At 38.7% G+C, this 60,948-nt stretch overlaps 1 protein-coding gene, 1 pseudogene and 3 gene segments (V, D, J or C); 1 reads left to right on the top strand and 4 right to left on the bottom strand.

Annotated features, from left to right (window-relative positions):
• Positions 1-5,601: 5,601 nt before the first annotated feature.
• Positions 5,602-5,901, top strand: LOC110339716 (protein SREK1IP1-like). Its single transcript, XM_040742332.1, has one exon. It carries the CDS (start codon positions 5,602-5,604, stop codon positions 5,899-5,901), a length of 300 nt encoding a protein of 99 aa, XP_040598266.1.
• Positions 5,902-32,121: 26,220 nt separating this feature from the next.
• LOC121139538 lies at positions 32,122-32,721 on the bottom strand. The segment is given in 2 exon segments: positions 32,122-32,525; positions 32,608-32,721. Coding segments are annotated over 2 exon segments (450 nt in total).
• A 5,440-nt stretch (positions 32,722-38,161) lies between these two features.
• On the bottom strand, positions 38,162-38,621 carry LOC121139537. The segment is given in 2 exon segments: positions 38,162-38,493; positions 38,576-38,621. Coding segments are annotated over 2 exon segments (378 nt in total).
• Positions 38,622-42,748: 4,127 nt separating this feature from the next.
• Positions 42,749-43,258, bottom strand: LOC110340589 (annotated as a pseudogene).
• Positions 43,259-47,363: 4,105 nt separating this feature from the next.
• On the bottom strand, positions 47,364-48,487 carry LOC121139208. The segment is given in 2 exon segments: positions 47,364-47,982; positions 48,064-48,487. Coding segments are annotated over 2 exon segments (522 nt in total).
• Between the last annotated feature and the right edge of the window lie 12,461 nt (positions 48,488-60,948).

Raw genomic sequence — 60,948 nt, 5'->3', positions numbered from 1 at the left:
ATAACCTGGTTTTCTTTGGTTATGGTTGTTATTATGATAACAGGACAAAACTGGAACAATAACCAATTATAAATTTTATCTAATATCAAGGGCTCAACGTGCTACCTATGTAACCTGAAGGAAGAAAGATGGTTCAGGCAATGAGAAGGGTGTCCTCTGTTGGCTCATATTTTGTCAAATTGTCAAAAACATCTAGAGCCATCTGATAGGAAAGAATTTCAATTGAGAAAATTCTTCTATAATATCTGTCTATAAGAAAAATCCTTCTGCATTTTATTGCTTAAAGATTGAACTGGGAGAGCCAATACCAATGTGGATAGTGTTTCTTACTACATATTTTTCCAGGTTCTTCTGAGAAATCAGGTTATGCAAGTGCTGGGCAACAAGCCAGTAGGCAGCACACCAGCATTGCTCCTCTGTTTTAGTTCCCACCTTGAGTTCCTTTCCTGACTTCACTCTTTAATGGAGTGCAATGTGAGAGCCAGAATTTGAAATGATTCTTTTTCTTCCTGAGTAGGTTTTATTCATGGATTTTTCCCCATAACAATGAAAATGTAAGAGAATTTAAAAACCATCATGGTATTGGAATAAAAACAGGTATGTTGATCAGGGGGATGAAACTGAAGATCCTTACATAAACCAAAAAACTTAGAGACATTTAATTTTTTTAGAATGAAGACAAATGTGCAACTTGAAAAAATAGGAACTGTCTTCAACAAATGATGCTGGTCAAATTGGTTGGATGCATGTGGAAGAATGCCAATATATCAATACTTAAATACTCAAATAAAATGGATTAAACATTTAAATATTATGTGAGGTACACTGAATTTGGTGGAAGACTAAGTGGTGCATAATCTAGAACTCACTGGCAGGGGAAAATGCTTTCTGTATATAACATCGATATCACAGGCAGTAAATGACAGTGAAACTGAAGAGCTTCTGTTTGGTAATGGACACCATCATTCATTTAAGGCAACAGGCTTCAAACTGGAAAATGATTTTTACCAACTGCTCAGCCAATACAGGAATAATATCTAAATTATTTCTAAAACCCACAAATAGGATATCAAGAAAACAAATTACTCAATTAAAACTGGTCTTCAGATTAAAAGAGAATTCTCTAGAGGAAACTCAAATGGTTGAAAAGCACCTAAAGAAATGTATGATATCCACAACCCTGAGGGAAAGGAAAGTCAAAACTACTTCCACTATTCAGAAACTCCAAGATAAATAAAACAAATGACATTTTATTATGACAGCGATGTTGAGTAAGAAGAACATTTGTTCATTTCAGGTGAGGATGCAAACTTGTGTAGCCATTATGGAAATCAGTGTAAAGCAACATTTGGAAGGGGTAAATAGATTTCAATTAAGTTACAGTTTGATTACGTATGTAAAAGACTTTACATCCTATGTTGGTGAGACTTGCTAAAACATAATGCTGCCTAGTTGTGCCTCAGTGGATGACAGATAAGGAAAATATGGTCTATTATCACAACATAATACTACTCAAAATTTAAAAAGTAAAACATTTGCTTGTAGATGAATGGATCTAGGGGGAAATCATCACTAGGGAGGTAACCCAGACATAAAACTAAATATGGAATATATTCAATTGTGTAAGGATATTTTCTGTTACAGGGTAGGAGACCATTCTATATTCTATGCAACCACAGATGTTAAGTGTAGAGTAAAAGACTAGTGAAGCAAGACTTAACTACCTAGAAAGGGGAAATAGAATACAAGGTTAAGAATAGGAGGGGTACAATAGGATAGAAAGACCAAATGTGGAGAGGGTTAGAAAAGGGGATAATAGAGGGTATACGTGGGGGAAAATTAAAACTAAGGACCTATTGAGGGTTCATATGGAAATGTAATGAAATCAAAGGTGCATAAATTATCTACATATATGAAGGCAAACTCAACAGAATTCCACACAACAGGGTAGATGGAGCCTCAGCTGGACATCTCTCATAATCCAATGAAGCCTTCAAATCTGGGAATAAGTACATGCAATTGATTTATTCATCAAGGAAATGCTATGAAACTACAAACAACCTAGTCTACTGCTAAGTGTATTATTACTTGTTTTCTGCAAACTGACAATAAGACACTATTGATGAAGATAATGCCTACACAACTCATTGAACATGGACAAGTTGAGCCAGTGTTTACCTAGAGACTTCATTCCTACTGGCTAGTGTTCACAGACCTAGAAGTCATTATGCATGCTACCAGAGTAGAAAGGTAAAAGCCAACGCATCTAAAACCATGTGATATACCAACGCAGATCATCCACTATTGCAATACTGGCACAAAGCATATGGAAAAACGAACCACTGTTTGATTGCCTTTAGTGACCACTCCATCAGAAGGAATACACTGTTCTTATTGCCAAGAACTTGAGAATAAATTTGTGAGGGACCTATGACAAAGCCAAATACTACTGTTATTCTACAAGAACAGCCAAATGTACTCCCAATGATGTTCAGCTATATTCATAGATTGGTCATTTATTTGTCTCTCTTCAGAGAATCTCTCTCCTTTATAAGATGGTAATAACCAGAGCAACTCAGGAATGAAAATGTGCAGAGCTTGAGACAACATGGGATGAACAGTCAAAAATGGAAACTCTGTATAATAGGAGGCAGAAATCATGTAGAAATGCCATGATTTAAAACTACTAAAGTACCACAGATTCTTTTTAAATGAACATTAAGTTATTGAAATGTGACAAAGTTCTATATTTTGTTAACATTTAGGTTAGAAAGGCCTTCATAAAATTGAACGATAAAATCAATTTTAATTCAATATGTAAAACACAAAATGGATTTTTATCAAATTTTACGGAATTTTCTTTCATGAATACCATAAACATTATAGATAAACTTCCATCTAAAATTTGTTTAAGGTTATAGCTTAATATCACACAAATAAATCTCAAATATGAGAAGAGTTTTGCTTCAATAATTTTCCAAGTCCCAAATTCTTGGTTTAGATTAAAATTGTAATATATTTATTATAAAAACATGTAAGTACAATTTATTGTGGAAGTTGAGCATATTGAAATACTTGTCAACAATTTACAGATAATTATGTCTAAATGCAACACAAAATATGAAAGGAAACATATTGGTGATTTTACTATTTTACATTCTTCAGAATTTCCCTCTTGCCTAACAAAAAATACACGTGTTAGAGTGTCTCATAATCCATCAATTTTGTAAAGTTGCCACTTTCCTACACAGAGCCCACTCTGTTAGATACAGCATTTTATGTTCAGACAACATAGTAGTTGTCTGATAGTAACTGGAGTATGGAGAAAATTGCCTCCAGCCATTTTATGTGTCATTGATCGCCCCCTGTTGGTTCTGAGTACACCTGCAAGGAGATTTGTTTCTGGGCTGTCACTGAAATCACCTCACTGTGTATAACTTTGCACAGTAATAAATGGCTGTGTCCTCAGATTTCAGGCTATTCACTTGCATGTAGAGGATACTTTTGGAATTATCTCTGGAGATGGTGAACCGGCCCTTCACAGATGCACTGTGCTATGCTGAGTAATTATCTTTGGTTCTACTCACTGCAATCCACTCCAGCCCCTTCCCTGGTGGTTGGTGGCTCCAGTTCATGCAGAAATCACTGAAGGTGAGTCCAGAGGCTGTACAGGTAAGTTTTAGGAACCCCTAGGCTGTCCCATGCCTCATCCAGATTCACCAGCTGCACCTCACCCTGGACACCTTTAAAAGTAGAGTTCAAGTCAGAAAAAAGTTACCCACATCTACTGTGCCTCCTACTCATACCCACTTCTTAGTTATGCTCCAACATACTCAGCATCTCTTGTTCCCATAAGCGACCTTTTAATAGAGATTCAAGGAAAATACAGTTCAGCCCCAACTTCATGGTGGGTTGTCTGTGTTCAGTGATGATCATTGAATTGGAATACCAAGGAACTCAGGACTGGGCTCCTCTGCTAGAGCTACAGGGTCAGGTCTGGGCTGGCTTTCATTAGCAGACACAAGCCAAATTTCCATTTCTTCCTGCTATATCATTTGTGATAATGTTGACACATTAGAGGAGGCAGTTATTAATACACAATGGAGATGTTAAATGGATGAGTTAGCAGTAACAGTGTTCATAACATAATTTTGCTAATCATGTGTATGTGATTACATTTCAATGTTTTCTTGTGCTTTAACCGTGTCTCCAACTCTGCCTACACCATAAAAATAAAACAACATTATTTTCCAAATTAAGGGACAACTAATATCAAGCTGAATTAATTTTCAGAAGAAATATTAAAATCTAAAAGCACCTTTGAGGACTTAGTTCAATTGTGTAGCATGCACAAGTGACTACACTTGATCCCCTTTTCTGATGAATATACATTGAAGAATTATGACTGTTCTCCTTGATAAGCCTTCAATAAATGACACAGCTATTAAAATGCCAATTCAGTTTACATAGTTCTTGGAGCAAGTTGGAGGAAATCTCATATAGAGGAACATATAAAGTTTTGTTTCAAAGATAAATAATTCTCAATAATATAAATCCTTGATATTATCAAGTACCATGGTATTTATCCAAAAATCAGATGCTCTACAGAACCAATGTGACAAATAATGAGCTCTTAGAGATGATGCTCTATCAATGCAGATCCTTGTTCTCTCAAGGTGTGAGATGGTAGGGCAGGATCCTGGGCCTGGCAAGGCAGAAAATATGAGACCAGAAAATAATGCATAATCTCAGAACATATTCCCAACTACTGTGTACAAATATTTCCACAATGTATGAATTTTGTGAAAAATAATTATATAGGACTAATAACGTGTGTCTTGGGGTTTTATTGCTGTGTAGAGACGCTATGTCCAGGGCAAATATTAGAAGATATTTAACTGGTGCTGTATTTTACACCAGAGGTTTCAACATCATGGTGGGACACATGGCAGAAATGGTGCTGGAGTTGGAATTAGAGTTCTATACCTGAAGAAACAGGCAGCAGCAAGTGAATACAGAACTCAATGTAAAGATGTTTGTCAATGCAATAGGAAATATAATATATTTATTTTACCAGAATAAGGACTTACACATAAAAGGCAGGAGGGTCAGAAGCATGTCCATCTTCCAGAGGAAGAAGGAGAAGCAGAGAGATTTGTTTCTCTTTCACTTCCTTTTATCTTAAATTTCCTAATTCCCACCCCCAGAGAATTACTTTTGTGGGGCTCATCCTTACAATTCCCCTTTTTGTCTAAACAGAAGATTTAAATTTGGTACAAACTTGACCCAATTTGTCTCTTCTGTGGAACCTGCTTAGAAGAAGGAAACGATGGTTATTTCAGTTTCCAAGGATTTTACAGAAAGTACCACTAATTAAGGGAAGGTGTGGTTTCTCTATCACCTGAGAAACATAGTTGAATTGGCTATAGTTGAGGGCACCAGGTGGGAGAGTTCTCTCTGATAGTGTGTTGTCCTCTCAATGGACCTGAACCTAACTCGATCTCCAAAGCCTACGACTCTATTCTCCTGATCATGGAAGTCCCAGGTTGCAACAAGTAAAATATCCTAGCAGAGTGCAAAAAATGTGGCTAACCTGGCCATATGAATTTTGAGTGCCACAATTTTCTCTGGGTAGACCCCAAAAGAGACATCGTGTTGGATGTCAGCAGCACAAATAGTGTGGACTGCGATGAAGAAAATGAAGAAATGAAGAAATTGAAGGCTCTGCAGGAAAAAAGAATAAATGTAGAAAAGGGGAAGCAAAAGGAAACAACCAGGGAGAAACTTAAATTGAAGAAAAAGTGGAAAAGGTCTTACTTCAGCTCCACCAAAGAGGACTCTTCAAATCAAAGGAACAAAAGTATCAGAAAAAATACAAGAAAAAGAAATGAACAAATTTAAAAAAGGAAACATCACAAAAAGAAAAAAGAAGAGAAAAAAGGAAAAGTGTTCTTCCCTTAACCATTCTGAATTCAACAAAAATTATCCGCATCTTTGGCCTAACTCAGGAAATTGAAGAATTCATTATTTTTAATTATTGTACCTTCATTGGAATTACTATATAATTATGCTTCACAGCGAATACCAGCCTCTTCCATAAAGATATTCTCACATTTTGTGACCCTTGTCTCTCTGCTCATCTGTATTAAATCCATCTTTTTACTCGACAGCTATAATTCAAGTATAGATATTTGTATTTGTGTTTCTGTGTGTTAGGCTAGCATTGTCACTTCATGAGTTAAATATCACATGACTTCACTGCCATGTATATTTCCAAGTAATCTACATTGCATCTACTGAGTGATGTCTGCCTTCCACTGATGTAGCTAGGTTGGTGGTATTGATTTGTTCTTGATAGTGAGGAGTTTAATAGCTTTATCTACTGTGTAATGTATAAAGATAGTGAAGTTCTTCACTATTGTTTTAACTCTTGAGGCTTTTTAAATAATATCACTGAAGATAGAACTGCTTTATTTATCTAGAGTTTTTAAATGAATGGGATCTATAGGAAGATAATGTAGGTATTTATAACAAGTGTCATTGTTTTATGAAATGCATGCTTCTAGCACTTGTCTCCCGTTTTATGAAAATTAAAATATCCCCTTTTTAAAAGGAACTCACTTAGCTTACTAGAAAGTCTGATAGGGAGATTCTGTGCTGGTCAGTATTATCATGATCAATCCTGGGTTGGTTAACACATGTGCCACATTGGCATGTCTTACAGTGATGCCTCAAACAGAACTTTTATGTGGAAAGAGCAAAATCATCATTAAAGCTGATTTTTATTTAAAAAATAGTTGAATTACTATTGAGTCATAATTCCAATGCTCTACTAAATTTATACTTAACAACTAACCACCCACAAACTAAATGAAAACATTGGTTCTAGTGAGTGAACAAAAGGAAATTTATTAGAACATGACAATGGAGAGAGTCCTTTAGAGGATTTCCATTGGTAGAAATGAAATTACAGGTTAGAACACTAAAACACATTCTCAAAGAGTCCCATTTCTGTAAAGTGGAAACAGTGCCATTAATGGGGAATTCCAGTCAATCTGTCTAGTCAGTCAGTGATATCCAGACCCAGTGATAGATTCTGATTCAAAATGTACTTTTTAGGTTTATAGAGAAAATCATCTCATGTCAACATGGACAGAAATATGAAAAAACACAGACAGGAGGGAGTAAGAGAGGGGGGGAGGGAATAAAGGGAGTAGGGAAGAATACATGGAGAGAAGGAGGGAGGGAGAGAGAAACACAATAATAAAAATCACAACACATAACAAAAGAAAACAGAAAATTGCATTAACATTTGGACATTTTAAGAATTACTACACTCTACACCTGGAAAAAGAATCCCTGAATGCGAAATTGAGAAGCAGCCCTGAGATAGACTCCAGCCCTGTTTGCCTTTTGAACAAACAATTGTCTGGCCCAGTTCTGAGAGTGATCTCTGTGCTCCCTGCTGGTCCAGGGCAACATTGCAGGGAGGTTTGTTTCTGAGCTCACAGTACCATTCACTCATGGTGTCTCTGTTACAGTAATACACGGCTGTGTCCTCAGAGTTGAGGTTGTTCATTTGCAGCTACACAGTGTTCTTGGCATTGTCTCTGGAGATGGTAAATAGGCTCTTCATGGCATCTGTATATTTGATGTAAGTACCACTGTCATAGCTAATGTATGGAACCCACTCCATCCCCTTCCCTGGAGCCAGTGTAGGTTATAACTGCTGAAGTTGCATCTAGAGTACACAAAGGAGACTATCAGGGACCCCCAGGTGACCAGGACACCACCAGATTCCACTATCTGTACGTCATACTGGACACCTGCATACACAGATAATTCTGGTTAGGAATCAGTCAAAGAAGTCAAATAGGTGGGATTAGGAGTCCAGGAGGACTCTGGGTAGGAGAAACACGGGAAGTCAAGATGTAACCGGCATGGGGTAGGAGGACCGGAAATTTTTCTGGTAAGAGGAATACTTAGATAAAAAATTATGGGGTTAAAACTTAAGTCAGAACTAGCCAGTAAGAAACAAGCAAGGCCAACAGCTTCATAATTAATATATACCCCTGTGTGTTATTTGGGACCAGGCTGGCAGGAAGGCTTCTCTTTACATAATGGTTGTCAGGAGCAGGATTGAATTTCCACGTAATATAGCAAAAGCTTTAAAGGAATTTTAGAAACAAAAGAATGGAGAAAAGCATGGGCTTTTTCGTAGCAGCATTTTTCTTAGGTGGGCTCTGTTTTGCTACCGACAAGCAGAAACTCACGTGACTCGCTTAAGGTAGTCTTCCTGACTAAAAATTAAAAAAAAAACAATAAGGTTTTTTTTAAGAGGCTCTTCTAAAGATTGAAAAGTTTTTTGTACAGCTGGAAGTGGCAGTGACCACAGCTCTAAGCCGGCAGCTATTGCTAGATGTCAGTATAGACTGAGCATGAGCTAGAGTCACACTTACACCACAATCTTGGAAAAACTGCAGTTTAAGCAGCCATGGTTTTAACAGATAAGACACGTGGCCAGAAAACCATAAATATCTACAGTAAAGTCAGACTTGGATGAAGAAAAACCTCTAAATGTTTACAGTGTGTTTAAAAATATACATAGGATTGAGAAAGAGAAGAAAAACGGCATATACTGGTAAATAGAGAAGCCGGCTGTTGTGACACATGCCGGTAGGAATTGCTCCAGAGGCAGAGGCAGATGGATTTCCAAAGAGAAACTCTGTCTCAGAGAAATAAAGAAAGAAATAAATGTAAAAAATAAAGTAATAATGGATAAATAAATAAGCCACATAAAGATGGAAAATACACAGAAACTCTGGATACTATATAGTATTGTGTTTTTCAGTTTTTTGATTGCTAAGGAAAGAACAACTACTAAAGTACACTTGATTATAAATGCTGCTGAATTAGTTAATTCAACTTATATCTTTTGAAATGCCTTGACTTCAAAATATAAGTATAAGGATATGTTACTTTGGAAAAGTAGTTTTAGTTTATGTTTCTACAGAAAATGAAAAGCTGAGGATTCCTTCCAGGCTTCTGTGGTTTGATGAACCAAGATCCCTGGAAACAATGGCCCAAGTGATTCAACATCTAAACCAGCTAAGATGATGGAGCTTTACAGACCCCAAAATAAGGACTTATACAGTTTTCTCAGTTTTGTCATGATCCCCATAGTATGAACAGCGCCCCCTTCAAGCACTAAGCAGTTTGGAATGAGCGATGTCCAAATTCCCATCTTGCTTATAAATCTTTGTTTTCATTTTAATGGGATTGTTTATAATTGGTTAATGATCCCAACCAATCTCTTTTTAAAGGAAAAGGGGATTATGGTATGGAAATTAGTACTTTGTATTGGTATGGTTTTTCATTTATTGATACAAATTCAAGGTCAATTTTGTGATATGTATATTTCTCCTCTTGATTAAATATTGTGTTTATACTGTTCTTTTAAAATGTAATGCATAATTAAGTACAGTCTACAGATATTACTTATAATAGTCAGAATTTATAGTTAGGTAAGTTAGGTTTTCTAGATATATAGAGATGTATTTTAGACAGATAGATAGACAGTCTTTAAACCTTTCAAAGACCTTCAGAAAATGGCATTTAAAATGCCATTTTGATAATGAGAAATATCTGCTCCTGGCAGCACCAATTATGTCTGAGAGGAAGATGGGCATCGAAGAAACTCGTTATAGAATTTGCTTTCAACATGGCAAGATTAGCTATTTTGGGCAAGAAACTGCTCTTGCCTTGACTGCTTGACTGTTGTTGTATAAACTGGACATGCAGGACCCACAGGAAAGTAACTGCTGAACTGAAACAGTCCTACAGGGCTCCTGCTTCATGGAAGAGTCTATGAGACTTTCTGCAGGACACAGAAAAATTCCTGACATACTGTCAGTGCAGATGGACAGTTTGAAATTTCCTGCTTTGCTGAGAAGTCTATGGACACACTGTGGCCTATGGACTGAAGATGGATGCCCCAACATTACAGAGAAACTTCAGGTGACTGTCCAGGCAGCAAGATGTCTCTGTCAATCCTAGTGTTTATATATTATCCTTCTGTGGTCTTTGATGGAGTTGAAGACAGATAGTTGTAGTTTTACTTAGTTATGATAAAAGATAAGCCTCATATACAACTTTGGACTCACAAGGATCGGATAGATGATATTTTCTTTAAATCTTTCTAAATGTTGATGGACAAAATATTGTAACTGTGTTCTTACTTGATAACTGTTCTGTTATATATAATTTGACTATGTTAAAGTTAAGAACTTTCTTTTTGTTTAGACAGAAAAGAGGAGAGGATGGGTGTAGTCCTGTGTATATGTCAATAAAGCACTTTTGGTCAATAGGGAAGCAAGATAGGTGGGACTAGGAGTCCAAGAGGACTCTGGGTAGGAGAAACACAGGAATTCGAGATGTAACCGGCATGGGGTAGGAAGCCTGGAAATTTCTCCGGTAAAAGAAATACTTAGATTAACAATTATGGGGTAAATACTTAAGTCAGAGCTAGCCAGTAAGAAACAAGCAAGACCAACAGCTTCATCATTAATATAGCCTCCTGTGTGTTATTTGGGACTGATGTGGCTCTGGAACTAGGTTGGCAGGAAGGCTTCTCTTTACATAGATCCCAATAATAGATGGAGTTTGGGAAGATTTCTCTCTTCTCTCTTCCCTGATCCATGTGTTGTCTTGTGACTCACATCAAAGAAAAGTAATGTAAAGCATTTGTTGATGAGAAGAAAAATGAGACTTGTCTCTTCGTGACTTTGAATTATTTATTTTCCTTTTTATTTAACATTTTTACACATATTACTCTCAGTTCCCTTTCCCTCCCCTACTACCCCATGCCCTATTCCACCCAATCACCCCATCCCACTTCATCTCTATTCCCCTTCTCAGGTAGGGTAAGGCCTTCCATTAGGGATTTTCCGAATATGTTATATAATCCCATCAGGGCCTATGTCCTCCCAAGGAGTCCAGGATGAGAGAGCATCCTTCTATGTGGAATGAACTACCAAAGTCCAATTGTATGCCAGGAATAAATACTGATCTACTCTCCAAGGTCCCATAATTTGCCAATACCTCTTCACTGACATCTAGTTTCCGGGTGGGATGGGGTGTCTGGATCAGTCCCACGCTGGTCTCAGTTATCATTCTGGGCCCTCTTAGTTTAGATCAGCTGCCTCTGTGGCTTTTAGCAACCTGGTCATGATTCCTTTGCTCATCACTCCTCTTTGCAACAGGATTCTAGGTGTTCAGTTTGATTTTTAGCTATCCACATCTGTCAGTCAAGGGATGAGGTTGCTAGGATGACTTTTAAGGTAGTCATAAATCTCGTTATCAGGAAGGATATTTTATGTAGTCTTAATGCCATATTGTGTCATTTCTGTAGATTTGTGAAGATCTCACTAATGCTAGGTCTCTCCTCCAACTTATAAAGGCTCCCTCTATTATATCTCTCATCCTTCTCTCCTCTCTTCTTGTCCTGGCTCAAACTTCCTGTTCTGTCATGTCCTCCTCTCTTCCTCTCTTTCTCCCATCTCTCTCTCCTCATGCCCCCATTGGCTCCCAATCCAATTAAGAGATGTCCTCCCATAACCCTTTACTGGGTTACAATGCATCTCTCTCTTAGGATACACTATATATGTGTATCAGAGTAACTCACGCATGCAAGTTATTTCTATGAACTACTTCATAACAATCAAAATTCCAGAAATCAGATATAGTCGACTTTAGAGTCTGTTTAATATATTTCCAATCAGTGTTGTAGGCACTGCTGTTGGGAGCGCAAACTTGTACAGCCACTTTGGAAATTACTATGAAGATTCCTCAGGAAAATGGAAATCAGTCTACTAAAGACATAGCAATTCCACTCTTAGGCATATATCCAAAAGATCCACATTCATACAACAAGGACATCTGTTCTACTATGTTCTTAGCAACATTATTTGTAATAGCCAGAACCTGGAAGGAACCTAGATGCCCATCAACTGAAGTGTTTATAGAGAAAAATGTGGTACATTTACACAATGGAGTACTATTCAGTGGGGAAAAACCAATGGACTCTTGAATTTTTAGGCAAATGGATTGCAGCAGAAGAAAACATCCTGAATGAGGTAACACAGCCACAAAAAGACAAACATGCTATGTACTCATTCAAATATGGATTTTAGACATGAATGATCAGGGTAGTGCCAGCCTACAATAACACTGCCAGAGAGTCTGGGAAACACGAAAGAGCCTTAAAGAGACAAGAATGGTACCCTAGAGAAGGGAAATGAGGCAAGATCTCCTGAGAAGGTTGATATCAGGGGGAGGGAAGTAGGAATTGGGAAAAAGAGATGGGGAGAACAGGGGGAGAGAGGAGTTCATGTTGGAGAAGAACGTTAAGTTGGGGGAAAAATAGGGAGAACAGGTTGCGAAATACCATAACAGAGCAAATCATTACAGATTTGAGGATAGATGTGTAACCAGTAAGATCTCTAGCAAAACTACAAGGACGACACCAACTGGAAAATTAAACAATAGTGGAGAGACTACCTTAAATGTTCTATAGATGACTGTTAATCCCAGTTGGGTCATTACTTCTATTAGACCCTTTGCTTCTTTGTTGAATTTCTGTCTGGTATTCCTGTCTAGTGGTGAGAGTGGTGTGTTGAAATCTCCCACTATATGTGTGTGTGTGGCTTTACATGTTATTTAAGTTTTAGTAATGTTTCTTTTACGAATGTGGATGCCTTTGTATTTGGTTGTAGTTAACTTCTTTGGGTTGGATTTTTCCTTCCAAAACTTTCTGTAGGGCTGGGTTAGTGGATACGTATTGCTTGAATCTAGTTTTGTCATGGAATACCTTGTTTACTCCATCTATAGTGATTGAGAGCTTTGCCGGGTATAGCAGTCTGGGCTGCCATCCATGGTCTCTTAGGGTTGGTAGAATATCTATCCAGGACCTTCTGGCTTTCAGAGTTTCCATGGAGAAGTCAGGTATAATTCTGACATGTTTGCCTTTACATGTTATGTGGCATTTTTCATTAACTTCTCTTAATATTCTTTCTTTATTCTGTATATTTGGGGTCTTGATTATTATGTGGCAAGGTGACTTTTTTGTGTTCCACTCTATTTGTTGTCCTGTAAGCTTCTTGTACATTCATTCACATGTCTTTCTTATGGTTGGGAAAGTTTTCTTCTATGATTTTGTTGAATATGTTTTCTGCCCCTTTGAGGTGGTTTTCTTCTCCTTCTTCTATACCTATTGTTCTTAGGATTGGTCTTTTCATGGTGTCCCAAATTTCCTGAATGTTTTGTGGTAATGATTTGTTGGACTTAAGATTTTCTTTGGTTGATGAATCCATTTCTCCTAGTGTATCTTCAACACCTGAGATTCTCTCTTCCTCTCTTCTATTCTGTTGGTAATGCTTGTATCGGTAGTACCTGATCATTTGCCTAGCTTTTCTATTTCCAGCCTTTCTTCAGATAGTGTTTTTTTTTATTCTCTCTATTTCAGTTTTCAACCCTTGCACTGTTTGCATTGTTTCATGCAATTTTCGGTTTATCTTGTCATCCATTTGTTGCCTTTTATGAAATTTTTGTTTTGTTCTATCTTCCATTTCTTGCATTTTTTTGGTTCACTTTTTCTTCCAGTTCTTGTACTTTTTGGTTTGTTTTTTCTGACATTTCCTGCATTTTTTGTTTGTTTCTTCTTCCATTTCTTGCATTTTTTGCTTTGTTTCTTCTTCCATTTCTTGTATTTTTGCTTTGTTCCTTCTTCCATTTCTTGCATTTTTTGCTTTGTTTCTTCTTCCATTTCCTGCCTTTTTTGGTTTGGTTTTTCTTCCATTTCTTGTATTTTGTGGTTTGTTTTTTCTTCCATTTCTTTGAGGGATTTTCCTATATCCTCTTTTAGAACCTCTATCATTTTCATGAAAGTGGTTTTAAGGTCATTCTCTTCTGCTTCATTTGCATTGGAATGTTGCTGGTGTGGAGTCTCTAGAATGTAGCAGTGTCATACTTGTTTCTCTTTTGCTGAGTGTGTTTTGTATTGTCTGTTACCCATCTCTTCTTCTAGTGGGTGCAGAAAGATCCCTTTCCTGGTCTGGTGGTTAGGGGACCAGAGTTCTCTTCTGGTGCGTGCTATCAAGTCCAATAATCTGGTACTTCTTCTATTCCTCGCCCTCATTCTGGTCCTGTGTGTGGATAAGAAGACCAGGAATCTGGGGTGCTTAGCCTCCCACCTGGTCCCCTGGTCCCTTTCCTGGATCTGCTGGTTTCCTTGTCTCGTTGGTGGGAGACAAGACCTGGAATCTTGGGTGGTTGGCTCCTGCCAAGGTTGGAAGCTCTGCGCAGTTCCCAGGAAATCCCCAGGCACTGGGACACAGGCCCGGATTCAGGGCCTGTTGTACCTGGTCCTGCAGGATCAGCTGGTCCCCTGGTCTCCCTGGATTTGCTAGTTTCCTGGTCTCATTGGAGGAGAGAAAACCTGGAATCTGGGGTGTTTGGCTCCCGCTGGGATTGGAAGCTCCATGCAGTTCTCAGGCAATCCCCGGGCACTGGAACACAGGCCCAAATGCAGGGCTTGTTTTACTTGGTCCCAATGGAACAGCTGGTCCCCTGATCTCCCCGGATCTGCTAGTTTCCTTGTCTCGTTGGTGCGAGAGAAGACCTGGAGTCTGGGGTGTTTGGATCCCGCCAGGAATGGAAGCTCTGTGCGATTCCTAGGTGATCCCCAGGCACTGGAACACAGGCCCGGGTTCAGGACCCGTTGTACCTGGTCCTGCCTGAATAGCTGGTCTGCTGGTCGCCCTGGATCTGCTCACCAAGTGTAACTTTTATCTGCTTAGAATTTTCATAGCTCTCATGCTGTAAATTTGACTGGTCTGATTTGGTCAAGTCATGTGCTGGTAACTACACTGCTTGTCTTTCTGTAATTAAGTTACTTCACTCAAGATGTTTTCTTCCATTTCCATCCATTTGCCTTTGAATTTCAACATTTCATTGTGGCTTTTATTTTTTACCCCATCTCCACCGAGAAATACTCCATTGTGTAAATGTGGCACATTTTCTCCATTTTTTGGTTGAGGTACATCTAGCTTTGTTCCAGGTTCTGGCTATTACAAACAATGCTGCTATGAACATGTTTGAACATCTTTCCATGTTGCATGAATGCATATTCTTAGGGTATATGACCAAGAGTGGAGTTGCTGTTTCTTGAGATAGACTGATCCTGACTTTCCTAATAAACTGCCATAATGATTTCCAAAGTGGTTATACAAGTGTGCACTCCTACCAGCAATGGAAGAGTGTTCCTCTTTCTCCACATCCTCTTCAGCATAATCTGTCTTTGTTGTTTTTTAGTTTCAGCCATTCTTGCCAGTGTAAGATGGTATCTCAAAGTTGTTTTGAGTTGCATTTTCCTGATGGCTAAGAATGTTGTTCAGTTTCTTAAGTGTCTTTCAGCAATTTTAGATTCTTCTATTGAAAATTCTGTATTTAGTTCTGAACCCCAATATACAATTGGATTGTTTGGTATTTTAGAGACTTGATTCTTGAATTCATTGTATATTTTGGAAATCAGCCCTCTGTCAGATGTAGGGTTGGTGAAGATTTTTTTTGCCACTCTCTGGGCTGCAGTTTTGTTTTATTAACTATTTCCTATGACATACACAATCTTCTCAATTTCAGGAGGCACTAATTATTAATTGTCAATTTCAGTGTTTGTGCTACTGGTGTTATGTTCAGGAAGCAGTGTCCTGTAACAATTCATTTAAGAATACCTCCCAGTTCCTCTTTTAAGGGATTCAGTGAGGCTAGATTAATGTTAAGGTGTTTGATCTATTTGTTCTTAAGTTGTGGGTAAGGCAATTGATATCGATCTATCTGCAATTTTAAAACTGGATAGATTCTAAGAGCCAGAAGTAGAGGAAGACTCTAAGTGTGTCTTCTGGACACATCAGGAATGATTGATGCACAAGTCACAGTAATTTTGAGAAGTTGGTAGGACTGTGTGAAGTGACACAGGGACACTCAGATTGCTTATTTTTAGGAAGTCTCCTGGATGATCTTCTGTATCATCTCAGCTTCCTGCTCATCCAGGGTTTCTGACACACTCACGATGTGGTTGCAACACTGTGTATCTTTCACAGTAATAGACTGCAGGGTACTCAGATGTCAGGCTGATGAGCTCCATGTAGGCTGTGCTGGAGGATTTGTGTACAGTCAGTGTGGCCTTGCCCTTGAAGTTCTGTGCATAGCTAGTATCACCATTATAAGGATTAAAATCTCCAGTCCATTCAAAGCCCCGTCCAGGCTTCTGCTTGACCCAATCAATATAGTAATCAGTGAAGGTGTAGCCTGAAGTCTTTCAGGACAACTTCACAGAGGATCCAGGTTTCACCAGCTGAGGGTCAGACTGCTGCAACTGGACATGTGAATGGACACCTGTGAAGAGTAAGGTGGAATGGGTGTCATTGTCACCTAAGTCCATGTTTCCTTCTTAAGTTTTGAACATGGATCCACTTGCCTAAAGTTACAGACACAAAGAAGAGAATGATCCAGCTCCATTCCATGATGAGAACCTGTGTGCTCAGTGACTATGGAGAAGAAACTGATTAGATGCTATTGTTGGGTGGGGAAATCTGTGAATTTATCTCCATAGACACATGATTTGCATATTCATGAGCAGAGAATTTCTTTAAATAAGTACCTAGTCCAGATTGAGAATGATGTGGAGGACACCACGGTTAGGAAAAGTATGTTGGGGTCCAAATCCTAATTCTCTATGATAAAAGACATCCTTAACCTTTCCTTGGGTTCATATAGATGTTTTGGGTGGAACATCAGGACCTATGCTCTAAGTAGATTTCAGGCCTGAAGCAGTTGCTCTGCTTTGTGGCAAAATTGTTTGATTGACTAACAGAAGATGGTTGTGACAATGATGGTAATGACTGGAAATTTAAAATCTGATAAATTATGAGAATTTGCACCCTCCTATCAAATATAATAAGATACTATTTGCCATTCAAGAAGGATGCATACAAAAAATCTCACTGAATTTACCTAAAGGGAACATGTCTCACAAATATTTTCACATTGATATTTATGGCAGTCCTGTCCACAATAACTTATGGAAATGAAGTCCATGTCTGTCAACAGATGACTGTATGAAGAAGACATGGATTAGTGTCAGACACAAGGGGAATATTTCATGTGAAGGAACATATATTACCTTTAGGAAAAGCATTGTGACATGAAATACCTGTGTTAATTAATATCATTTCTTTAACAGTAATTCATGCCCTTATACCATTCTTCTGCACTTCTTCTTTAACATGAAAAATTCCAAAACTCAGGTACAGTCAACTTGAGGGTCTATTAAATATGTAATACAGAGTTAAATACAGATTGTATGTAGTCAACTATAATGGACAGAATGTATAATTAGGTGATTTAGGTTTTCTAGATATACAGAGATGTATTTGAGATGAATAGATATTCTTCAAACCTTTCTAAGACATTTTGGAAAATGGCATTTAAAATGGTTTAGGCTGGGACCTACCCACTCCACTGAAGCTGGTGACACTGGAGCCGCTATACAGACTCCATACTCCAGTGTCACCAGCTTCAGCTTCAGGAAAGAAGGAGACCAGTGGAGACAGAAAGACTCTACCTGCACCCACTAGAAGAAGAGATGGGTAGAAGACAGAATAAGAGCTCATTCAGCAATAAAAAGACCAATATGACTCCACCAGATTCTAGAGATCCAATGCCAGCAAGTCCTGAAAAGCACTACATAGATGAACCAGAAGTGACAGACCTTAAAAATTATTTTATGAAGGTGATTGAGACCCTCAAAGAGGAAACAAGGAAATCTATTTAATAAATAGAATAAAAAAACAAATAAAAAGGGGGAAAAGCAAACCAAAAATTTCAGAAAATAAACAAATTTCCCAAAGAATCTAAAGAGTACCAATAAAAAACAAAAAAAGTTAAGAAAACTATTCAAACATTTGAAGGATTGAAAGCTGAAATAGAAACAATAAAGAAAACACAGAATGAGGTGATGCTGGAAATAGAAAAGCTGGGTAAATAATCAGGAACTACAGATGCAAGAATCACCAATAGAATACAAGAGATAGAAGAGAGAATCTCAGGTGTTGGAGGTGCATCAGAGGATATATAGTCATCAACTAAAGAAAGTATCAAAACCAACAAATCCCTAACAGAAAATATCAAGGAAATATGGGACACCGTGAAGAAGCCAAACCTGAGAATAATAGGTATAGAATAAGGCAAAGAAATACAGCTCAAAGGCACAGAAAACATATTCAATAAAATCATAGAAGAAAACTTCCCTAACCTAAAGAATGATATGCCTATGAAAATGCAAGAATCCTACAGAACACCAAATAGGCTGGACCAGAAAAAGAAGTCACCTCACCACATAATAATCAAAATGTCAAACCTACAGAATAAAGAGTAAATATTAAGAGTAGCTAAAGAAAAAGGCCAAGTAACACATAAAGGTAGACCTATCCAAATTACACCTGACTTCTCAAAGGAAACGATGAAAGCCAGAAGATCCTGTACAGATTTCCTACAAACGCTAAGGGAAAAAAGTATGCCAGTCCCGACTACCATATCCAGCAAAGCTTTCAATTACCATAGATGGAGAAAACAAAATATTCCATGGAAAAGCCAGATATAAACAATACATATCCATGAATCCATCTCTACAGAAAGTGCTGGAAGGAAAACTTAAAACCAACGAAGATAACTACACTCAAAAAACATAGGCAATAGATAATACCACTTGACCAAACACCAAAACAAAAAGGGAGGAGAACCCACACACAAAAACTCCACCACCAATAAATCAAGCACAAACAGGAAACATCAATCAATGCTCATTAATATCCCTCAATGTCAGCGGTCTCAACTTGCCTATAAAAAGACACAGACTAGCAGAATGGATATGAAGACAGAACCCATCCTTCTGCTTCATAGTGAAACACATCTCAATGTCAAAAACAGATGTTACCTCAGAGTAAAGGGTTGGGAAAAGATTTTCCAATCAAACGGACCCAAGAAACAACTGGGTGTAGCAACACTAATATCTATAAAATTAGACGTAAAATTAAAATCAATCAAAAGAGAAGAAGAAGGACATTTCATATTCATCAAAAAAAGTCCTTCAAGATGAAGTCTCAATTTTGAACATCTATGCCCCCAAATGCAAAGGCACCCACTTTCATGAATAAAATATTACTAAAGCTCAAATCGCACATAAAATCTCACACACTAGTAGTAGGAGAATTCAACATCCCACTCTCACCACTAGACCGGACCTCCACACAGAAACTTAACAAAGAAACGAAGAACTAATAGACGTTATGACCCAACAGGGTTTAACAGACATCTATACAACATTCCACCCAAACACAAGGGATATAACTTTTTCTGGGTGCCACATGGAACCTTCTGTAAAATTGAACACATAATAGGAAACATAGCAAACATCCACAGATACAAAACAATGGAATAACCCCATTTATCTTATCAGACCACCATGCATTAAAATTATAATTCAACAATAACATAAATCGCGGAAACCCTACAAAATCATGGAAAATGAACAATGCACAATTGCACCATCTCTGGGTAAAGGAAGAAATAAACAAGAAATTAAAGACTTCCTGGAATTCAATGAGAATGAAGACACAATATACCCAAACTTATGGGACACTCTGAAAGCAGGGAGAAGAGGAAAGTTCATAAAATTAAATGCCTACATGGAGAAACTGGAGAACAGTCACACAAGAGAATTAATAGCACAGCTGAATGCTGTAGAACAAAAAGAAGCAAACTCATCCAGGAGGAGCAGACACCAGGAAATAAACAAATTGAGGCCTGAAATCAATTAAGTAGAAACCAGGAAAGCATTGCAAAGAATCAATGAAACAAAGACTTGGTTCTTTGAGAAAATGAAAATAGACAAATCTCTGTCCAAACTAACCAAAAGACTGAGAGATATCATGCTAATTAACAAAATCAGAAATGAAAATAGAGACATAACAACGGACACAGAGGAAATCCAGAGAATCATCCGGGCATACTTTGAAAATCTGTACTCCAAAAAATTCAAAAATTTAAAGGAAAATGTACAATTTCCTGGATAGATATCACTTGCCAAAACTAAATCAAGAACTGGTAAACAGACAAAACTGACCTGTAACACTTAATGAAATAGAAGCAGTCATCAAACATCTCCCAACCAAAAAATCCCAGGCCCAGATGGGTTCAGAGAAGAATTCTACCAGAAATTCAAAGAAGAGTCAATTCCAATACACCTCAAAGTATTACACACAATAGAAGCGGGAGGCTCACTACCAAACTCTTTTTATGTGGCTACAATTTCCTTGGTACCCAAGCCACATAAAGACACAACTAAGAAAGAGAACTATAGAACAACTTCCCTCATGGATATCGATGGAAAAATACTCAATAAAATACTAGCAAACCAGATTCAGGAAGATATCAGAAAAATCATCCACCATGATCAAGTAGGCTTCATCCCAGGAATACAGGGATGGTACAACATTAGAAAATCTATCAATATAATACACCATATAAACAAACTGCAAAAGGAAAACCACATGGTCTTCTTAATAGATGAAGAAAAATCCTTTGACAAATTCCAGCACCCCTTCATGATAAATGTACTGGAGAGATCAGGGATAACAGGAACATACCTGAACATAAGAGCAATATACAGTAAACAAAAAGCTAACATCGAACTAAATGAGGAGAAACTCAACACAATTCCTCTAAAATCAGGACGAAGACAAGGCCATCCACTCCATATCTTTTGAATATTTTATTTGAAGTTCTAACTAGAGCAATAAGACAACTAAAGGAGATCAAGGGGAAACAATCAGGAAAAGAAGAATTCAAGCTTTCACCATTTGCATATGATATGATAGTTTATGTAAGTGACCAAAAAACTCTGCAAGGGAACTACTAGAGCTGATAAACAGCTTCAGCAAAGTGTCAGGATAAAAGGGTAACTCAAAAAATTAAGTTTCCCGATGATATACAGATGATAAAGTGGCTGAACAAGATATCAGAGAAACATCACCCTTTACAATAGCCATAAACAGCATTAAATATCTGGGGTTAATGTTAACCAAAGAAGTGAAAGACCTCTATATCAAGAACTTTGAGACTCTAAAGAAAGAAATCAAAAAGGATACCAGAAAATGGACAAATCTCCCATGCTCTTGGATTGGTAGGATCAACATAATAAAAATGGCAATCTTGCCAAATCAGTCAACAGATTCAATGTAATCCCTATCAAAATTCCAGCACAATTCTTCACAGACCTTGAAAGAACAATAATCAAAGTTTTATGGAAAAACAAAGACCCAGAATGGACAAAACAACCCTATTAAATAAAGGATCTTCAGGAGGCATCACCATACCTGATTTCACATTCTATTACAGAGCTATAGTCATGAAAATGGCTTAGTGTTGGCACAAAAATAGACATGTAGACCAGTGGAACTGAATTGAAAACCCTGATTTTATGAACAGTTGATTTTTGACAAAGAAGCTAAAATTATACAACGGAAAAAAGAAAGCATCTTCAACAAATGGTGCTGGCATAACTGGATATTGGCATGCAGAAAACTGCAGATAGATCAATGTCTATATCCTTGCCATAACTTAAGTCCACAAGGAAGTCAACATAAATCCAACCACACTGAAACTCTTAGAAAAAAAGTAAGAGATACTCTTTAATGAATTGGTACAGAGACGGCTACCTGAATATAACACCAGTAACACAGACAATGAGATCAACAATTAACAAATGGGACCTCCTGATACTAAGAAGCTTCTGTAAGGCAAAGGGCACAGTCAACATGACAAAAAGGCAGTCCACAGAATGGGAAAAGATATTCAGTAACCCCACATCTGACTGAAGGCTGATCTCCAAATTTTTCAAAGAACTCAAGAAGCAAGTCTCCAAAACACCAAAGGATGCAATTATGTTTATTGCAGAATTATTTGTAATTGCAAGGACCTGGAAGCAACCTAGGTGCCCTTCAAGTGAATAGTGGATTGAAAAAATGTGGTACTTTTACACAGTGGAGTACTACTCAGCAGAAAAAAATGGAATCTTTAAATTTACAAGTAAATGGATGGCACTAGAAGTAACCTTCCTGAGTGAGGTCACGCAGTCACAAAAAGACAAATATCGTATGTGCTCACTCATATATGGATTTTAGACATGGATCAGGACACTGCAAGTCTTCATTTCCACTGACAGTGAGTCTGGGAAACATGAAAGTACCTAAGAGAGATATGCATGGAGCCCCAAGAAAAAGAATGAGGCATTATCCTCTGAAGAGTTTAGTAACATGGTGAGAGATAGGTGGTGAGTGGGAGCTGGGAAGAAGAGAGTGGGAGAAGAGGAAGAGGGAATAGGTCATACGGTATCAAGAAGTTTGAGTGAGGGGTAGGGTAGGGGGAGAACAGGATGAGAAATACCATAATAGAGTGAGTCATAGGTTAGAAGAGTGATCTGGCACCAGTGAGACCTCCAGTGATCTACAGGGATGACACCAACTGGCAAGCTAAGCAATAGTAGAGAAACCAACTTAAGTGCCCATTCCTGATATTGAACTAGATGTCTACCATATATGCCATCCTAGAACCTTCATGCAGTGACTTATGAAAGCAGAGGCAAACACCCACAGTTATGAACTGAACTGAACCCATGGAATACAGTCACAGAGAGAGAGGAGCGTTGAGAAAATTGGCAAAGAATGGGCTGGAAAAACCAGCAGAGACAGCTGATCTGAACAAGGGGGAGCTCTTGGACTCCAGACCGAAAGCTGGGAGGCCAGCATGGGACTGACCCAGACCCCCTGAATATGAGAGTCAGTGAGGAGGCCTGGGAAACCTATGGGGCCCTGGGCAGTAGATCAGTGTTTATCTCTGTCATACAAACAGCCTTCATGTGTCCATAACACAAAGTGGGATGCTCTCTCAGCCTGGACTCTTAGGGGAGTTCCTGGACCCTGCCCTGAGAGAAATGAGAGATTCTGGATATCCCCTATGTGCAAGTAAGTTTGGATAGTTTGGGAGGCTGTGGGAATGGGGTGAGGGTGTGGGAGGAGGGGAGGAAGAGTGAACTGAGATTGATATGTGAAACAAGCTATTAAAGTAATAAAAAATGCTAATAAAAGAAAAAATGGTTTAGGTTTTTTCTTGACAAGGAGAAATGTCTGCTGCTGGCAGCACCAATCTACATCTGAATCGATGATGTGTATTGAAGAAAACTCATTATGGAATTTACTTTCAATATGGTAAAATTAGACATTTGGGCAAGAAACTGTTCTTTCCTGACTGTTTTACTATTGCTGTATAAAGTGGATATGCAAGACCCACAGGAATGTGACTGCTAAATTTGCAAGACAAGACGGACAGTCCTGAAGCGTACTTGCTTCATGGAACAGTTTGCCAGACATTCTTTAGGACACAGAAAAGTGAATGTTTAAAATTTCCTGCTTCACAGAGAAGTCTGCCAGAAACCTTATGGCCTATGACTTGAAGATGGATGCGCCAGCATTTCAAAAGAACTTTAGGTGATTGTCCAGGTAGTGAGATGTCTCTGTCAATTCTAGTGTTTATATATTATCATTCTATTCTTTGATGGAGTTGAAGACAGTCATAATTATAGCTTTTTTATTTACAATAAATTTAAGCAACATATAACTCTTTAGGCTCTAACAAATAGGATGTGTGATAGAACACTTTCTTTAAATATTATTAAATGTTAATGAACTAAATATTTTGACTATTGTTCTTCCTTAATAACTTCTATTATATATAACTTGACGATATTACATTTAAAACTTTTCATTTTCTTTAGACAGAAAAGAGTAGATTGGAGAAGTCCGTCTGGATATGTGTTTGTCTGATTGGTTAATAAATAAAGCTCTGTAGGCAAATAGAGAAGCAAGATAGGTGGGGATAGGAAAGGTGGAGGATTCTGGGAAATGTAGGCACAGTCAGTCACCATTAGTACATGAGAGAATAAGAGGTTCAGGCCCTTTCTCTGGTAATAGAAGACCACGTGGAAATATTCATATTAATGTTTCTGGGTTAAAAATTATGTCAGAGCTAGCCTACATAGCAAACAGCAAACAGCTTCACAATTAATAAAGCATCCTGCATGTTCATTTAGGACCGATATGGCCTGGGACCATGCTTGCAGAAAGAATGCTCATTATACTATACATCTTGTTTGAAACTGCATATTATTCTGTATGTATATGCAATGCATTTTTCCTGCTCAAAATGGTTCTTAAATAATGTCTAAAATGTGTATGTGCAATATTATTTAACAAAGAATTTTTACTCTTCAGTTTGGAGTCTCATCACAGTAGATACATCGTGTGTATGACATGGTCTCTGCAGTTATTTGAGGTTAGGATAGGAAATCTTAGGGTCTCAGAAGACTCCCTCACTCTCTCACCTACTAAATTTGTCTTTCCTGGTTAAAGTTGGGTGTACAGCACCCCCTGTTGGTCCTGAGCATTCTCACATTGAGGTGGTTTCTGAGTACACAGGGAACCTGCTCACTCAGTCAGCTGCAGTGTAACACAAGGCAATGTCTTCAGTGGTACAGGGAGGACTGATCCTTGAATATTGTCCACTGACACACTGAGGGACTTCTCAGTGACAGCTGCAAACTTGCTACTGATAGCTGATCCTGATGAGAGAATTTCGGTTGAAAGGAGGTCTCAGTGTTTTATTGGAGAAGAAAAATGTGTCCTGATTGCTTTTTGTTTGTTTCTATTAATTAAAGTTGAAATCTCAAAATTACATTCATGCCTTTGACTCACACCTGCCTTATCATCCTCTTTTTTTAATTTTTATTAAAATAAATTATGTATTACAAACATGCATGCATGCTTCACATGTCAACCCCAGCTACAGCTTCCACCGCTCCTCACTTGTCCCTTCACCAGCCCTCCCCCAGTGCCCCAACCAATGCCCCCATCATTCCCCAGTGAGGGCGAGGCCCTCCTTGGGAGGATCTCAGGAGTCTGCCATTTCATCCAAGGCAGGGCCTAGGCCCTTCCCCATGAGTCAAGGCAGAGAGAGCAACCCTCCATGTGGAATGGGCTCCCAAATTTCATTCGTATGCCATGGCAAATACTGATCTAATATCCAAGGACCCAGAGACTTCTGAGGCCTCCTCACTGACGCTGCATTCATGGAGTCTGGATCAGTCCCCTCTTGGCCTCTCAGCCATCAGTCTGGGGTTCAAGAGCTCCCCCTTGTCCAGTCAGCTGTCTTTGTGGGTTTCACCAGCACGGTCTTGGCCCCTTTGCTCATCACACTTCCATCTCTGGCACTGTGTTCCAGGGGTTTCAGTTCAGTGTTTAGCTGTGGGTATCTGTCTCTGCTTTCATTAGTCACTGGATGAAGGTTCTACGATGGCATATAAGGTAGTCATCAACCTTATAATCAGGGTGAGGCTATTAATGTAGTCTCTCTGCTATTGCTTAGTTTGCCAATTGGTGTTATCCTTGTAGATCACTGGAAATGTCACTAGTGCCAGCTCTCTCCTCAAAAATACAATGACTCCATCTATTATAGTGTCTCTCATCCTGCTCTCCTCTCTTCTTTCCTCGACTCAACCTTCCTGTCCCCCATGCCTCTTCTCCCCCTCTCTTTATCCTGGTTCCTTCTACCCTACCCCCTGATGGTCCCAATCTGCTCAGGATATCTCGCCTTATTACACTTATCTGGGGCATCATGCATATCTCTTGGGAGCCTCCTTGTTTCGCAGACTCACTCGCACTGAGATTGTACGCAGACACTCCCCTGATTCATGTCTAAAATCTATATATGAGTGAGTACATACCTTGTTTGTCTTTTTGTGACAGGGAATTACATTCAGTCGTGGGCTAGGAGGAGAAGGATCTCCTGTACTCTGGTCATTCCCTACCCACTCCAGTTGGAGGAAGAGATGATAGTGCTTTAAGCAGACATTCCTGTGTCAAGCAGTATTTTATATTTAGCACAGATTTGCATAATCTCTAACATATAATTTGCCAAGTGGATTTATGCCTGCCACAATGCATTCAGCAAAGATTTCACCCATGAAAGGATATTAAATCTGTACTCTTTATGTAGGGATGTACAATACAGCGGTATACAAAATTAGCATTATGAGATAAAGAGATATCACAATCCGTCAAACACTTGAGACCACCAAGTAACCTTCATCTCTATGCTCATTGTTTCTCACACATTTATTGAAAACCAAATACTCTATAATATGAGGATGACCAGCACGTGTCCAATGCTCTGAAAGTGTTGATCCTTTATCAATGTAGGTCCATGTCCTGTAAAGACTTGATACTGTAGAGTTGGCTACTTGAACTGGGAAAGCAAAAAATATTGTACCACTGACTAATGTATAATATCAGACCCAGCCTCAGTTGGCATGGACATACATTCAGTTGATAAATGTGATCTGTGAAAAGTAATTTAATGCTGTATGTGGCCAACTTATAGGAAACATGCAGTGCATTCTGATATAAATATGTATTTAATTCTAAGATACAGGAACTTCTGCTGGACCACATGGCCAGAGTCAACAACAAACCTTGAGATCACTTATGACTTAGTACTATGAAAGGAGTTTTTATTTGCCCAGATATTGGTGATTTATTTTATTCTCAGCTCTTGTTGTGAAAGTTCGCCTTACTCAAAATCCAGGTATATTTTCATCATAATTCATAATCATCATTTTCCATTTTATTGTTCCATTAAAGAAAAAACATTTCAATGGAGGCTGTCATTGGCCAAGATTTTATCAGCATATGGTGTACTCTAGAGGATTCTAAGACAACACCACTTTATATTTAGATATCCTGTACAAAGTTGACAAAAGCAATATAGGTCTTTGAGGTGGATACAGACAAATGCACATTCAGATTGCTTATTTCTGAGTGAGTCTGCAGGCTGAGCTTCCCTCTTCTCTCAGTCCTAGGGCAGCATCCTATTCCTCCAGGGATTCTGACACACTCAGGAAGTAGTTGTAACATTGTGTACCAACAGTAGTAGATGGAAGAGTCCTCAGATGTCAGGCTGCTGAGCTCCATGTAGACTGTGCTGTAGGATATGGTTGCAGTCAGTTTGGCCTTCTCCTGGAACTTCTGATTGTAGCCAGTGTCACCATTTTCAGGATCGATAACTCCAATCCATTCCAGGCCCTGTCCAGTCTTCTGTTTCACCCAGTTTATAGCATACTCAGTGAAGGTGTAGTCTAAAGCCTTGCAGGACAAATTTTCTGAGGCCCCAGGTTTCACTAGCTGAGGACCAGACTGTTGCATCTAGACGTGGGAGTGGACACCAATGGAGAAAATGGAAGAGTGTATATTTTTGTCTCCTCAGTCCCTGTTCCTTTTTCAGAATTGTAAGTGAAAAGCCATTTACTGGTAGTTACTGACACGAGGAAGAAAATAATCCAGCTCCATCCCATGGTGAGAACCTCTGTGCTCAGTGACTGTGGAGAGGACACTGATCATATGTTTTTGGTATTGACATCCCTGATTTATCAGCATAGAGTCAAGGAATTTTCATATTCATGAGCAGGGTACTTGTTGGATAAAGACCTAGTCCTGATGGAGAAAAAGATAGAGGACACATGGACCAGGCAGCAGGATGCAAAGGTCCCAGTAATAATCCTCTCTGAGGATTTGCATAGCACTCTTCTTCTCTGAGATCTCTGATGATGCTGAGCACATAACAAATCTCAGCAGATTTCAGGCCTGAGAGAGTGGATCCACTATATGACAAGATTATCAGATTTATGTACACATGGTTGCTGTAATGATGACTATAGAGATGGGAAATTTTAAAGGTGTTGTGTTTGAAATTCACAGCCTTTCCAAGATACTGTATAATAAGAAATTCTTTAAAATGTCAAAATGTAGATATATTTCAGAATTATTTGCTTAACAAAGATCATTGCAGCAAAATCACAATAAGTATATTTTAGGAAGAAACTTCATATTTGTCAACAGAGTATCTCATCAAGAAACATGTTTATATAAACAACACAACAGAAATTTTCATCTACAAGAAAAATATAACCTATATCAGTTATAGAAAAATTGATACAACTAGAGATAAAGGTATTATTTAAGAACATTTCAGAAATCAGGCATTAAATGAGACTCTCATTAGTATATTTTAGATATTGCATGCTTACATTCAACTATTAATATAAATGGATGAAGAAGCATAACTGAAAGTGAAATTGTCTAGTAGAATGGAGGTAAAGTAGGAGGGGAAGAAAAGGAAGGGGAGAGATTGTGGGGAAAAATAATTCAGAGTATGAAATACATGAGTATGAAAATTCTAAAACTATGTAAAATTGTTATTTTTACATCTCATGTGTTATATCCTTTGATATTTCATTCAGTTATAAAATACATGGTGCATATATGCACTATGCGCCCCTGGTTGCTCTTTGGACATTCCTGTAAGTCTCTGTCCTTCTTCATGACTCCTTTTGTTTCATTAACTAAAAACACATTGATCCAATCATTGCTATCTATTTACCCAGAAATACCCAGAAAACTTACAAAGGAAATTAATTATATTTTCCACATCAGTTATCAATGTCAATAGATTTGTTTGCTTGATGTGGTTCCTCAGGATTTTCTCTCCATCCATTTAACAGCTTAAAAATTTGTGATGCTATCTCTATTGGTATTAACAGAGGAGACATGCACCAACGTCTATTTATAATCCTCAGAGGACAACTTTTGGAATTCAGTTCTTGTATCCTGTCCTGTATGTCCAAGCAATCAAACCTATGTTGCTTACTTGCCAGTAGACACTTTTACCTGCTCAGCTACTTCAATGGCTCTCACAAAACTAAATGAACTCAATGGAATTTTAAAACGATTGCTCTCATATTACCTTGTGCATTTTTATTTCACTTTTTTGCTTGTATATGAGGAATAGAGACTTGTGTTTTTTGGAATTAGTGCATGGTGATGTGTAATGGTATTTACTGTTTTATTTTTGTTTGGTGTCAATTCACTCCTTAAAATATTTTGTCTGTTTGGCTTTTTATCCTGAAAAGAGAATGACGGGGTTTAAAGCTGGGTAGAAGAGGATAAATGAAAGTTCGAAGAGGAGAAGGTGGAGAAGATTTAATGATGAGAATACATTGTCTAAAATTTTTCAAAAAATTGCAAACTGAAAATGTAAATGGAATAAAGTAAAGAATGAAATATAAACAAATGAAAAGTTTAACAAAGTATCTTTACTGTGTTTGAGCATGAAAACATCACATGTCAACAATAGCAGGTGCAGGTCAACTGGTAGACTCAAGAAAGGAAACCACAGAGGATACAGAGTCCCCTCCACATCAACCTCATCTCCCTACTTGGATTCTTGGATTCATTTTGCCCCCTTCTGGTTCTGATCTGTCCTGCAGGTTGGTTTGTAATTGCTTACAATGAAGCTGCAGGGTCTCCCTTGAGCAGTAACACATCCCTGAAACTTCAGAGCTCACAGAGCTCAGCTGCAGGAATAAATTGCTTTGTTGACTGGGAGATGCTTACATGATGTTGCAGAGATGAATTTCATGTTGTGCCAATATTACTGTCAATATCCTCCTCAAAGCCAGGCTCCTCCAGGATTCAGTAGGACCCAGCTTAGGCAGTTGCCAATATAATAAAATGACAACAGCATAGAGCAGAGTCTTTGATTACTTCATCAGGCTGTACCTGGAGCAGAGCACCTGAGCTTAGAGACACACAGTACATCCTTAGCTCAGCTGTAGCCCCTGTATTAATGCATGAATTTCTGATGCATTCTGATAGAGGAGTCAAGACAATGAGAAGGCAGCACCTTGGTACACACAGATCAGTTAATAATCCTACAAATGTATTACAATAAGAAGAAAGTAGAAATCAAGCAAATTTACACTGTAATTCAATCTACTACATGTCTTCAGGTTTGGGGAGGAGAGGATATTGGTTTAACAGTATTCTTCATGGATGGAATTCCATGTATTGAGACAGCTCTCTCCCACACTCTCACTCTTACCCCCTGTGTCTATCTGTCTCTCTCTCTCTCTGTCTGTCTATCTCTTCTTCTGTTTCCTCTTTCTCTTCCCTATTCCATGTCCACTGTCCTCTTATTCATGGACAGGACATGTATTAATAAATTTCTCCAGGAATTGAATGTTTGCGTTCATAAATACTGGATTTGGAAGGTGCTCTCAGTAATGAGAAAAGCAATATAACTGTGTATAATATGGTTTCCAATTCAGTGTAAATGTCTAAAATTGTCGCACCTGCTGTGCGGCCTGCATCCGAGAATGTAGCGAGGTGGTCGGGATAGATGACACAGAGCCTGGTCGGTTGCTTTAAGAAAAACTTTATGCTTCCCAAGTCAGCTTAGGAGGAGACTCCAAGTCTGCTTAGGAGAGAGAAGAAGTCTCTCCAAGAAAAAACGCTTCCCCTTTTTAAGGACTTCTGCCATCCATCTACATACAATTCTTTCCAGACTTCTCACCCTCCTGGCTGGTGGTTTAATCTCCGGCCCCAGAATCGGGGAGACACAGCAGGGGAACAGGAAGAGGCATCTAGTCGTAGGGGGTGTCAAAGTCATGGTTTTTCAGTGAGTGAGCCCTTATCTGAGCCCTATCAAAAGCTTTATAGCACTGAATTGTTTTCAGTAAACATTACACAGCTGCCCGCTCCCAGGCCGAAGGGGAAGTGGGTTTCTGCTCAAGGTCTGGTGTCCCCACATAAAATGTAGCTACACATATTAAAACAAAAATATATCCTACAGAGAATCAGCTGACACCTGTTTGTTTTTCTCTGACTTCAATTTCATCAAATAGATTAACCTAATGTAGGAGAGAAGCAGGTGGAGCCAGTCGGTTCATGGCTTCTCTTCTATCTACAACAATGTCTCAGAATGTAATAATGTTGGCAATGAAATCTGCACAGGATGTTGGAATCACCTTTGTGCACAATTTTCTTCTCAGCTTCTTCTACCATTTACTTCCTAGGGAATGGTGACTGGTGGATCTACAGCACAGCCTGATAATTTGGAAAATCTAGTATTATAAGTTTGTCTATGAACTCTCCGCACAGTGCCCAAACTGTGGCTCTTCCTTCTTTCACAATTGTCTACTGTTCTTTTGAGTAGAAATTCCAAGGATGAATGTTGAGCTGTTCTTCAATGCTTTTCCAGGTCCATGAAAACCAGTCTTTTGTTTGGTGTTGCTGGATATAGCTGTAGCAGTGACCACTGATGATGTACTAAATGAATAGACAGCACAACTGATGGTCAGTGTTTACAAGCATTCTACCAGTTAAAGAAAATCCAATCACCCTGCAGAACAAAGGTGACCAGCATGTATCCAAAGGCCTTTGACTATAGACGATGTATGAGTACAGGTCCATGTTCTATAAAGGCTTGAGAATGTGGGGCAGGTTACTGACACTGTGAAGCAAGTAAATATGGGGCCAGGGAATGAAGTACCATCTCAGAATCTACATACATTGATTTGATAAATTATTTAGTGAAAAGTAATATAATAAGATTCTTGAAAAACTTACAAGAATTATACTTAAAATGGAAGTGCATTTTGATACATATCTCACAATCTGAGAGATTAGAAATTCTACTGGACCACATATTCATAGTTAATTATACCTATCATGTCATGAAAAGTTTCAGACTATTGAAATATTTCTCCTAGATGTTATTATTTGTCTTTACTGAGCAGATTCATATTTTAGTTTATTTAAAGATATACCAACAAAGGTCCCAGTCTCAGAGAATCCAGAAATATATTTATAAAAATGCAATTTTCATTTTATTCTTTTATTAATGAAGAAACCTGTCAATAGAGGTGGTCACTGATTAAAAGATTGTCACTGTATGGAGCAAAATAGGACATTCTAAATCATTATCTCGTTATGGAGAGTTGTAATTTTGAGAAGTTGGTAGGACTGTGTGCAGTGACATACAAAGGGACACTCAGATTGTTTATTTCCGAGAAAGTCTTCTTGTTGATCTTCTCTGACATGCTTCCTGCCACTCCAGGGTTTCTGACACACTCAGGATATAGTTGCAGCACTGTGTGTATCTTGTACAGTAATAGACTGCAGTGTCCTCAAATGTCAGACTGCTGAGCTCCATGTAGGCTGTGCTGGAGGACTTTTCTGCATTCAACGTGGCCTTGCCCTTGAACTTCTCTGCATAGCCAGTATTACCATTATTAGGATTAAAATATCCAATCCACTCCAGGCCCTGTCCAGGCTTCTGCTTCACCCAGTTAATGTTGTATTCAGTGAATATGTATCCTGAAGTCTTGCACGACAACTTCGTTGAGGACCCTGGTTTAACAAGCTGAGGATTAGACTGCTGCAGCTGGACCTGGGAGTGGACACCTGTGGAGAGAAAGGCAGAGTGAGTATCATTGTCAGCTCAGTCCCTATTTCCTCCTTATGTTTTGAACTTGGATAACGTTACCTGAAATTACTGACATGAGGAAGAGGATGATCCAGCTCAATCCCATGGTGAGGACCTGTGTGCTGAATGACTGTGGAGAGGACACTGATCATATGTTGTTGCTGGGTTTGGACATCTTTGTATTTACTTACATAGAATCACATGATTTGAATATTTATGAGCTTAGAATTTGTTTAAATATGTACCCAGTACAGTTTGAGGAGCAGGTAAAGGACAATTAGCTCAGGCAAAGGATTCTGAGACCAAAATCCTAATCCTGTCAGAGGAAAGATATCCTTACCCTTTTCCCTCAGGTTCATACAGATGTTGTTTGAACATTAGTATCTAAGCTTCATTAGATTTCAGGCCTGAGGACGTTGCTCTGGTTTATGACAACACTGTTATATTTATTTATATAAATTGCTTGCGAGTATGATGGTAATGACTGGGAATTTCAAAATCTGATACATTTTGAGAAATTATACCCTCTTTTAAAAATATAAGGAATTAATATTTGCCATTCAAGAAGTTTACATAAAAAAATCTCACTGAATTAACCTAAAAGGAACATACTTCAGAAATACTTGCACATTGATGTTTATTGCAACACTATCTACAATAATTCATGGAAATGAACTCCATGTCTGTAAGCAGAGAACTGCATGAGGAAGACATGGTGATATGTGTGACAGTATGGGAATATTTCATGTGAAATAATAAGTATCTTATATAACCTTTGGGAAAGTGCATTAATTAATACCACCTCTGAGATAGCTGTATTAATTAATACCATCTCTGAAACACAGACTTTATATGAGACTCTAAACTTTTTTAAGTATAGAATAGGCACACAGAAGTTTATGTATGAAAATTTCTAACAACTTGTAAGTGAAACTGTCCAGCAGAATACAGCATAAATCAGGAGTGTCAAGAATAGTAGAAAACATAAACTGTAAGCGAAGTGAAGTTGTTCACTCAATATTCTCAGATATTCCAGAAGTTGGCACAGTGGGCAGAAGATGTTGGAAAGAGGTAGCCACAGGCCCCTGCTATCATAGATATTAACACATTTTCTTATACATTTTGATGTTTTTTAAACAGCAAAGAGATGTTTGTGGTTTGCCTGACTTTGAACAACTTGCCCATTGACTTACATTTACACATTGACCAACTTGTGGATTAGTGTGATTATGACTGAGTATATGGAAAGAAGTTTAAGTGAACTCCTGATTTCATTAAAGACAGATTCAAATAAAATTCATATTTGTGGGGAGACACCTCCAAATTTTAGAAACTTTGGCAGATAAACATGTCAATATTTTTCAAATCACCATGATCCATGATCAATATACTCAGGTGGAAACCCTGGAAAGAGAAATAAATTCCAGAATGGTGAGGGTTACTGAAGCACTGAACCCTTAGACTGGGACAGGGTGTAAGGGCTGCACTAGCACTTTGGTACATTTTCAGACGTTGATCAACATTAAACTGATTTTGGTCTATGATTAAATCATGTATCTCTAATTTATAGAATATCTGACATTGTCTCCATGGGATTTGAAGATCATCACACATATCCTCATCAAAAGGAATAATACTTGTAATGGATGAAACGGTGGTAAAGTCATCAAGCAGAGGGTCAGATATTCAAACACCGCGGGGTCCGAATGTATAGAAGGCAGGCAACAGATTTTTCTGAAGACAGAGCTTAATTTCTAACCAGGAAAACAAATGTTGTTTTTCAGATGACTTGTTCATGGAGAACATACAAGTGTGGTGCTCTGTTTGAATTCTGCGATATTTGCTGGAGTGGGTATAGATGATTTTTGCTAATATTTTCGGTGTACTGGAAATATTTCTGGTTCCAAGACAAAAAATCCTTTGAGGATAAGAGTAGATTATGCAGTACAAAAATTAAAACATGGCAAATTAATCCAATAAAATCTTATATGAATATAAATTAACTCTCCATGTCAATAAGAACTTAAAAGTGGAAAATATTATTGTAGATTTCTATCAGAGTAACTCATGAAATCAGACAATTTTTCTGAACTACTTCATAACATTCAAAATTCCAGAATTCAGATATAGTCCAATTTAGAGCATATTTAATATATATTCAATCAGCACTGTGGGCATGTCTCAGTTTTCCTGTTCATTACCATGACATGTGAGGTGAAAAGCACTTTAGAGAGAACATGTTTTAGATAAATTATAACTAATTCTTCCTTCAGAAACTGCTGAGCACTTGGATTGAAAATGATAGTATTGTTATGTGATTCATGTGAGAAGAGCATGTTATCTCTTGATAATATGACTCATGGGATTTAAGATATGCATGCAGCAGAACAGCAAACAAACTGATGTAGGCCACATGTATTCATGCATGAGTTTCAGAGACAATCAAATATAGGAGTCAACAGAAAGAATACAAGTAACTGTGGTACTCACAGACAAGTTAACAATTCAAGAATAACATATTAACATTGATAATTACTTAAAAGTCAAGTCAATTTGACCTGTGACTCAATATATTTCCCATACTGCACTTGATGTATTTAAGTGACTTAAAGCAGATAGAAGTTAACTTTGTAAAGGTGAGCATTGGTAGAGCATAGAGCTCCTTAGACACCTGTATCTCTCTCTGTTTACAATTCCAAGTTCAGGATCCTCTTATTCCTGGAGAGATAATTTGTTAGTAAAGGATGGCAGGGCTTAATATTTTCACAATGAAAGATTCATTTGGAAGGTGCTTCCAGGAATGAGAGAAACCAAGATCACTCACATGATTTTGTATGTGTGTCTGTTTAAATATCTGATGCATAACTACTCATATTAAATCAAATATTTGCGCTACTGAAAGTCAGGGTATTCCTTAAGCTTTGTTATACCTTAAGGACCATGACTCAGTTATGCTTAACATTACCAGAGAGAAGCAGCTTGAACCAGTCAATTGCATGGCTTCTCTTCTTTCATTTGTAACAAAAGGTATGATGTCCTGGGGACTTTTAGTTCATAGGGCAGCACACACTTAGAAAACTCCTTAAAGAAGAAATAGCCCCATAATTCAGTGAGCTCAATGGGCTTATGCTGGAATTACATCTTTTTATACTCTGTTCTGGGTAGCGTCTATAATAAGGATAAATTTCATACTACATTATGGTGTACTGCTGATGCCTCTCATGAGTAAAAATGTACAGGCATCATTGCCTGCTTCATCTGTGTGGGTTCCCAGAGACATCCTCATTCATAATGGAATTCTTTCACAAAATTCTGGACTCTGAGAGACAGTGGAGAGATGGTGTGTGTGTCTTCTCCTAAGGTAGACTAATGTGTCATAATATGTGGTGAGTTGGTGCAATGCATGCGAAACTGTGTAGGGTTGTCATTGAAAAACATGTATACATTGATTTCTGGCACACCCATTCACTACCCTTTTGATATTTCTCCCTTCTCTGCCTGAACACTCTTTTATTTATCATACATGCCCAGCAGTTTCTTCCATTCCTGTGATATGTGGGATGCTGCTGAACCACTGAATGTACTGAGTGCCACATTCATGTGATTCCATGACACATGGAAATGCCTTAGTGCCCTTAGTGGTCAGATATCTCAAATGAAAAAAGAACACTTTGCATGTGTTACTGGAGTTGCCTGGGATGTCTGCTCTGCAAGTTGTGTTTGGAGGTAATTACAAATGATATCTACTTTCCTTTCCTCAATAACATGATGGGTCATTATTGTGAGGAGATCATATCTCCTGATGTAACAAATCGACAGTACAAACCAAGGAAAAGGTCTGTGATAGTTTATTAGACTTAGACCCAATCTTTACTTTCTTATGGATGGATTACCTTATGAAAAATCAATCACTGAAAATCATCAAAAATGTATAATCCTATGAGAACACTGATAAGAAAAAGTTTCCACATTTATGGGCATCTATAAAAATTAAATGAATTGCTTATGAAGCTCTATAATTCCCAAAAAATCATAGAATCAAATATAGGGTACAGTTACTACCTGTATGCTGCCTAGAGACTTCACTTAAAGAAGACATTATATACTTTGCCTAGGGGAGGCATAATAGTTGGAAATACAGGATTTGGAAAATTCTAAGATTCAGCAATTAAAGAAGTAACCAGTGCCGAGCGATGGTGGTGCACGCCTTTAATCCCAGCACTCGGGAGGCAGAGGCAGGCGGATCTCTGTGAGTTCGAGGCCGGGCTGGACCGATAGCCTCCAAAACAATACAGAGAATCCCTGTCTCGTAAAAACCAAAAAAAAGAAGTAACCAGATATTTCTTCATTGAAAGTGAACTCTGTTCTGAAATCCCAGACTCTCAATGTTCTCAGAAGGGCCAGTGTCATAAAAGAAGGACAGTAATGTGGCATACATAAACTCTGGTGTCATAAGAAGTCGCCATTGATGATGCCATGTCTAACCAACTGATACTCAAAGTTTCTTCATATTCATTTATAATCATCACTAGGTTGGAAGCCTGAGGCCCCTTGCATGAAAGATAAGATAATAAGGCTCTTACTTTAGAATTCTCAAACAGTTAACTGAATAGTCATTCTGTTAAATTCTTGCAGTCATATTAACTACTGCTGTTACTGTAGACACAGAATATATTCATTTCTGCATGAGGAACTTCAAATTTTTTCAATATGTTGATCAATCCCCATTTTGCAGTTGAAAGAAGACAGGGAAATGCTTAGTAAACTCACTGTTATTTAGTGTACTACTTTTAATTCAACATCATTTGCATAGATTTTGATTAGAATTGTGGAAGAGGATTCACACTTGCAAAAATATATACCTTGGATGATACTGTCCATAAATTGATAGATTTGAGATTTCTTATGGAGAATAACTCTGTGTTGGAGGAACAGGCAGAACAAGTAACTGTTCTTAGGTACATTTCTCAATTGCAAACCCCAGATATCCCAGGTGCCACTTGTCTTCTTGTTTCTCATTGCTTGGATATTTATTCAAACTGAATAGCCTTCCAAGATGCACTGATACCTGCGGCAACCATGTATTCCAAACACTATAGGAGATGGGTTTTTGTCACGGAGGGTCAGTGATCTGTAATGGGTTGTGATCACAGGGCAGGATATAGATACAAGGGAAGACAGATTGTGGAGTTGGTGATCAACGGTTAATCTGTGACCCTACCCCTCTGATCACATGGATACAAACTGGGATGATGAACCCATTTGTTAATAATAATTCAATATGAATTATAGATATCTCCTGAGAATCAGATTGATATATTAGGGGATCAAACACTTCTGCTCCAAGATATTGATGTAATCATAGATATATGTGCTTACATTGGCAACAGCATGGGGATATATGGATCAACTTTACCAGTTTAAAACTTCCTGCTCTCTGCTTCTTGCATTCAGGATGAGTAGGGACATTCTTTGTGCAAAGATAATTAATTCTTACTCCTGTTTTTACATTCATCAACATCTAACCACAATTTTGAGAAAGTCTTCATGTTGTTCTTCTCTGTTATCTTAGCCCCAAGGGAGCTTCCTCTTTCTTTAGAGTTTTTGACACACACTAGATGTGTGTTGTGACACTGTGTCTTGCACAGTAATAGGTGGCAGAGTCCTCAGATGTCAGGCTTCTGAGCTCCATGTAGGCTGTGTTCAACATTGTGTCTGCAGTCAGTGTGACTCTGTCCTCAAAGGTCTGTCCATAGTTTGTTCTACCAATGCTTGGGAGTATGTTTCCAATCCACTCAAGCCCATGTCCAGGCTTCTGCCTCACCCAACTCATATAGGAAATGGGGAAGATATTTGAGTCAAAATCCTTGCAGGTCACTTTTAGTGAAGCTCCAGGAGTCTTCAGTTCAAATGCAGACTGCTGCAGATGAGCCTGAGAATGGACTCCTGTGAAGGAGAAACAGCATGGATGCAAATCTAGCTTCAGTCTCTTTCTCCCCCTCAGGCCTAAGACTGAAGATCCACTTACCTGTATGTGCTGCCACCAGGTAGAGTATGATCCAGCTCCAGTCCATGCTGAAAACCTGTGTTCTTAGGGACTTGGGGCAAAAGGATAATAATGTGTTGCTGTAGAGCATGAGGACATATTTTATTTACAACAGGATACTGTAATTTGCATATTCATGAGGGAGGGTAGTAAGTAGATGAAACCTTGTCCTCTGTGAGATATATCAGGAAGAGGATATCTTTGCTATGCAGTATAGTTAGGAGGTTTGAGATTCAAATCTTTTTGAGGAAATGCAATTCATGCTCCATCCTGTCACTTGTGTACACAGAGTCCTTCCATCCCACTGAGAATCAGTTCAAAGCATATAGGTTCATTAAAGCAGAACTACCATTTAATGATTCAAGGGACACCTAAGTCATATATGTGATGATGAGAAGGTCCACTGAGATCATCCTATTCCAATAAGACAAAAGCACAGAACACTGAAGACTGCTGTCTTTGATATCATAATCAGTGAATCACAGGACTATGAACACATCTGATACCAACTTGCTTACCTTTGATCACTTTTTACCAAAATGTTTCTCAGGGTCCTGTGACCCACATATCCTTATTGTAGGAGAAAGGATCCAGGCAAAGAAACACACTGTAATGTATTTTCTTCCAACCAACTGCTGGGGTACTGTTGCTGCTTTCATTCCCAAATAACACACAGGACAATATATCAATTAGGAAGCTGTAGGACATTTGGTATTGTTTCTCATTGCTAGCTGTAACTTAGTTAATAATCCATAATCACTAACATACATTTTTATAAGGACTTATCATTCTGATAGCACCAGACTTGTGTCCATTCCTCCAGGAATCACATGGTGCTGACTCACCCTTCACCACATTGCCCAGAATCCTCACAGACTCCTACTCTACAACTTACAACAGTTGCAGAAACTGTCTCAAAAGAGACCAAACACACAATGCTGAGTGTGGGCTGAGGTGCTGAACCCTTAGGGAAGGATGGACAATGACAGCTGCACTAAATTTGGCTTCCTTTTCCAGGGGCTGTCATCATTACAGGGACTTTGGATATATGATTAAATTTTCTTTCTTGAAAATGGAGAATATCTGATATTGTCTCCAATAGATACGAAGGTCTCAAACACATCGTCATCAAAGTCGGGCAGTAGGAAAAGTCCACAAGAAGAAAAAGATCCTGAAATGGATTGCACAAAAATGAAATTTCAATGTTTAAACACAGAGATAAGAGGGGCAGAGAAGCAAGGACTGCTGCTTCTTGAAAATGGGAAAGGGAGCCAGCAGACTCTTCTGAAGAGAAAGCTCCATTTACAACCAGTAACAGTGATTGCACTTCAGATACTTTTTACATGGAGGGAATAAAAGTATTATAGTCTGTCATAAGTCTGTGATATCAGCTGCAGTAGACATGAACATTTTCTCTCAATCCATCTAATGTATGCACAGAAATCCTAGGTCTGAACTTAAAAACGTGCAGACATTTGTGCACTATAGAGTCCAAAAATTAAATACATTAATTTAATCCAACAAGAATTTATATAAATATAGATGGTAAGCACTGTGCCAATGAGAGATCAAAATATGAAGATAATACTCTAAAATTGGAGCAGATTGACCCATCCATCAGAACATTTCACTGAACTGCTTTACAACTTTGAAAATACCATGCCTGGGACATGTCACCATTAATCTTGGGAATCTCCACAGTAAGCTGAAATTCTATAAAGCCAACACTGGAGGGGGTTCTTAACCCATAATGAAATGTTCTGGGAGTAAATCTAAACACAAGGACAGTTACAGTACTTACACTCAGGAAATCACACCAGACTGAAGGACTCTGATCTTTTAAACACAAGAAAAGACTGTGATGAAGCTAATCCCTGCGGACTTTCAGAGAGCTGTGAAGAAATTGAGGGAGCCCATGCACCAGGATGTCATATTGTCAGACCACATGTGTGAGGGAGTGTGAGGGGTGTAGGAATGAGGATGTCTCATCTTCTGTACCTTAGGGACACTGACTGCGAACTGGCAGAGTCTGTATTTAATGGACTTTCTTCTAGACTCTTTTCTCAAGTGTCAAAAATCGTATATTAGGCTAGGTATAACCAATATGACTAAATATCTTTCCTAATGAAAAAAGCATGCAGACAAAAATGAGAGATAAAATCCTAACTGCAGTGAAGGAAAGATTTTTTCATTCACCTCAGCTTCTCCCTCTCGCCTTCCCCTGAGCTGAGTGTTGCACAGGGCAGTGTATCACATCTTGGGGCCAGGTCTCCCACAGCAGAACTACATGGACTCAACACTGTGGCTGGAAAATCAATGCCTGAGATCCCAAGTCACAGTCATATATTATGGCAGAGCAAACCCCTCCTGCCAGTGGAAAGATGTTATAGATAGAATTACAGATGCTGATGCTGATGGCTGTGATGACGATGACTGGATGTCTGACTCCTTATGTTTGAATATGTGTGACTTACTTTATTGGATGTCCAATGGATGCTTGTCCTTCCAATAAGGTTCCCATGTAATCGTTAATTACACGTGCAATATTGCTTAACAATGAATTTTTACTCAACTAAATTTGAAGTCTTGTCACATTTACCTCATAACGTGTATTACATGGTCTCTGCAGCTGTTTGTAGTCAGGACAGGAAATCTTAGGGTCTCAAAGGACTCCCTCCGTCTTCAGATGTTTCTTACACTTAGTACATTTTCTGTCTTGGTGAAAGTAGGGTTCAAAGCTCCCCCTGCTGGTCCTGATCATTCTCAGATTCAGGATGCTTCTGAACACAGAACCTACTCAGTGTGTCTGCTGCACTGTAATGCAGAGCTGATTTAAGTGGTAGCAGAGCCTTGGTGGCACCTGTGTGGGTGTCAGGTGTCATCTCAGTCCTTACCATAATTCACACCTCTATATATACCTCAGTATTTTGGTTGTGTTTGTCTCCCAATAAGGAATGGTGAAATGGTGCTTTTGTCTTTCAGTACAATAATATTCTCTTTATTTCCATGAATGGTGACACAAGTGACCTCATTTATGGATGTTATTGCTGTATATATGTATCTGCAAATGTCTGGTTTATTTCAATATATTTACTTGTATTTCTGTTCATTAATGTTGGAACCTTATTTTAACAGATACACAAGAACATTCCATCACCATAAACACAAGCAGAGTCATGAGGCTTATGAGAGATCATTGGTCAATAATGGCTGTTAGAAAATAGGGCACCAGTTTTCTCGGTAGTACAGTTAGCAGGATGTATACTATAGCTTGGTGTAGCTAAATGGCATGTTGACACCAATCCCACCCACACTCAGTCATGAAGTGCTAATTAAATTCAATGAGTCACAGGAAAAAATACACAGAGATAGACACAGTGAAGAAGTCTTTCACAAGAAAGGGACAGGATGACAAAAGAAGGGGAGTGAGAGTGAATGCGACTATAATTAATTACATGAATTTATAAAACTGCAGAGAAAAAATAGGAACCTGAAGAAAAAGTGTTATTTATTGGCAGAGAAAAAGTGCAGATCGTCTCTGGTTATGAGGTAAACATCTATATATAATGAGCCATGTCACATGTGAATTCATTTTTGAATTATATTTATATACACTCAGTTGATAAGTTATTTTTATGAGAAATAATTCACTAATACTTTTGATCAACTTCCAAGATTTACACATATGTGACTGCATTTAAATATTAATATCTCTTATATTCTATGAGACCAAAACTTCTGTTAGAGGACACAGCCTGAGATTTTAAAAAATCAGATTACTTAAGATTATGAGAGGAGTTTTAGTTTTATCAGATACTATTTCTGAAGATTTGAATGGTTAAAAAATTACTACATTGTATTGAAAAGTACTCTATCCAAACTTCCAGTCTTTCCGATATACTTTTGTTACAGAGCAGTATCACAGTTTTCCCTTTGCATTAATTTATTATGGAAAAATCATATCAGTGGGGGGTGGTCACCATGACGATATTGCCAAGATACAATATTCTATAGGGTTAAACACAATTCATATCAATTTATAATGTTATGATTTTAAAAATTAGGTTTAAAACAGATAGGACCACAAGGAGGAGGAAGAGGAAGAGACACTAGGAATCATTATTTCTGAGCGATACCCCATGATTATCCTGTCTATCATCTCTCAGTCCCAGGGTAGCTTCCTGCTCCTCCAGGGTTTCTGATACATTCAGGATATGGTTGGAACACTGTGTCTCTTGCACAGTAATAGACGGCAGAGTCCTCAGATGTCAGGCTGCTGATCTCCATGTAGGCTGTGCTGGAGGATGTGTCTGCAGTCAATGTGGCTTGGCCCTGGAACTTCTGATTGTAGTCAGTATCATCGTCTTCAGGATCAATATCTCCAATCCACTACAGGCCCTTTCTAGGCTTCTGCTTTACCGAGATAAAAGTAGTCGGTGAAGATAATGCCAGAAATCTCGCATGACAGTGTCACTGAGGCTCCAGGCCTCACCAGCTGAGGACCAGACTGCTGCAGTTGGACATGAGAGTGGAGACCTGTCAATAGAAAGGCAGAGAGTGTATCTTTGACTCCTCAGTCCCTGCTCCTTCTTCAGGTTTGGAACTGGAAAGACCCTTACCAGTATCTACTAATAAGAGGAAGACGATGATCCAGGTCCATCCCATGTTGAGGATCTGTGTGTTCAATGACTTTGGAGTGGACACTGATAATATGTTTTTTGTTGTGGTCATCTCTGTATTTACCACCATAGGCTCAAGTAATTTGCATATTCATGAGCAGGGTACTTCTTAGATAAGAATCTGGAGAAGAAGGTAGGAGATACCTGGGTCAGGCAGCAGGATGCTGAGAGCCAAGTCGCAATCCTCTCTAAGAATATGCATAGCATCATTCTTCGCTGGGCTCTCTGTAGATGATGAGGATGTAACATCAGGACCTGAAGTCTCCATAGATTTCAGTGGCTCCAATATGTGACAAGATTATCAGATTGATTTGCAGATGATCATGACAATGATAGGAAATTTAAAACCTTCTGACTTTGAAACTTGTAACTTCCTTTCAGATATTTGCAATTAATGTGTGACTTTCCATGAGATTATGTACTAAAAAACTCTCCCAAATGAACCAAAGCAAATAAACTTCAGAAATATTTGCAAAATAATGATTATTGAAGCAAAATCACAATAACTAAATTATGGAAACTGTATATTGGTCAACAGAGCTTCTTATCAAGAGGACATGTTTATATAAACAAAACTACAGAAGGTTTTCATCTACAAGAAATATGGAACTTAACATCATTTATAGAAAAATAGATGCAGCTAGAGATAAATATATTAATACCTTATCAGAAATCAGACAATGAATGAGACTAATGTCAGAATCCTTTAGATATTCCATGCTTACATGCAACTATGAATAGAAATGTATAATGCAGTCTAAGTGAAACTGTCTTATAGAAGAAGGGTAAAGTGGGAGGGGAAAGAAAATGAAGGGTAGAGATTATGGGGGAAGACAACATAGTGTACGAAATACATGTTCATGAAATTTTCACATTTCATATTTTTTGAAATATAGTTCCATGTATAAAATATAGCCTGATTATGTCTATATCCACTATGCCCAACTGGTTCCTCTTGGGACCTTCCAATAAGTAGCTGTACCTTTTCATGACCTCCTTTATTTCATTAACTAGTAACACAATGAATCCAATCTGTTCTATCTATTTACATATATATGGAGTATTTCACTAGTATACTAGAAAACTTAAAAGAAAACTGGTTCTAGAAAAAAATGTGAATTCTATAAGAGAAATCACCAGGAGTCTCCATAGAAAGCTTAAATTCTGCAAAGCTGACATTGGAGCTGGCTCTTAACTAGTAATGAAATGTTCTGTGAGTAAATCTGAACACCAGGACAGGTGAAGTACATACACTTTTGACATCATAGCAGACTGAAAGATGTTCATCCTTTAAACAAGAGGAAGTTATGTGATGAAGCTTGTACAGTCTGAGTTCCAGAGTGCTGTGAGAAGATCTAGGCAAGCCTTGCATCACGATATGATATGGAACATTGTCAGAACTCACATGTGAAGGACAGTGGAGTGGTGCAGACATGAGGATATCTCCTCATTATTTTAGGGATACTGAGTGTGAATGGAGACTCTCTGAATTTAGTGTACTTTCTTCTAAACTCTTTCCCAGGTCACAAAATTTATATACAAGACTTGGTATTACCAATTTGACTGAAAACCTTTCATTTTAGAAAAAAATATTCACAGAATCATGAGAGATAAAATCCTAAATGCAGTGTGTCACACCTTGGGACCTGGACTCCCAAAGCAGAGGTTCATGGACTCTACACTGCCTGGAACATCAAGGCCTGAGATCCCAGGTAACAGTTTACTATTCCAGCTGAGAAAAACCCTCCCCCAGGGGACAGAAGCTACAGATAGAATTACAGAGGCTGATGCTGAAGGTTGTGATGAAGAAAACTGGATATCTGACATCTCATGTGTGAAAATGTGAGGCCTTCTCGCATGTATATCTAATTGTTCTGTCAATAAGGTTCCCACGTAATGAATAAAACGTGCACAGGCAATATTAATTAACAAAGAATTTTTACTCAACTAAACTTGGGGTCTTGTCACAGTAGCTACATCATGTGTATTACATGGTCTCTGCAGTTATTTGAGGTTAGGACAGGAAACTTCAGTGTCTCAGAGGACTCCCTCACTCTCCAGATGTTTCTTTTACCTACTACGTTTTTGTCTTTCCTGGTGAAAGATATGTATGTCTACAGCTCCCCATGCTGGTCCTGAGGATCCTCACATAAAGGTTGATACTTTTTTTATCATTTTTTATTTTAATTTTAAATAGCTTGTTTCACATGTCAATCCCAGTTCCCTCTCCCTCCCCTCCTCCCGCACTCTCTTTCCCCCCTCCCTCCCACCCTATTGCCAAATCCTTCCACATAGGGGATATCTAGAGTCTGTCATTTTACTCTTGGTAGGGTCAAGGCACTCCCCTAAGAGTCCAGGCTGAGAGAGCATCTCTCTTTGTGCTATAGGCACATGAAGACAGTTTGTATTCCAGGGTAGACACTGATCCACAGCTCAGGGCCCCATAGGTTGCCCAGGCCTTCTCACTGACACTCACATTTGGGGGGTCCAGATCAGTCCCATGCTGGCCTCCCCACTGTCGGTCTGGGGTCCAAGAGCACTCCCCTGTTCAGATCAGCTGTCTCTGCTGGTTTTGCCAGCCCATTCTTTGCCAATTTGCTCATCACTCCTCTCTCTCTGTCACTGGGTTCCTTGGGTTCAGTTCAGTGATTAATTGTGTGTTTGCCTCTGCTTCCATCAGTCACAGGATGAAGGCTCCCGGATGGTTATAGACATCAAGTTCATTATCAGGAATGGGCATTCGAGGTGGTCCCTCCACTATTGCTTAGCTTGCCAATTGGTGTTATACCTTTAGATCACTCGAGGTCACTCTGGTGCCTGATCTGTCTTTGATCCTATGATTCCCTCTTCCCCCTATTCTACCCCCACCCCCTCAACTTCCTGTTCCCCCATGATGGTCATGGGGAAAAGGTTGATTCTGACCACACTGGGAACGTGCTCTCAATGTCTGTTGCAGTGTAATGCAAGCCTGTGTCTTCAGTGGTAGCAGAGCTGTGGTAGCACTTGTGTGGGTAACAGCTGTCATTTCTGTCCTTACCATAATCCATGCCATATTTTTGCTGAGTTTGTGTCCCAATAAGTAATGATGAAATGGTGCTTTAGCGTTTAAGTACAATATTATTGTCTCTATTGCCATGAATGGTGACACAAGTGACCTTTTTATGGATGCTACAACTGTATATATTTGTCTGCAAACTTCAGGTTCATTTCAATATATTTACTTTTATTTCTGTTAATTAACATTATAAACTTATTTTAACCAATACACAGGAATATTCCATTATTATAAAAAGAGGTAGAGCCATGACGCTTCTGAAAAATCATTGGCAAATAAAGGCTGTTGGGAAATATGGCACCAGTTTTCTCAGTGGTACACTTCACAGGATGTATACTATAGCTTGGTACAGCAGAGGGGTGTATTGACAGCAATCCCACCCACACTCAGTTATGAAGTGCTAATTAAATTCTATGGGTCACAGATAAAAGGAGACACAGAGCTAGAATCACAGAGGAAAAGAATGTCTTTCACAAGAGAGGGTCGGGATGACAAATGAAGGAGAGTCAGAGTGACGGTGACTAAAGTTAATTACATGAATTTATAAAAATGCAAAGTAAAACTTAGGAAATTGAAGAAAAAGAGTTATTTTTTGGCAGAGAAGTGCAGATCATTTCTGGATATGAGGTGAATGTCCTTATAGAATGAGCCATGTCATATGTGAAGTTATTTATTTATATATATATATATATATGTATATATATATATACACACACACAGGGTTGATAGGTGAGTTTTATAAAAATAATTGAATAATATGTGTACCAACTTGTAATATTTATACGTATGTGATGGTGCATTTTGATATGAATATCTCTTAAATTTTATGAGACTGGAACTTCTAGAGGACACAGTATGAGATTAAAAACACACAATCATATCACTTAGGACTGTTAAAGGAGTTTTACTTTCATTTGATATTACTTCTGAATATTTGAATGTTAAAAATCCTACTATATTGTATTCAAAGCTACTGTATCCACACTTCCAGTCTTTCAGAATCCATATGTACTTTTATGATGGGGCAGTATGACAGTTTTCCAATGTGCATTGCTTTATTAAGGGAAAAACATGTCAATGTGGGTGGTCACTGTGGAGATATTATCAAGATACAATGCATTATAGGATTAAACACAATTCACATCACTTCATTCAAAGTTATTATCATGAAAGTTAGAATTAAAAGAGATAGGGACACAAGGATGAGGAAGACAAAGAGACACTAGGAATGGTTATTTCTGAGTAAGTCCCCAGGCTGATCCTCTCTATCATCTCGGTTCCAGGACAGCTTCCTGCTCCTCCAACGTTTTTCACACACTCAGCCTGTTGTTGCAACACTGTGTCTCTTGAACAATAATAGACTGCATTGTCCTCAGATGTCAGGCTGCTGAGCTCCATGTAGGCTGTGCTGAAGGATTTGTCTGCAGTCAGTGTGGCCTTGCACTGGAACTTTTGATTGTAGCTAGTACCACTATTTCCAGGATAAGGATAAATACTTCCAATCCACTCCAGGCCCTGCCCAGGCTTCTGTTTCACCCAGTCCATATTATAGCTAGTGAAGTTGTAGCCTGATGTCTTGCAGGACAACTTCACTGAGACTCCAGGCTTCATCAACTCAGCCAGAGACTGCTGTAGCTGGACCTGGGAGTGAACACCTGTGGAGAGAAAGACAGATTGAAAATCACTGTCCCCTGAGTGCATGGTCCCTTCTCATGTCTGGATCATGGAGCACTTACTTGTAGCTGTTGCTACCAGGAAGAAGATGATCCAGCTCCCTCCCATGGTGAGGACCTGAGTGTTCAGTGACTGTGGAGAGGACACTGATCATATGTTGTAGGAGGTGTAGACATCCCTGCTTTTACCACCAAAATCTCACATGATTTGCATATTCATAAGCAGTGTACTTCTTAGATAAGGACCTATTGCAGCTGAAGCAGAAGGAAGTAGAGGAAACCTCTGTCAGGCAGCTGTATTCTGAGGTCCAAATCATCATCCTGTTTGAGAAAGCAGCCATAACTGAAAGTTGTGCAGACCTTGTGGATATGGCATGAGCCTAGTCTCTCAATTTACAAATAGAATCTCAACCTAAGAAATTAGTTCATTTCCCTGACAAATTCACAGGTGTTAGGAGTTATGAGGAAAACTGTGAAGTGAAATTTCAAAAACTCCTAAATTGGGAAAATTTTCACTGTCATTTCATATATATGATATTCATATTTTCTTTTTCAGCATGTTGCAGGTGTGTGTTCTTGGAGGCTCTTTCCTTTTCTAAATCCTTTTTTACTTCTATATTCATTTGCGTTCAGTTAAGAAAAAGTAAGGCTATGGTGTTCTGGTAGGAATATGGAAAATATCTGAGAGGAATTGGGCATAGAATCTCATCAGAATACTTTTCATGAAAACATGTTTTACAAAAATTCAGACTTAATAAATATTTTAAAAACAATAAAATTAGTCTATGCACTATTTATCAATGATTTTTTTCTTTTTGTGGAAATTTTAGACTTTGCACATCAAGCATAGCAGGTATTGTTCAGCTAATAGACTTTCAGAAGGGAGTACAGAAAAGCTTTGGAATTCCCTCCAATCCTAATCTGATTTGCATTCTCATGATTACTGGTTTCATTTTGCCCCTTTCTGTCCTTACATTTATTTACTGTTATCAGAATGTTAGCAATAAACTTGTCACACCTTTAGTCTTGCTGTGTCTCCTTCATCATTGCCTGTTTAAAATTCAGTTATCACCAACCATAAGCCCTGGCTTGGTGGGTAAGAGTGGGAGCTTACAAGGTTTGTATTAACCACTCATATGGTTGCTGAAGAATTATTTGTCCAAATCAAAGCAGAAACAGGTCATTTTCCCATTCATTAAGTATTGCTTATTTATTTATGTTTTCTTCTTCAGTAAACATGGGAGATATTGAGAAGTTAATCCACACATTCTTGGTGTTCCGAGTGTGCTCAACCTGAAGGATCACTGTGGTCATCATATGTCACTGGCAAACATGTTAGCTCACTTCAACTTTGTGTTAGGGAACAGACAGTCGATCCCTAGGTTTTCACCTTCACACTGTGATGTTCATTGACCGGTGTCTTCAGCTTTTTTGGCCTTTCCCCAATTTATTCCTTTGAATTTTATAAAATTTATTTTTTATATTCCAATCTCAGTTCCCCCCACACTATCTATAATCTGCCCCTTGTAGAGTGCAAGACCTTACCTAGAAAGTATTATAAGCCTGTCCTTTCATCTCAATGAGGCAGGACCAAGGTGCCTCCCACCACCCTGCACCCCTGTGTCTAGGCTGGGCAAGGCATCTCTTCATATAGAATGGGCTCCACTAAGTCAGTTTGTGCTTTAGAGTTGGATCTTCAACCCACTGTAGGTGGCCTGTTATACTTCCCCAGCCATAACATCATCACCTGTATTAAGGGAATTTTAATCGGTCTTGTGCTGGCTCTCCACTTGTCATAGCAGATCAGTGATCTCCCACAAGCTCAGCTCCAGTAGATGTTCCCATCTCCCATCATTGTCTTGACTCCTTTGTTTAAATAATCATTCATCCCTCACTTTGTTTGTACTCCAGCACCATGGCCAAATGAATAGTTGTTGAATTCTACATCTGTTTCTGGAAGAGGGCTCTGGCTTCTCTGGGGATGTGATTATAGGTGGAATATAATTTTCTTTATGTCTAATATCCACTTATGAGTGTGCACATACCATATTTGGTTTTGGGGGGATAGTGTCTGGGTTACCTCACTCAGGATGTTTTCCCCTAGTTCTGTCCATTTGCCTGCCAATTTTAGAATGTCATCATTTTATAGCACTGAGAAGTACTACATTGTTTAAATGTACCACATTTTCTTTATCCATTCTTCCATTAAGGGTCATCAAGTTTGTTTCTGAGTTCTGGGTTTTATGAATAATTCTCTTATGAACATAGTCCCTGCTCCTGTATTTTAATGTCTCAGTTGAAATCTTAGATTCTTTTCAAACTTGGCTTCCTGGGTTAATGGTTTATGATTAGGAAGCCCAAGATTCTCAAGTTTTTCTTCCCTTTTCCCTCTATATGATAAGATTCTGATTTTCCCAGAAAGGTAGCATGCTGTCATATTGTTGTAGCACAGAATCCACAACCACTTCTTGCTCCATACATGCTGTGGAATGTAAAGGAAACACATGCTGGTAGAAGCAGCTGCACAACTCACCCCTCTGCCTTCACCAACTCCCAAATCCTCTCCATCCATATTCACCACCTTGTTGTGTGTTTTAAAACAAACAGACTTCTAATGAATAAAAGCAAATAAATTAAAATGAGAGCAAAGAAAATCTAACAGCTTAGGACAGGACAAACCAAACAAACCAAAACTGGAAGGAAAAGAGTCCAAAAAAATGCCAAAGAAACAGGTATGAATGCAGAGACCACCTGATTTACATGCTCAGGAATCCCATAACAAAACAAAATTAGAAGCTGTTCAGTATAGGCAAAGTAACTGTGTAGGAGTGAACCCCACAAAGCTATCTGCCCATGAGGGCGGGTACAAGTTAATTAGCACAGGTAGAGATAAAAGGACCTCCTCTTTTGGAAGCCAGCCATGCTTCTAACTCCTAGCTTGTGTGACTTTCTCTCTCTGGTAAATAAATATATTGTATCCCCTATAGCATCGGCTATCATCATTATCTGGTGTCAGCTGAGTGGATTGGAAGCCCATGCCTCTGTGGCTGGTGGCCACCTGGCTCAGGCCCCCGAGGTGAGTGAAACCCTCCCCACCCTCCCCTGCATGCCCAAGTGCCCACCAGAATAAAAGAACATTAGCCATCTGCGGTTGTGTGCCAAGACCGCGCAGTGCAGCCATCGATAACTAAGGTGAGTGCTCATCAGCATTCCAGCCACCTCAAGGGCTGCTGCTCCTCCAGATCCAGGCTGTCATTCCACTTGTGGCTGCACACAGCGTGCATGCTCCCAGAGCATGCCCACATTTCTCCCCCTCCCTCCTTGCTGGCTCCCACCATAGCCCGCAGTTTCCACCACTCCTGAACTCCATTCAAATCCCATTCTCCCAGAAACACAGCCATTTCATCTGCGAGATCGGGACCGCGCTATCTCAGCTCACCGTGTGCTGGTTTGTCTACCACCCATCTTCGGCTGCCGCTTTGTATCCTGGGGGCGATGCCCTCGCCACCCGTGGCATCCTCGCAGTCCGCAGCACCATCGCTGCCATCATAGACACAGACCATTGTGCTCACCTGCGTGCACTTTCAGCCATCAGCGACCCAAAAAACTATGTTTACCAACTTCTCCCTTCCACAGGCTTAGCAGCTAATAAAGCCACCAAAGCACCTTGTCCCCAAATTCTCCCAATCCCTCTTTGCCCCAAAATCTGTTCGCTGAGTTTTCACAGGTTCCTTGGGAAACATCAGATTTTCCAGAGAGAAACCTTGTTTGGTGGTGCACCTCTGCCATCCGTTGGCCAAGCGCAGTACCTATAGGTATTTTAATCTATGACAAAACAAGAGGTGATTTTTCCAATTTGGGAATTGCTAATTGGTGGTAATAACATTTAATTATAACATGGCAGGTAATTTAACACTGCAGGATTCTAGAGATATCGTTACCAAAGTAATGGATTATGCAGTAAAAGACAATTATGGTATTTTTCATATGAATATGTGTACCATGCTCATGATTAGTTTGTTAATACATGTAATCACATGGAAGAAACGTGTACAAATTATTCAAAAATTAGAGTCAAAATTTCAGGAACAAGGAGATTTAGTTACCAAAAGGGATAATTTGGAATTTAATCAGAACAACCACCGAGACACATTTAATTCAATGTCTTTTGCATTTATGGCTAACATGGAGTCTAACCAGGGGGAACTTTCCAAATTAGCAGGATCAATTAAAAAATTAGAGTCAAAAATTCAGGAAAAAGGAGATTTACTTACCAAAACAGATAATTTGGAATTTAATCAGAACAACCCTCGAGACACATTTAATTCAATATCCACTACATTCATGGTTAAGATGGAGTCTAGCCAGGGGAAATTTTCCAAATTATCAGGATCAATTCAATCTGTGTCTGACAATAATGACCATCTAGCAGACCGAATATGTTTTCTGGAAGGAAAAATACATGCCTTTGGAGTTTTTAGGGAGGATGGTATGAAAAGCTTGGAATCACGCTTAATTGAACAGTTCAAGGAATTGGAACAAATTTTTTCCTCCCCTCCTCCCGTGCCCTCCCCCCAACCCCCCATTATCCCCTCATTTTCCCAGGGAGGGTGAGGCCCTCCATGGGGGTGTCCATAGTCTGTCATTTCATATAGGGCAGGGCCTAGGCCCTTCCCAAGAGTTCAGGGTGAGGGTGCACCTCACATTGTTGGATGGGAGTCCAAAGTCCGTGTGTATACTCTGGATGGGTACTGATCTGCTGCCAAAGGCTCAATAGATTACTTAGGCCTCCTCACTGACACTAACATTCAGGGGGTCTTGATCAGTCCCATGCTGGATTCCCAGGCTGATGCCTGTGATTCAAGAGTTAACCTTTGTCAGGTCAGCTGTTTCTGGGGGGTAAACCAGCCCAGTCTTAATCCCTTTGTTCATCAGTCCTCCCTCTGTGTTACTGGCTTTCTTGAGTTCAGCTCAGTACTTAACCAAGGGAGTCTGCCTCTTCTTCGATCAGCCACTAAATGAAGTTTCTGTTTCCCAGACTCTCTGGCCATAAGATTGTAGGCTGGCACTCACCAGATCTATGTCTAAAATCCATATTTGAGAGAGTACATGCCATGTTTCTCTTTTTGTGACTGGGTTACCTCACTCAGGATGGTTTCTTCTAGTGTCATCAATTTGCCTGCGAATCTCAGGATTCCATTGTTTTTTTTTTCTGCAGAATAGTACTCCATTGTGTAAATGTACCACATTTTCTCTATCCACTCTTTGGTTGAGGGACATCTAGGTTGCTTCCAAGTTCTGGCAATTACAAATAATGCTGCTGTGAACATAGTGGAATAGACATATTTGGTGTATGAATGGGCATCTTTTGGATATATGCCTAAAAGTGGAGTTGCTGGGTCTTGTGGTAGGTTTATTCCCATTTTTCTGAGGAATCTCCATACTGATTTCCAAAGTGGCTGAACCAGTTGGCACTCCCACCAGCAATGGAGGAGTGTCCCCCTTTCACCATATCCTCTCCAGCATAAATTGTCATTGGGGTTTTTGATTTTAGCCATTCTGACAGGAGTGAGATGGTATCTCAGAGTTGTTTTGATTTGCATTTCCCGGATCTAAGGATGTTGAGCACTTTCTCAAGTGCCTCTCAGCCATTTTAGACTCCTCTATTGAAAACTCTCTAGTTCTGCAGCCCACTTTTTAATTGGGTCCTTTGATGTTTTGGAGACTTGCTTCTTGAGTTCTTTGTAAATTTTGGAGATCAACCCTCTGTCAGATGTGGGATTAGTGAATATTTTTTCCCATTTTGTGGGCTGCCTTTTTGTCTTGCTGACTGTGTCCTTTGCCTAACAGAAGCTTCTCAGTTTCAGTAGGTCCCATTTATTAATTGTTGATCTCACTGTCTGTGCTAGTGGTGTTATATTCAGGAAGCTGTCTCCTGTACCAATTCGTTCAAGAGTACCACCCACTTTCTCTTCTAAGAGGTTCAGTGTGTCTGGATTTATGTTGAGATCTTTGATCCATTTGGACTTAAGTTCTGTGCATGGCAATAGACATGGATCGATTCGCATTCTTCTACATGCCAGCCGCCAGTGATGCCAGCACCATTTGTTGAAGATGCTTTCTTTATTCCATTGTATATTTTTAGCTTTTGTCAAAGATCAGACGTTCGTATATTTGTGGGTTAATATCTGGGTTTTCAATTCGTTTCCATTGGTCTACCTGTCAATATTTGTGCCAATACCAAGTTGTTTTCAGGACTATAGCTCTATAATAGAGCTTGAGGTCAGGGATGGTGATGCCTCTGGACATTGTCTTGTTGAACAGGGTGTTTTGGTTTTCCATACAAAATTGATTATTGTTCTTTCAAGGTCTGTGAAGAATTGTGCTGGGATTTTAATGGGGATTGCATTGAATCTGTAGATTGCTTTTGGCAGGATTGCCATTTTTACTACATTGATCCTACCTATCCAAGAGCATGGGAGATCTTTCCATTTTCTGAGGGCTTCTTTAATTTCTTTCTTTAAAGATTCAAAGTTCTTGCGAAACAGGTCTTTCACTTGTTTGGTTAGCATTACCCCAAGGTATTTTATGTTGTTTGTGGCAATTGTAAAGGGTGATGTTTCTTTGATTTCTTTCTCAGCCCTTTTATCATCTGTATATAGTAGGGCTACTGATTTTCTTGAGTTGATCTTGTTGCCTGCCACTTTGCTGAAGGTGTTAATCAGCTGTAAGAGTTCCCTGGTAGAGTTCTTTGTGTCATTGATGTAAACTATCATATCATCTGCAAACAGTGAAAGTTTGACCTCTTCCTTCCAAATTTTAATGCAGGAAATCCAAGACCTCAATGAACACTCCAAGGACTTGGAACAATTTTTAAAGCAGGAAATCCAAGACCTTAGAGATGACATGGTTGCAAAATTTCAATCTTTAGAGGATACATCATCTGAAATATCAGACACTGAGGCAACAGATGCTAGCCTACCAGGAAATAAACTAAGCAAAGCTAATAGACATCCTAAGGTGGCATTTCCAGTAATTATGACAGAAAGGCCAGCATCATGGAGGTACCAAATTTGTTCCACTACACATAAATTGGAATCTAGTCCCATGAAATAAATGAAAGGTATAAAGCAAGCAATAATGTCTTATGTGGTCCACAGCTCTTATGTAAAACAGTTACTAAGCACATGGACTACTGCTAATAAGAATACTGCCTCAGATTGTTATGATTTAATGTCTGCGATGCTGGACCAGTCTTCCCAAATACAGTGGAAAACTTTGTGGAGACAGGAAACCAAGGCCTGTCTTGAACTTCAAGTTTGAAGGTCGGCTTTGAAGCTTCACAAAGTAAGATTATTGGGGAGAAGTAATTTTCTGACCTGCAAGTCCAGGCTGATTATGATCAGCATACATTTCATTTATGCAAAACAGCAGCACTAAATGCTTTGGATGAGGTCTGTGAACCAGGAAAAAAATTTGGATCATATTCAAAGGTGATACAGGGTAAGAGAGAAACACTCTCTGAATTCTTACAAAGATTATCCAGAGCAATAGATTTACAGACAACTGATCCTAGTATTAGGTGACTTCTTACAGAATCTTTGTCTCATGGGAATGCAAACCCACAATACAAACAAATACTGTGGCCATTAAAAATCAGATCAGCACCATTGGAGGAATGGGTCTTATATACAACTAATATTGAGTATGAAAATCCAGAGACAGGAACGTGGATAGGAGAGGCCATTTCTAAATGTCCAAAAGACATCGAAACCCTAGATGTTTTAATTGTGGTAAAATAGGACATTTGAGTAGGAATTGTAGACAAAGCATTCCTAGAAATAATGCTTCTACCAGAAATACTTCACACAGAACGCCTCAGCCTCCTGTTCTCTGCAAGAGGTGTGGAAAAAGCAGTAAACTGGACCCAAGAATGCTAGTCAACTACAGACAGACAAGGTAAGCCTTTAAAGCTTGGAAACATGTCCAGGGGCCTCCCCATAGATGCCCACAGATCAAAGGTGATTCAGTCTTTCCATCTAACAGTGGAGGACAGCTTCTCTCAGGACAATTAGAAACTCCACAGCCTGTTTTAAAGACTAATGGCACTTTGCATAACAGATTAGTTATTGAGGAGGAGCTAGTTGATACTGGAGGAAACAAAAAACATATATTCTGGCAAACTTCTTTACACGATCGTAGACCCAAAGTAGCTGTAAGAATGAATAATAAATTATTTTACAGGGTTTTAGAAACTGGTATATATGTAACAACAAAAATTCAGGAAATCTGGCCAGTACATGGGCCCTCTAATGATGCAAATGTTCAATTTCTAGGAATCAGGACCTTATCTCATGTGAAACAAAGTGTCAAATGGATGAAATGTATTGGGCCAGAAGAGCAGAGAAGAAGTTTGAGGCCATATGTCGCAGATATTGCTATTGATCTCTGGGATCGTGATTTATTATGGCAATGGAATACCAAAATTAACATTCCTTCTGTATAAGATATGAATCATAGACAATCTCTTGATGGTAGAAAATATATTGTAAGGCATTACAGAATACAGATGCCAAATATACAGGCTGTACAGAAACATGATGCTAATGCCAAACCTACAGAACAACCAAAAACTCAACCCTTAAAATGGCTAACAGATGAACCTGTCTGGGTAGTTCAATGGCCTATGACCTCTTAGAAGTTAGAGGCTTTAGAGACGTTAGTTCAGGAACAGCTAGATGCTGATCATATGGAAGAATCAACTAGTGCATGGAATTCACCTGTTTTTGTTATCAAGAAGAAGTCTGATAAGTGGAGTTGGTTAGTAATCTCAGAGCCATTAACAAGGTGATTCATCCTATGGGCTCTTTACAACCTGGGATACCATTACCTTCTCTCGTACCTAAATATTGTCCAGTTATAGTTATAGATTTAAAACATTGCTTCTTAACTATACCATTTCAAGAAAAAGACTGAGAAAGATTCGCCTTCACTGTACCTACTTATAACAATTCTCATCCAGTATAGTATTCCAGTGGAGGGTGTTGCCACAAGGTATGTTAAATAGCCCAACTTTGTGTCAATATTTTGTTCCTAAACCTCTAGAAATAATTCATAAACAATTTCAACATAAGTTAATATATCATTATATGGATGACATATTACAGTTTGATTCAAATAAGGATATTTGGAAAAGGTGTTTGAAGCAGTAAAGGAAACTTCACCTTGCTGGGGAATGTAAATTGCACCATAAAAATACAATGAGGAGATTCTATTAATTATTTAGGTTATGAAATAGACTCGCTCAACATTAGATGGCAGAAAGTACAGGTAAGAAAAGATAGTTACCAGATTCTTAATGATCTTCAAAAACTACTAGGAGAAATCTCTCAATTGCAGACAATTATTGGAGTAGAAGTGCATGATTTGAAACATCTGAAAATGGCCTTCAAAAGAGATAAGGACCTAAATAGTCCACGAGTACTATCAGCTGAAACTGAAAAAGAATTAGAATAGGTAGAATAAAGAATATTAGAAGCACATGTGAACCATGTAGATCCAAAACTGGACTGCATTCTGATTATTTTACCATCTAGAGAATACCTTTTAGGAATATTAATGCACAGGGAAGACATCATACTAGAATAGGTAATTCTGCCACATAAACAGAATAAAAAATTGAAAATATATATAGAAAAGATCTCTGATTCGATATTAAAAGGTAAATTAAGACTTTGTCTACTGAGATCCAGTAGAAATTACTGTACCTTTAACTAATGAGGAAATTTTCTCTTTATGGAAGTATAAAGAGTATTAGCAAATATCTTGCAGTGACTTTTTGGGAATGATCAATAACCATTATCCTGAAACAGAGAGAATCAAATTCATAAAGAAAACAATTTGCATTCTCCAGTGTATCATGAGACAAACACCTATTTCTGGAGTTCTTACCCTTCTACACAGATGAAAACAAATCAGGTAAGGCAGGATTTAAATCAGGAAATATAATACAGCAGTTCAAAGCCCTTTTAACTCTGTACAAAAGGCAGAGTTGTATGCCATTCTCATTTTCCTTAAATACTTTCCAGACCGTCTAAATATAGTAATGGATTCTCAGTTTGCAGAGAGAGTTGTCTTGCACACTGAGACAGCAGAATTTTTTCATGAAGGCACTGAATTAACCTCATTGATTTTACAATTACAGGAAAAGCGGTGTTCAGACTTGGTCATCCCTTTCAGAAAAGTTTAGAATTTAGGTGGAATGTATATGTTTAGCTTAGGATATAAGTAAATTATAACTTACTAATCATACTCTATGTATATATGTTGTATATGTTTGAGTTTTATCAAATTTAAATATTATATTTAGACTAAATGGGGAATTATAGGAGTGAACCCCACAAAGCTATCCACCCATGAGGGCAGGGATAAGTAAATTAGCAGAGGAAGAGATAAAAGGAAGTGAAAGGAAAAAGGACCTCCTCTTTTGGAAGCCGGCCACACTTCGGGTTCCCAGCTTGTTTGATTCTCTCTCTGGTAAACAAAATATATTCGATTCCCTATTGCATTGACTACCATCATTAGTAACCCTTCTGAATGCTATGAATATATGGCTATAAGTTGTTATCATTGGTTCACAATAAAAGCTTCTTTGTCTTATATTAAGGTAGAATATAGCTATCAGGGAAGGGGAAATGAATACAGGCATAAAGAAGGGTGGAGCACAGCAGACACAGGCCAGCTCCCCAGGAAACCAGGTTCCAGCAGACCAGTAAAAGCCAGATACTGCTGGAAATACATAGATTAATAGAAATGGGTTAATTTAAATGCTAAATTCTAATTAGCAATAAGCCTTAAATATAGGACAAAATTTTTTAATTAATTTAAGTTTCTGTGTGATTATATGGGATCTTGTGGTTGTGACACTAAAGTTATGCCTTTAATTAAAGCAGGATCTCAAAATTCTGCCAAAGCAGCAGACTCTACACCCTGTGGACTCCACAGCATGACATACATTTACGTCTCAAACTATAGAACAATAAGAAATTTGGTTAATGTTAAAAATTAATTTAAGGGAAGCAGCTGTTCCCCGGGCAGCATCAGGTAAACAGGCCGGCTTCCTGGCCTATGTTCCAGTGCCTGCAGATCACCTGGGAACTGCATAGAGCTCCCAATCCCGGTGGGAACCAAGCACCCCAGACTCCAGATCTTCTCTCCCACCAACGAGACCAGGAACCAAGAGGAGGCTGGGAGTCCAGGGAAGCAGCTGTTCCCCCAGCAGCTTCAGATAAACAGGCCAGCTTCCAGGCCTGTATTCCAGTGCCTGCAGATCGCCTGGGAACTTCACAAAGCTCCCAATCCCAGTTGGGAACCAAGCACCCCAGACTCCAGATCTTCTCTCCCACCAACGAGACCAGGAACCCAGAGGAGGCTGGGAGTACAGGGGAGTAGCTGTTCTGGATCAGGTACAACAGGACCCAGCATAGGGTCCAGGGGACCAGATAGGAGGCTAAGCACCCCAGATTCCTGTTCTTCTTCTCCACCCACGGGACCAGCATTTGGACAAGGAATAGAAGAACCACCAGATTATTGGACTTGCTAGCACCCACCAAAAGGGAACTCTGGTCCCCAGACCAGTAAGGGGATCTTTCTGCACCCACTAGAAGAAGAGATGGGAAAGAGACAATACAAAAACACAGTCAGCAACAGAAAAACAAATATGACACCGCGAGATTCTAGAGACACCACACCAGCAAGACCCCAATATTCCAACGCAAAGGAAGCAGAAGAGAACGACCTTAAAAGAACTTTCATGAAAATGATAGAGGCCCTAAAAGAGGATATTGGAAAATCCCTCAAAAAATGGAAGAAAAAACAAACCAAAAAATGCAAGAAATGGAAGAAAAACAAGCCCAAAAATTCAAGAATTGGAAGAAAAAACAAACCAAAAAAGGCACGAAATGGAAGAAGAAATGAAGCAAAAAATGCAAGAAATGGAAGAAAAAACAAAGCAAAAAATGCAAGAAATGGAAGAAGAAACAAAGCAAAAAATGCAAGAAATGGTAGAAAAAACAAAGAAAAAAATGAAAAAAAAATGGAAGAAGAAACAAACCAAAAAAGGCAGGAAATGGAAGAAGAAACAAAGCACAAAATGCGAGAAATGGAACAAAAAGCAAACCAAAAATGCAAGAAATGGAAAAAACAACAAACCAAAAAATTCATAAAAGGCAACAAACGGAGGAAAAAATAAACAGAAAATTGCAAGAAGCAATGCAAACACTGCAAGGGTTGAAAACTGAAATAGAGATATTAAAAAACACAATCTGAAGAAAGGCAGAAAATAGAAAAGCTGGACAAACAGTCAGGCACTACCAATACAAGCATTACCAACAGAATAGAAGAGATGGAAGAGATAATCTCAAGTGTTGAAGATACACTAGGAGAAATGGATTTATCAACCAAAGAAAACCTTAAATCCAACAAATCCTTAACACAAAACATCCAGGAAATATGGGACACCATGAAAAGACCAAACCTAAGAATAATAGGTATAGAAGAAGGAGAAGAAATCCACCTCAAAGGGGCAGAAGGCATATTCAACAAAATCATAGAAGAAAACTTTCCCAACCTTAAGAAAGACATGCCAATGAAGGTACAAGAAGCCTACAGAACACCAAACAGAGTAGACCACAAAAAAATCCCCTCGCCACATAATAATCAAGACCCCAAACATACAGAATGAAGAAAGGAAATTAAGAGCAGCTAAGGAAAAAGGTCAAGTAACATATAAAGGCAGACCTATCAGAATGACACCTGACTTCTCCATGGCAACTCTGAAAGCCAGATGGTCCTGGATAGATATTCTACCAACACTAAGAGACCATGGATGCTAGCACAGACTACTATACCCGGCAAAACTCTCAATCACTATAGACGGAGAAAACAAGA

Source organism: Mesocricetus auratus, unplaced genomic scaffold (assembly GCF_017639785.1).
Source record: "Mesocricetus auratus isolate SY011 unplaced genomic scaffold, BCM_Maur_2.0 Super-Scaffold_15014, whole genome shotgun sequence".
NCBI classification, from domain to species: domain Eukaryota; kingdom Metazoa; phylum Chordata; class Mammalia; order Rodentia; family Cricetidae; genus Mesocricetus; species Mesocricetus auratus.
The sequence above is the reverse complement of the archived record's forward strand: the minus strand, read 5'-3'. Positions and strand labels throughout refer to the sequence as shown.

Bases quoted from the DNA above. Each gene is read 5' to 3' on its own strand.
- LOC110339716 (XM_040742332.1), top strand. From the start codon at position 5,602: ATGAATTTTGAGTGCCACAATTTTCTCTGGGTAGACCCCAAAAGAGAC.